General features: G+C 42.5%; 3 protein-coding genes and 1 pseudogene across 3 annotated transcripts; all 4 read left to right on the plus strand.

The window, feature by feature from the left end:
* The first annotated feature begins 4,869 nt into the window (after positions 1–4,869).
* Positions 4,870–14,237, plus strand: LOC134069678 (F-box DNA helicase 1-like). The gene is made up of 20 exons (XM_062525707.1): positions 4,870–4,939; positions 5,090–5,319; positions 5,464–5,600; positions 5,842–5,971; positions 6,244–6,422; positions 6,796–6,876; positions 7,037–7,122; positions 7,211–7,379; positions 7,591–7,807; positions 8,049–8,136; positions 8,232–8,318; positions 8,536–8,672; positions 8,787–8,883; positions 8,973–9,136; positions 10,184–10,253; positions 10,364–10,573; positions 11,038–11,145; positions 11,700–11,821; positions 12,240–12,371; positions 13,082–14,237. The coding sequence occupies exons 1-20, from the start codon at positions 4,870–4,872 to the stop codon at positions 13,190–13,192; spliced, it is 2,625 nt and encodes an 874-aa protein (XP_062381691.1). The 3' UTR covers positions 13,193–14,237.
* Positions 14,238–16,654: 2,417 nt separating this feature from the next.
* On the plus strand, positions 16,655–30,923 carry LOC134069872 (F-box DNA helicase 1-like). The gene is made up of 21 exons (XM_062526004.1): positions 16,655–16,793; positions 18,678–18,751; positions 18,900–19,036; positions 19,144–19,289; positions 19,508–19,637; positions 20,212–20,390; positions 21,768–21,842; positions 22,029–22,120; positions 22,216–22,243; positions 22,517–22,733; positions 23,373–23,460; positions 23,560–23,646; positions 24,266–24,402; positions 24,532–24,628; positions 24,754–24,917; positions 26,439–26,499; positions 26,639–26,848; positions 27,041–27,148; positions 27,869–27,984; positions 28,866–28,982; positions 29,214–30,923. Exons 2-21 carry the CDS (start codon positions 18,682–18,684, stop codon positions 29,313–29,315), a joined length of 2,361 nt encoding a protein of 786 aa, XP_062381988.1. The 5' UTR covers positions 16,655–16,793; positions 18,678–18,681; the 3' UTR covers positions 29,316–30,923.
* Positions 30,924–33,038: 2,115 nt separating this feature from the next.
* Positions 33,039–37,931, plus strand: LOC134069873 (uncharacterized). The gene is made up of 6 exons (XM_062526005.1): positions 33,039–33,162; positions 33,701–33,816; positions 35,408–36,917; positions 37,038–37,098; positions 37,271–37,684; positions 37,808–37,931. Exons 1-5 carry the CDS (start codon positions 33,094–33,096, stop codon positions 37,462–37,464), a joined length of 1,950 nt encoding a protein of 649 aa, XP_062381989.1. The 5' UTR covers positions 33,039–33,093; the 3' UTR covers positions 37,465–37,684; positions 37,808–37,931.
* Positions 37,932–43,092: 5,161 nt separating this feature from the next.
* On the plus strand, positions 43,093–51,709 carry LOC134069679 (uncharacterized; annotated as a pseudogene).
* Positions 51,710–72,089: the final 20,380 nt, after the last annotated feature.

A 72,089-nucleotide genomic window follows, 5' to 3' on the forward strand; every position in this document is an offset into this window, starting at 1 on the left:
ACAGAAATATGTGGTGTGTGCCTTGCAGAAATAAATGGCCATTTCTGTTTAGTGATGAGAAATTACTTTTTGACACTTTTTACGCTCCAATTGTGACACTAGCTGATGTGACCTGATTTGTTTGCGTGGCGCACATGACGTGCACAGATGATGATTCTCTATAATATTTTTTTACTGCATTGGAATGAACAAAGTAAAGGCAAAAAAGTGTTTGAATTGGATACCATACAGGAGTTTGCTAGGATCTCAAAACCGTATTATGAACGTGACTTGCCATAGAGAAACACATGATAACGTTGGATTATGAACATACCGGTAGGCTATTATGCCACACAAAAAACATGGGGTAAGTGGGGCTAAATGAAGTTATTATTTTGCTGTCACTTCGTCTGTTTTATGGCCTAGAAGGTTGTATTTGGTATCTGTGGATAGCTCTAACTCTCCTCTTTCATCTGACATGCGTGCCATATCGTCCTGATAGCGGTTTCATGAGTAAATCAAACGAGAGTCATGGTAGCCGAAGCTATATGACATTATGATTTGTTTGTCACTTCGTCTGTTTTCATAACACAAAAGGATCGATGCCTTCGGTAGCAATGGAAAGCTCTGTTTCTCCTCTTTCATGTGATATGCTTGTTGTGTTGGGTGCGTGAGTAATTCAAGCGAGAGTGCTGGATGCCTGGGTGAATGCAGAGCAATATAGACTGTAAATATGATACACTTTTATTTAACTTCATGATTTTATTTTATTTTCATACTTGATCGTACAGACAAGTGTCTAGTCTCGTTGGAAAGCCCCGGTTCTGCTCTTTCGTGCAGTATTCGTCTCATCTCGCTGTGACAAATTAATCGTGGAGCAATGTAACAGAGCAAATGGGTGTGTTTTTTGACGCACTTTGCGTCCGTCGGGCTCATAGGGTTAATGGATGTCCCCTGGCGTTGTTCATTGTGTTGAGTAATCTAAACTCACTAAAATAACCTAATTAGCCTTCCAGTTAAAACCTAGTAGCATTTTTCAACGCAGTGCCCGTGCATGTTAATGGTTCACATGTAGGATAACAGACAATAACAAATAAATCGCCTGCTAAGCAATTGAGAAACATATCCCATTTGGTAAGCCTCTTAAAAATTATCAAGATTAATGCTCTCTCATAATAATGAAATGCTTGTATTTGTACGATAACAGTTTTCATCAATATATCGTAGCTTATAGCCTACTAGTTTTAGTCCGTATTAGCCTACATATTAACCTGTGGAGTCGCTAACTTTAGTGGTCGTTTTGTTTTGTTTGGCGATATGCCAGCGATTGTGTTGGTGCACACGCTTCATAAACACCTCTTAAGCAGATTCTGGGGTTTCAGAGTTAAACAAAACGGTCACATTAATATAAATCATAACAAATGCCTGACCTATACCTGTATTCTCCGCCATCTTGAAAGCAAACCTAAGGTACAGCAATAGTTTCCGGATTGCCAGCCAATGGGAACAACCAGCGTTCGACCGACCAATCATATACATTTGCGGTTCTGTCCCGTATCTCCGGCATGTTTCATTTCTCGGAAAGGGAGTTCGCTTGAACGACCGTTACTTTTTTCTTCACGGCACTCGCTCACCAAGTGAAGTGATGCAGCAACTTTCAACAGAGGAGCTTTTGAAGTCTGAGAAACACGTGTGCAGGATGGAATAATCTTTGTGAAAGAGGAGGCACAGCTATCCAGAGGTAAGGTTGAGTAAAAATGTAAGGAAATTAGGGTGGTAATAAAACTGTAAACTGCAAATGATTGCTAGCTAACATTATATCGATAAGTAGCAGGTTAGCTGCTGCTAACAACCTAGTGCTAGCTCATGAAAGCCATCCATTTTGATATTTCATAGGGTGTTCACATGCCTTCAATAATGCATGACTATCATAATTAAGATTAAGGAGGAGGACTCTGTTGTGTGCTTTACCTATCTTTGTTCTTGTATTTGTATAACCCAACTAGGCATTGTTTAGCTAACTAGCATAGCACATAATTTTTAGCATCGGGCTATTAGCAGCTAAACGTTTCCAGAATGGCTTGTTGTGGTAACCGCAGATTAAACAATCTGGTAAGCATCATTATGTTTATGTGAACATTATTTTGTTGTCTATGTTAACCAGTTATCATTTCATTGTTGCTGTAATGTGCTTCATGCAATACAGAGAAAAATAGGTAGAGGTCTGTTTGTATAATACAGCTTTATTCAACAACCTAATGTTTATTCTTCTGTCCCTCCAATGTAGAATATGAGCAGAATAAGTGCTAACAACGAAAGTACCCGGGATATAATGGCTATGTAAGTCAACACACCATTTTATCTAAAATACTTGCAGTATTTTTCTTATTAATGTTAAGTTACACATATGTATTGCATTCTTAAATTACTTATATAAAATGCTATTATGTTTGTTTTATCAAAGAGTAATGTCATTCATATTGGTTGGTATTTTGTGTAATTGTATTGTTCTCTTGCATATGGCATCTGTCTCTCAATCACATATTGAAAGCAGATCATTCATGGAGATGAGGCGAACAAAGGAATGAGGAGGAGTTTGGAAGAGTTTTACAGTCCACAGAACTTGCAAGTTGCAGTAACTATGACAGGTGAGCGTCAGTGTATTAGACAAGGTATTTTAGCGCCCATTCAGACCTTCAACATGGCATGTGCATTGCGTGTCTGTTTCGTGGCTGCTGCATTGTGTTTTATCTGTGCATTAATACCAGAAATGTCTCAGATGTAGCGTTGTTGCAGGCAGTCTGCCTATTAAAGCATCTTTTGACTGTCTCTTTTGAATGGGAATGTTTTTCACACATTTGCGTATTGCTTGAAAAATATGCGGCAGTCCTATTTCTAGAATACACATGTTTTCAGCGTGGTTCAAGACACATCTGAGACATGTGTATCACGCAGGCAGTATGCATGCTCTAACCTGTTTACATCGGTGGCAAAATCAAAATGGACGGGTAATGCAGCTGACACGCAGTCGCCATGCTTGCTGTCTAAATAGGCCCTTGCACAATCTGTCTGAGACCGTTCATTTGTGTGGTTGTAAAATCCTAATTCTGAAGTTTGTGTCTACATTTTATTGCTTCCAACAGATATCTTACCACTGCTGTCATAGGCGCCGTGGACACCACTACTCTTGAATGTAAGATACTGTATGAGAACGTCCTGTTGATCAAGTAAGGTCCAGAAGTTGAAGAGGGGCCTCCATTGTCTACTTAAACTTTATTGAGCACCCTCTCCTGAACAATATGCTGGCTTTTGCTAGAGTTTGACATTGAATCTTGGTGTATTTGTAGGCTCTACTTTTTTTAAAAGCACATAATATTCCACTCAATTGTAGGGGTTGGGACATGTTTCTGATTGTCTTAATAATGGGTTGATCTGTGCACTCCTTCTTGAGCTACACCGAGCAGCAAAGTGGTTTCATTTAGTTCATTCAGGTTATGGTCTTCAATTTCAATGATGGGAGAAAGCAGTTCAAACCCAAGCTACAAATGATCTGGAGTGAAGTTAACAGGTTTTGTAGATTGCCTTAATAATTATAATTTGGCTTGCATTGCCTAAAACTGTTCAATCACATAGTTTTATATTGAATGAATTTATTCAGTCATGAGTTTTTAGCACCTAAATAAACTGTTTAGATGAGTTTAATGTGTTAAAACCAAATTAAAAGGTTTAAGGCAATCATTTTCCTGAAATGAATTGAATAGCTACAAAAAAGTTTTAAGTTGTCACAACAAGAATGGTTGAAGTAGTTTCAAGTCATCGTTCTTCTCAAACATGTTGAGGGATATTTTGTTTTACAATGCACTGTAAATTAGTGGGAAACTGTAGAAATGCAATGCCTCATTTGATGTTAGAATAAACGTATAACTGAACTAACTGATGGTGTATTGTTATGATGTTTTTTTTTATTATGGTATAGGTTTGATCATGTATGTAACATGTCTAAAATAAGAGTAAAAAACACATTAAAATGTACAGCAGCAAAAAAAAAATCTTCCCCGTAAAAAAAAAAAAATCGCTAAAAAAACGGTCAAAGGCACGGCAGCAAAAGTTGCCAACCAGTTACCGTAAAGTTATGGTGAAATACCATACAAGGAATTGCCGTCAAATTATGGCTTTTCCCCGTGTATATTGACTCTAATTTCACGGCCAATTGTAGTAAATTCACACAATTTCATTGTAATTTTACTGCAATTTGGCCGTAAAATTACGGTCAATATACACGGGGGAAAGCCATAGTTTTACGGCAATTTCTTGTATGGTATTTTACCATAATTTTACGGTAACTGGTTGGCAACTTTTGCTGCCGTGCCTTTTACCGTTTTTTTACTGATTTTTTTTTTACAGTGAGATCCTGCACCCGGGCTAAATTGACGTAGGATGTGCGTGGATACTCTATTTCTATTTTTATTGTATTCTGTGGGTAGCTCATAATATTATATTAGATGGATTTTATCAGTAGGCTATGGACATCATTCTGAACAGTGTTTGCCTAAAACTATATTGAGTTCCCAGTTCCATGAATAATTCTGTTATTATAGAGCACAGAGTACAGAGCTGGGGAAATTCCTTGCAGTTTCCCATTATGCACTAGCTGGGGAAGGAGTCAGCAACAACATGTAGAGTCGTCAACAACAACATGTTAGGTTACAGCCACCGTCATGTTTCTAGACTATTTGTGTTTGTACTGGTTATAGCCTAGCTGTTCTGTGTGGTTGTTTGTGTTTACATGGGGAAACTGCATATTTCTCTCTCTTTCATCTTAATTTACATAGAAACCCATTCAGTGAACCACCTGGCATTTATTTGTTTTGTTTATATGTGCACAGAGCGATGCCTGCCAATCGCCTGAAATCACCGGGGCGAAGCCCTCGCACCCCATACAGCACACAACGCAGGAGAGGTAGGAGACTGGATAGGCAGCACCACCACTTATTCCATTGAAGAAATTGCTTGTGTTTATCAGTGTATGTATATGAGTTATCTTGTGTAAGTGAGAGCTTTAACATGAAACCCATATCCAGTTGCCTTAAAATCACTGTCTGTCCGTCAGTGCAATCGGCAGGTACCACTCAGCAGAGAACACTACTCTCTTACTGGAGGAACACTGGGAATGATCCCCAACAGAGGGAGCAGGCTCCTCCACCACCCCCGGACACAGGTATCGATGCCCTGCCTGAAACCGTGCTGAGAGCCATCTTGGCCATGCTCCCAGCTCCTGACCTATTCCTTCGGGCCAGCCTGGTTTGCAGACAGTGGAGGAATATCATCTCAAGTGAAGTGGTATGAGACAATGCACACTAAATGGTACTGTTCACACACACACACACACACACACACACACACACACACACACACACACACATAAGGAACTATATTCACACATTTTTATTAACATTTGGTCATTTAATTAATGATCTATTGCAGTTTTGCCGCTGGAAGAAGTGCTACTTCCGCTACCATCAGCAGGAGGAAGGAGGAGAGCAAGAGGTCGTCTCCATTCTGCAGGAAAACTACATGACCCCAGATGGCAACAATAACCTCTGTTTACTACACATGGCAAAGTATGACTACAGTATGTCATTCTGTCAACTGTATCTGACAATACACAGAAAACGTGTCTATCCTGTCATTTTTCACACTATTGCTTGATAAAGTAATTATTGAAATGTAGAGGTACCACTGGTTAGTCTATTCATCTCTGATGCTGAAGCATCCTATTCAGTTAAAAAAAAACATAGTAGGCGCCTCTGTATCCAAGCTGTTGGTCATCTTGTGTGTGATTGTGTGTCTGTGTGTGAATAGGTACATGTCTCAGACCTTCCACTGCATGACACTGGGTTCTGAGGGAGAGCACAGGATTCTGGAGAGTATCAGGGGTCAGCGCCTTTATGAGCAGGCCAGAGCCTGCATGCCAGAGAGCATGATACAGACGGTGGGTCCACTGCACCGTGCCATATACCGTCATTTCCCTATTAACTATTAGCCGCAGCTTATACATTGATTTTGTTACATTTCTTCAGCTATGAGGTTAATACAGGGGGGCAGGTAATATGGTGTATGGTTTTGTGTCTTTTAACTTGCATAAAACACTGTCCTGCGGCTTATACACAATGTGGCTTATATGCAGGGAATTACTGTAGCTAATTAACAGTTAATTAATTGAATGGTTCATCAATGTATTTGTTAATACTGTATTGATTGAAGGAGGATCCGTGGTCATCTCTGGCTCTGATGCTGGTTCTGGCTGACGGGGTGGAAGAGTTGTGGCAGCTGGTGGTCAGTCTACGGAACTCTCTGACCCCTGAGCAGCTCTCAGAGTTTCTCTGGTGCTCCGCAACTCTGCTGCGCGCCATGGCAGACAAACGGGTCAAAATCAGCAACCGGTGAGATGCACTTATCATTTTCTTATGTGTATGCATGCATATAATGTCTCTTGTTGGACAAGGGCTTTACAGCTTTTTACTGGTTGAATGATTGTCTATGTGATCGTATTTCATGTACTGTACGTTCCTGTGTATGTATGTACTGCCTTTTTTTAACTGGATTGGCACCAAGGCAAATTTTAATCAACTGTGTTGACATGGCAATGCATTATTGAAATTGAACTTGAACTCTACTGAAAGGTTTACCATTTAATACCAAATGGGCAGGTTGAAACTAGTCTAACGGTTTTATTTTCCCTGATGCCTACTTCAACTGATCTTGCCACACCTTATATTTTCCGTATTGCTCTCGCCTCTTTACATCTGTGTCTAGGTTGCACTATAATATTTTCTACGTGTTGCACATTATGGAAAACATCCTTCCCTCCAACAGATCACAGACAGATCAGGACAGGTCAGAACTCTCTCTCTCTTTCTCTCTTTCTCTCTCTCTCTCTCTCTCTCTCTCTCTCTCTCTCTCTCTCTCTCTCTCTCTCTCTCGGTGTCTGACACACATACTGTACATAAACTGAATTCTTATAACTGAATGATAATGTGTATTTGTCTCCACATAGGGACAACCAAATGACTCCAGAACAGCAACAGATTCTGAATCACAACACAGAGGAAGACCATGTGGTCAAAATCATGGCCTTTGCCGGTGAGGGCCTTAATTCCAGAACTTCATGAATGTATTAATTTCTTTTTAAAGGAGCCAGCCATTGTGTGAGACTGTAGGGGTGTTTCAGGTACGGGAAAGACGACCACACTGGTGCGTTACGCCAAGCAGAGGCCCTCGCTTCGCTTCCTTTATGTCGTCTTCAATAAACCTGCACAGACGCAGGCACAGCGCGTCTTTCCTGACAACGTCTCATGCAAAACCATCCACTCCCTTGCCCATGCTGCTGTAGGACAGAGGTTCGTCTCTTGCTGTTTTACGACAAACCCACCAGAAAAGAGCATACACACCCAACATTCCTGTAAGCTTTGGAAGTACAATGTACAGTACATTTTAAAATGAACTGATTACACCGTTTAAAATGTGCTGGTGTTATACTCTGTCATCTTTATCCCTAAGTAAAAACAGGTCCCACATGTTCAGCACTCTGATACCCTATGGTCTCCCCAGGTACCGTGAAAAGCTGGGTCTCTCTAGCCCGAAAATATGGTCTGTCTTCAACGTGTTGCCTCAAGGTGAACGCAGCATTGTGTGGGCCAAGGTGGTCACTAAGACCATCAGGAACTTCTGGGCCTCCACAGACCCTCACATAGACACCCAGCATGTGCCTGAATGGTACAGGAGCACCAGTGGGCACATGCAGCGGCCTACTGAAACTCTGAAACGGGTAAACAGTACTAAACCATGTACTCACAGACATGCCTGTACTAAGCCATGTACTCACAGACAATACATGTCTCCTATATTTCAGATATTTGTCTATCCTTTAGGATTACATACATTGCAGCAATACAGATGCACATTGTCAAATACACAGTATACAAAACATTGAATGCAGTGCCATTATTGCTGTAAGTACACTGTGCTGATGTTTGTCTTTTAATCTTTCTTTCTTGTTTGTTTGCCAGATGTTCGTGAACAACGGCAGGCGCATATGGGAGAAGATGAAGGAGGTTGAGCCAACATCCGAGTCTGCCTATCACATGTATCATGATGGTAAAGGCAATTGTCACATTATAAAAGATGCGACATCAAAATATTCAACAGCAACATCCATCTGTCATTGTTAAATTACCCCTGCTCCTCTATAGGATACCTTAAACTGTGGCAGCTGGAAGGTGCCGAGATGGAACACTATGACGTCATCTTTATTGATGAGGCCCAGGATTGTACCCCAGGTTTGCAAATCATATGACATCTGTCTAAGATTTATTCATAAGCTACAAAACTATTTTCTTATGCTATTGTTATTTTGTTAAGCTAATTCCAGAACTTGATGCCGCATACGATTTAACACATGACATCAGTCTAGCTTAGTCACACTTTCAGGACTACTGTAGATCAAGCTAAAGGACAACTGCAAACAGCTCTAAAGACTGTATAATCCATCCCCAGTGACCATGGACATCTTGCTGTCTCAACCATGTGCAAAGATCTTGGTTGGAGACCCTCACCAACAGATTTACAGCTTCAGAGGAGCAATCAATAGCCTGAACACAATCCAACACACACACATCTACTACCTGACACAGGTACCAGACTCAAATCGGCACACTGTTTCACATGAAGACTTCCAGTTATACATACTGACATACACTTACTATTAACCTTACGTAGATGTTGAGATGAGATGATTCCTTTCTCAGAGTTTCAGATTTGGTCCTGAGATCGCCTATGTTGGTGCAACCATACTTGCAGTCGGCAAAGGTGTGAAGAAGACAATGGTTGGAGGAAACCAGAGAGGTGAGTCATTTTTAACATTGAAGACATTATTTTCTGTCATGGTTTGTATGATAGAAGTGTGTGTGTGTGTGTGTGTGTGTGTGTAACAGACTCTGTGCGAGGACAGGACGTTGAGATGCGGCGCAGGTTTCTGACGGGTGTGGGTGAAGCTGATGGAAGGCTGGCTATCCTCAGCCGGACAAACGCCTCCATCTTCCATGAGGCAGTGAGGCTTACGGACCTCAACCCAACCAGCCGAATCTACATCGTAGGCGTGAGTCAACTTAACTACAGTAGCTCAATCTACTACACAACTTTAAGGGATAGTCCGCCATTTTTGGAAATAAGCTCATTTTCCACCTCCCCTTGAGCAAAACAATCCATATTTACCTTTTTCCCATTCATCCAGCCATTCTGTCAGTCTGGCGATACAACTTTTAGCTTCAGCCTAGCATATAGATCATTGAATTGGATTAGACCATTTAGCTTCTCACCTGCTAGCATCATGCTTAAAAGTGAGCTAGATATCATAGATGTAATTTTCCCATTTAAAACGTGTCTCTTCTGAAGTTAGAAAGAGCAGTAAGACCAACTGAAAATGAAACCTGGCGTTTTTCTGATTTGACATGGAACTACACTCTCATCTGACGTAATTATCAAGGGAAGTTGCAAACGTACCATGGGCGCAGTGATATCACACACTACTTACTGCTTGTTGCCTATGGGGACTATTTTCAGATATCACTGCGCCCATGGTACGTTTGCAACTTCCCTTGATTATTCTAAGTTGACGGCAAATGAACTTGTAATAGGCGAATCATTCCTCTAACATAGCTATAAAGCATGTCACATCTTTTATAATGTGACAATTGCCTTTACCATCATGATACATGTGATAGGCAGACTCGGATGTTGGCTCAACCTCCTTCATCTTCTCCCATATGCGCCTGGCGTTGTTCAGGAACATCTAACCGAAAGAATAGGATTTTGGGATGGGGTAACTACAGCAACAAATCACAGCATGTAAATAGGAAAATGTTGGAATTATTTGCACTTGTGTTAAGCTTGACTAGCGGTGGGTGTGTAGTCAGACCGAGTAACTACATGAAGATGAGAAGGGTATACTACTGTATGTATCGACTTATCTTAATCTGGGGAATACAGTGAATAAGCTAAAGTGGCAAAGAGTCGGCATGTTCCTTTAAGAGTAAAGTAAGTGGAGGAAGAGTATTTATTATTTCATTATCTTATGACACTTTCAACCGTTTGGTATAACTTCAAAACTCTCATCAGGAATAAGCTGTGCTGACCTCTGTTTTAGGGTATCAAAGCATTTGGCTTGAATAAAATTCGTGACATATGGGTCCTGAAGCACAGACATCATGGACAGAGTAAGTTTCACTTCTCTAAAATGGAAAGTTCTGGTCCGTGATTATGATCAGCTGAATCGTGTTCGATTGACCACAGTCCAGTTCATATTCCTCACTGTCGCCGCTCTTAGATTTACAGATTGAAGACTATTTCATCCGGCGATTCAGTGAGGGTGCAGTGGCAGGGCTGCATGGGTATCCAGGTCTGTGCCAGTATGCTGAAATGACGGAGGATCAGGAGCTGATCTGGAAGATTGGCGTGGTGGATAAATATGGAGAACGCATTCCAGGGTTGCTTGAGCGCATCCGTGGGAGGCACCAGACAAGACTAAACCTTGCAGGTGAGCCGAGAGGGACAGAGAGAGAGAGTAAGAAATGCGTTGTGTGTGTGTGTGTGTGTGTGTGTGGGGGGGGGGGTGTCCATAATAATCACTCATTATGGACAAACCTTTGTCTGCACTGGCAGATCATTTAAACTGTGACTGAGTTTGATCCAGAGTCACGAACCCTTCACTGATAGCCTTCACTAATAGAGATGACACGTTTAATTTTTTTGTATTAAACTCCCATGTAGTATTTTGAGAGAGAGAGAGAGAGTGGGAGATGCTGGGAGGGGGTGGGGGGTGGTGTTGTGCCATGACTTAAACAAAACCCCCCAAAATCACTCGTCATGGACCCTTGTCTGCACAGGCAAAATAATTTAAATGGTAACAGAGTTTGATCACCAAAGATAATCTTTAACTCATTTGATATGTGTATATTCTCCTTGCACACTTTCTTTCTCTAATTCTGCTACTGCTCTCAGAATTTATCCTGGGCTCAATGCATAAGGCCAAAGGACTGGAATTTGATACGGTTGTCATCACGGATGACTTCAAAGCGCTCCAGGCCTTACCAGCTCAGGAACATGGAGGTTAGTCTTGTCGTTGTACCAACTGATAGATAGATAGATAAGTACTTTATTCATCCCCACAGGGGAAATTCAGGTGTCCAGCAGCCTACAGTGTGTTGTCCAAACAAGCATTCACCAAGCAATACACTCATACAAACACAACTAAAGACAGACAATAACAGTTGTTAAAGGAAAAGTAAAAAAAAGACTACTATCATTAAAAATAAATAAATAAATAAATATAATGAATGCGCATCAACAGGTCTATTATGCAGCCTTATGGCGGCTGGAACAAAAGACCTCCCGTACCTATCAGTCCTGCAGCGCACAGAGAGGAGCCTGTCACTGCAGCTGCTTTACTGGGCAACCACAGTGACAGACTCCTCTCTGTGCTTGTGGTGTGTGTATTTGCAAGTGTCCATTTCTTAACTTGTGCATATTTGTGATTCATTGAGAAAGCAAGGATATAGAAATGTTCATATTAAGTTGAGAGAACAGCTCTATAAATACATAAGAATACATAAAGTATTCTGCTCACAAGCATGTGTTGGTGATGTACTGTATGTTTTCTTTAGGGAATCAAAGTATCATTGAAGATGATGACTGGAATCTCATATATATGGCAGTAACCCGTGCAAAGAGAACTGTATTCATGCCCAGAACCATCACCAATATCCTTGCCAATGCCCGTGCAGGAGTTAGTGCTCTTCCTCCTTCCATCTCCGTAACATTTATCTGTTTATCCATTACTTTGTACTTTTAATTGATATAAATATCTATGGACTAGTACGGTAGACACTGATATATCTACTTCACTGATTATCCTGACCTGCCAAGACTAAAGCAGTCGATATTAGTCAAAGAGACCATCATTTGCGATATCATATATTGATCATATATAGTATGATATTACAAAGTTGATAGTTGGAAAGCCTAATTGCACTTCTAATGTGACACCGACAACCTACTACAATATACACCTCAAAATGATGTTTTTTATCCACAAATACTATAATGAGTACATATTGTGGTCTGTAACATCTTGCAGACAAGTTTTAATTAAAGTGGTGGTCGCAAGGATGTCACATAATGCATACTGTATCTTATTTTTGCAGGAGCACTTCCTGAGGACAGAGTTGACTACAGCTCCATCAGAGAATCTTGTGCTGCAGTGCTCTACTCCAAAATGCTCCAACCATGTTAATCTAAATACCAGCATTTGCATGTACAGAGTCCCCATCACATATGTGAGCATTTTTCTATCTATGAAATTAGGACTATTTGTGTGACCATCTTGTCATGACAAAGTTTTTTTGTATGTAACAGTGTGTTATTCTAGGTTGCTAGCCGAACATTGCTCCGCGCACAACATTTGAGGTCCGGAAGTTTTGTCTGGCATTTGCTCTTTTGCGCAACTATGCTCGAACCGGAGCTGTTCGGACCAATCAAATTGTCAGGCTTTATACGATGATGGACAGATGATCAACAGTAACGTAATCAACTTCGACACCAAAGAGCGCTTGGGTTGAACTAATTTACTACAAAGATGGTGCTCTGATTGGTCGTAGGCCTAACCAATTACCACGCCCCATAATCACAGCCCAATGGAGCAGTATCATACTCAAATTCTGACTAGAATTTTGAGTATGACAGCGTCAGGCTAGTGTTATTCTAGAAGCGTAAAATACGGCTCTGGACAAAACGGTTGCTGACTGCCATTTCGAATGAGTTGACGGTTCTATTCAAAATTAAGAGAGTGACCACTGCAAATTTGAATGCGACCATCAACTCATTCGAATGTCACTCAGCAACAGCAGAAAATGTGCAGTTTTTTTCCACAGCTGTATATCAAATACTGAATGATCATATTAACTCAAACTCTAGTCGGGCGTTTATCTTGGACAACTATACATGATGCTAAATGTTGTGGTTGTGTTGCCATGTTTGTGTTTTACAGGTCGATGGTGTGGAGAAAGGTGGTGCCGTGTGTTTGCCCTGTGTTAACAAAATGGCAGGTCACCTGGCATTTCTGATGAGCCCAGGGATAAGGCAAATCCCCTTCCCCTAACAGCCCAGAGTGGGGCTAAAATGTTGCTGTGATAATAGAATATCGATGGTGAAGGCAAAGGTGATTCATCATGACCAGTGGTTATGGGCCAGCCTAAAGATACTGTATCTGCAGGCAGGTGCTAACTGAGTCATTGCCAAGGGCAGAGCCATAAAAGCTCACAATTTTAGATAATTTTATTTGACTCTTGTTTTCATCATTCTTTTCCATAAGTTTACAATGAGTTTTTTTTCTTCCATTTTAGAATGAACATATCTTACATTGAAATGAAATATTACATTTCAGCATTTACATGGGTTCTGTAGAACCTTGTGTTAAATGCATTAAAATGTACGCATAGTTGTGCATTTTCATAAATTCCAGTAACTTAAAGGAGACTTCCGTTGATTTTTCACATAGATCTCTGTTTCTCGAGGTCACCAAGTATTGTCGGTACGAGAAGAAGACAAAACAACTGGTTCTACTGTACCTATCTCGAGTTGCTGCAGCCAGGCAGCTACAGTGCTACACTCTGGGGGCACGTTCACAAGCCCCCATGTTCATGCACTTTGGGGGCACGAAATCAGTAAAAAAAAAAGTTATTTTATTTAGAAACTTCATGATGTAGTACTGGGTTGTGGACATGCATTGTTTTTGTAAATTTTTAGATTGTACAGAAAAAAATATAGCTTTAATATGAGACAAGAAAATAATGATGTATAACACCAAAGATCCTTAAGGCGGAGCAAGACATTTCGTCGTAGTTCATGTCTATGGGCGCAAAATGGGGATCACTTCCTCTGCATAAAGAGGTGTGTCATTGCATGTCAGACTGGCGTATTCATGGGTTTCATCAGGTCCCTTTCCTGAGGTGTATAAAATAAATCAAGCACCTGATTATCAATAGATATCAGTTGCTTGATAAATACACCTGTGGAAAGGGACCAGATGAATTGATGGTGTTCCAAAATAATCTTGCTGCTCTTTCAAGCCTTCTAATAACATTTAATAATTCTGATATGGAAAATAACACACACAAAGCATGTACACTTTCAAGGAATTGAATGAAAACCAGTGGCGTGCGGTGGGGTCTGTGGCAGGGTAGGCAGTGGCCATTCACATATGTAAATTCCATCCATACACTCGCAAATATTACTATATTTTCATGGTAATACTCCTACTACTTAGTCATTTCACAGAATCAGGGGTCACTAGGTGTGCATTTTTTTTAATTTTTTTTTTTTTCCAACCTACGGGGGTCCGGGGGTTTCTCCCCGGGAAATTTAGAAAATTGGGCTTTTAAAGATGCAGTTTCAACGTAGTTTGAGAAGGAAAGGGAGAAAATTCGTTGGGGTCCTATCATCATATTTTAATAACAAATAGCCTAAAGCTAATTTCCCTCACTAGACCTACTGGTATTTATGGGGGATTAAGAGGGGGGAAATCGTTTTAACTGAGACCCAAACCTTTTTTTCTGCCCGTGACATGATGAATACCTTGTGCTTTGTTGGCTTCTTTAGCAGCTATCACGCCGACCTGCTGCAAACGTGACACATCTTGATCTTGTAGGCTACTGTTGATGAATTATAACCTCGTTTTCTAGCCTCTCGGTGTACTTGGTCGATTATGGTTATTCGTCTGGGTTTTTAATTAGCTAAACTACATAAATCCACCATTAATTTGTAATTGTATGCCTCCTCCCTGCTGTTTATTTCCTATGTGGAGTTGTCCGAGCTGATGTCCCGAGTCCCGTTGAGGCCGGACTGCCATTGGCTTATCTGCGTTCGAAAGGCAGCGCTTGGCGGGAATAAGCATGCTTATCGATGCTCATAAACTTTCGCATGAATCATGTAATACGCATGCGCAATCTCCGAAATTCGCAGCATTGAAATGAATGGTGAGGATAGGCAGATACCTTACAAGCCTACCCTGGCCTTTGGAATCCAAGCAAGCTTCGGGACGGCTTGCTTGGGCGTTCCCACGGTAACCAGGCATGGTTGCTTTGCTGCGTAGTTCAGTGTTGTGAATCGCTGTTTGCGTAAGCCTTCACGTTTGAGTTTTTGACCTTAAATAAGACGTACATTTACTTTCTAGAATTTAAATTGCATTCTAATTGTATTGTTTGTGACTTCAGTGTGAGCTTTTAATAATATTTTTAAAAAATATGTGTCGTCCTTCTTTTTAAAATGAAATTTACTCAGGGTAGGCACTGCCTACCCTGCCTACCCTGACCGCACGTCTCTGATGAAAACATATGAAATAATGGAAATATGTCACTGCTCTCATTAAGTTACCCCAGCGCCATCTGATCATCATTAGCACAAAGCAGGATTTGGTTCAGCTGCCGGCAAATGTGTTGTCAAGGCAGAGCGTACGTAGCAACCAGCCAACAGCAGCAGAATAAATAACAGGGGCACACCTGATATAAAGTCAATTTTCTCCAGACTGGAATGCTCAAAAATGCTAAAATGTACCTGAAGTGGTCAGAAGGGGTTGAGGGTCATGAAACCGTGCCCAAAATTCACATTCCTAACTCTAGAGAACCAAGATCTTAGCATATACATGAAATTCTGATTTATGCCCATAGACTTCAATGGAACAGTTGCTGCCTCTGCTCTGCATAAAGGGAGATTTTGACTCCCCCTCTTGCGATTCGGGTTCCAGGAAGTGACTTCTCATGAAGTATCTTGCTCCGCCCTTGATTATCTTTGATAACACTAATATAATCCTACAAGGGTTAAATTGTCTCTGTGTACCTACCTATGCACATGGTATCACTTTTAAATGCAGATTTTTGTTGGTGTGTTGTGCTTCAGAATCATGAAGATGGATTTGGAAAGGTAATATACTGTAAACACAAAAGGTTCAAAAAGCTCAAATTCATGAGCTTCAGCATAATCACGGCATTAGCTTGACATTTTGTGGATAGGCTACTAGCCTAGTTATCTGAGAGTGAGTTGTCTTTATAGCTCTATATTTTGAACACCATTATCTCTGACACAGCACAAAATCCTGCGTTATGCGTCATATTGCTATTTGTCATTGCATCTGAAAGCTTGGAGTCTTGGGAATCCATATTATGTCACATTTATGTATGGATTTATGTTTTACATTGTCAAATGTATCTTACTTTGTCTCAATTAAAATGCTCTCCCCTTCCCTCCTTTGGTGCTGCCATACTTTTCTAGTCCTTGTGTAGGCTGTATCCTTAGCAAGATGTATTTTAGGTAATCAATAGTTTTTTAAGTGGAGTCTCCATAGGTTGAGCAAAACGCATGGGCATACCTTTATAAGTAATAAATACTCTTCTTTTATTTTACGTTGTTATACTATATGTTACACTTTTAGACTATAGTCTATACTTCTAGAAATTACTTGGGAACTGTGTTAGCCAAATATTTGCACCAATGACTAATAAGTTGTTCCTTCCTGTACAAATAAGAGGGAGGAAACCGGTTGCGCTACAGTTCTTCAACTCGCGCCTCTTTCAAAAAGTAAGGCGCGATACCGGGATTTGGGAAGACTCATCGTGCGGCTGTTGGTGACTGGTAGATTTGGACTACAGAATCATTAACGAGGCATCCCGTACAACCTGGAAACACAGTGGACGATATCATTGATGGTAAAACCTCTCATTCGCTATTTACACGACATACATGCACAGGCCTACATTAAATATGGTGCGTAAAAGCTAAACGGATTCGGCGCGCCAACGTTACGCGGCTATTGGTGACTACATAGGTTAGGACTACAGAATCATGAAGGTGGAATTGGAAAGGTGTGAATAGAAGGACAATGGAAATGTTTATTTAAATGTATTTATGTCGCGTCTGTCTTATACAACAAAAGCTTGTCAAATATTAGCTAATGGTGTAGTCCAAACAGCATTAGACTGTAAGCCTACAGGCTAACACACAAATAAGACGCTCATTTAAATTTAACTCCAGTGATCGCGCGGTTATGGATTTTTATTATAGGCACTCGATGTGTGCTTGTAGGTTAATGGAATAGGCTGTGTTGCGCGGCAACTTTGATGATAGAGGCCACAAATATTTGTTGTCGCTGCCAGTGGACCAGATATACCCGTGCACGTCCACTAGTGGGACAAGTAAGTAGGCATCAAGAATCAGGAGAATTAAATATACAGTATGTCTGTTATGTTTGTTAAACCATATATATTTTCTATAATCAAATGCATTTTAATGTTGCTTCTATTCATTAATTAACTTTCTGCATAAACAATTTTTTAAAACAAATTCTCATTAAACCTTTGTTTCCACTGTAATGGGTAATAATGTCTGGTAAAAAGGCTGTGTGTATCTTTACCAGGGTTCCCAATCTAATTCAAATGTAAAATGTCATGACTTTTTCCTGATCTAAATCCATGACAATTTGGGAAATTAAAAAAAAAATGCATTCTAGCAGAAGGAAGGATATAGAAAAAAATAAATTTCAATTACAAATTTCACTTGAAAGAGGCCAGACTCAGATATGTTTTGGTAAGAAATGTGTATGCCTGTGGTGACTGATGCTGGTGGGCTAACTGTCACGGGCCACTGTGGTCGGGTTTAACAAATGTGGAACCAAATGCAGACACCAGTAAACTTCAGTGAAAATAATTATTTCAGTCTTCAATGATAGTAATCTTCAACACAGGGAAAAACAGAAATCTTGAGTTCAATGCAGAGAGTCCATGAAAATCCAAAAACAGTTAAAAAAAACAAAAACAGTTAAAAAAAAACAAAAAAACACAGAAGATCAAAAACTTGGAATCTCACTTGAACGGCAACACTTAGGAGAGTAGCAGGCAAACACTCACATGCCAGGCAAAAGTCTCAAGCTGCAAAAATAGGCAAGTCTAAAATCCAACAAAGGAGCAGAGAAAAAAGGGGAAAAATCCAAGGCAGAATAATCCAGGCAGGGCAAAGGCGGAGACGTGGCCGTGGTCGAGATCGAGGTAGGGATGTAACGCTCGAAGCTGACGTTTCGGAACAGTGTCGAGCCTCCGAACCGCAAGCGTTTCGGACAGTGGGTGCCTCTCATTTGGTCTTTTATAAAACCTCCCTTCCTTCCTCGATCCTCGTTCTCGATCCTCGTCCTCACTGATCTAGATAAAGAATGATGGGGCGACAATGGGATAGTCTATCCAGTGTTAGTTATCAGTGGGAACGCCCCTCGAGGATCGAGGAGAGATGTGTGCCTCTCATTTGGGCTTTTACAGTATACACCCTCCCTTCCTTCCTCGATCCTCGTCCTCACTGATCTAGATAAAGAATGATGGGGCGGCAACAATGGGATAGTCTATCCAGTGTTATAGATCTGTGGGAACGCCCTTCGAAGATCGAGGAAAAATGTTGACAGACACCCATTGTTCTCTGTTATCATGTAGTCTATTCTGCTAAATGTGTTAAAACAGACTGTTTTATTCTCCATCCTAATTATAGGGATGTAACTGTGCTTGTGTGAATCACATGGCATTTATTTGTTTTGTTTTATATGTGCACAGAGTGATGCCTGCCAATCGCCTGAAATCACCGGGGCGAAGCCCTCGCACCCCATACAGCACACGACGCAGGAGAGGTAGGAGACTGGACTAGGCAGCACCACCACTTATTCCATTGAAGAAATTGCTTGTGTTTCTCAGTGTATGTATATGAGTTCTCTTGTGTAAGTGAGAGCTTTAACATGAAACCCATATCCAGTTTGCCTTCAAATCACTGTCTGTCAGGCCAATCAGCAGGTACCACTCAGCAGAGAACACTGGACTCTTACTTTGGGAGGAACACTGGGAATGATCCCCAGCAGAGGGAGCCAGAGGTGGTGCAGGCTCCTCCACCCGCTACTCCACCCGCTCCTCCACCCGCGGTACTGTCCACATGCACACACACAAGTTCACATTCACAAGAAACTACATCCACACCTTTTAATGTTATTGACATATTTGGTCATTTAATCCATGATCTATTACACAGATGTGCCACTGGAAGAATCGCTACCTTCGCTACCACCAGCAGGAGGAAGGAGGAGAAGGAAGAGGAGAGGAGCTAGAGGTCAAATCCATTCTGGAGGAAAACCACATGACCCCAGATTACAACCTCTGTTTATTACAAATGGCAAAGTATGACTGTGATCCTATCAACTGTATCTGATGATATCTCATGTAATTTATTCACACTGCTAAGCATTCGTGCATAAAATGTAAAGGTACAGTACAACTGGTTAGACATAATTCTTCATGATGAAACATCCTATTCAAAATGAAATAGAGCCAATAGTGGGCCCCGCTGTGTGTGATTGTGTGTGATTGTGTGTGATTGTGTGTCTGTGTGTGAATAGGTACATGTCTCAGACCTTCCACTGCATGACAGTGGGTTCTGAGGGAGAGCACAGGATCTTGGAGAGTATCAGGGGTCAGCGCCTCTATGAGAAGGCCAGAGCCTGCATGCCAGAGAGCATGATACAGACGGTGGGTCCACTGCACTGTGCTATATAGCTATTCTTTACAGTTAAAGAGTAAGTCCGGCGAAAATTGAAAAAAGTGTTTTTCTGAATGAAAATTCATCAACTACGCCATGGAAGAAGTATTTTTCGTTGATCACGCAGTACAGTGCTAGCACGGGCAAGAGCTACAGCCCAAAATCGCAAACAGTGGGTTAGCATAGGGCAAACAGCCACACACTTTCAAACTCGCATTTTTAAACCACAAACCTTGCTCAAAACAGTGCCAAACCTCGTCAGCAGCTTGCTCTAGGTGTCTACACATAAAACGAAGCACCAATCACTCCGTAAGCTTTAGAATAGTTTGTATACACTTAAAATCAGTTCGAGACTGCAACCCAATCTGAACCACAGAAATGTCACGCGAGATCTCACACTTGCCCGTGTTAGCTCTGTGCTGCGTGATCAACGAAAATGACCTCTTCCATGGCTTAGTTGATGTTTTTTCATTCAGATTTTTTTTTTTTCAATTTTCGCCGGACTTACACTTTAATTAATTGAATGGTTCATCAATGTATTTGTTAATACTGTATTGATTGAAGGAGGACCCGTGGTCATCTCTGGCTCTGATGCTGGTTCTGGCTGACGGGGTGGAGGAGTTGTGGCAGCTGGTGGTCAGTCTACGGAACTCTCTGACCCCTGAGCAGCTCTCAGAGTTTCTCTGGTGCTCCGCAACTCTGCTGCGCGCCATGGCAGACAAACGGGTCAAAATCAGCAACCGGTGAGATGCACTTATTACTTGTCTGTATGTGTGTTGAGAGAGTTGTAGGATGAAGGGGTGGGCTGGTCTTGGGTTTAAGCAGTGGTGATATGAAAAGTACCTCACTCTAAATCTGTCAGAACCCAGAATTGGATTTGGTGCAGATCCAGTCAAACTCAGAGGAAACAACTTTTAATTGGTAACAGTTCAGACGGTAGGAAAAACACAATCCAGGGACAGGCAAAGTTCGCAGACAGGCACAGGCAAACAGTCCATAAATGACAGGCAGACAGGTTCAGGCAAACAATCCAAAAACTAGTGATGGGACATTTGACACTGAGGCACAAAAGCTTGTATCACTCCCACGAAGCAAATGGTTTCAGTGTATTGGAGCTTGCATCAAACTGGCATAAGCATGTGACTGATGACATCCGAAGCTTTGAACGTCACTGATATACTGAAGGGTTTTGCTGGATTCAAAAGTTTGCGGTTGGCCTGATACTCTCAGGGATTGACCCTTCGTCGTCGGAATTAAAGTCTTCATTGTTACCTCGACCCTGCCATAGTTTCATAGAGACACACAATGTTTGTGAAATATTTTTTTTTTCTAATAACGGCCCGTTTGCTTCTAAAACAGACTATAATTCCTCTTGGTTATGAGTAGGCTATGGCAGTTTATTGGATAAGGCCTACACTTTATTTGTTAAAAAGGAAATTGATATTGCAATTTGCCATAGCAGTAGAAGGTTGCATTTCTTGCTACAATTGGTTAAAACCAACTGAACACATGTAAATTCAAACGCTGAACATATGAACATAATACCCTAGTTCTAATTAATGAATGTAATTCATCACTACCAAAAACAACAGGCAGGAGCTAGGTCAAACACAGGCAGAGTTCAGAACCGGAGGTTTTTGTCTAGAAAAGGCAGTTTAAATCTCTTTCTATTAGGTAAATCAGTCAGCAAACAGCATAAACTGTGACGATACAACTGACAAAAGCAGGGTTTAAATTCCCAAACGGATAGGCAATAAGGAGACACAGGTGAACAGACAAAATGGAGGGAAAACAACATAGACAGGAAGTTACCCAAATAAGGACAAGGGTGTGGCCCTTGGCACAACAAAAGCAAATGGCTAGAACAACAAAACAAGGAACTAACATAACAGGTAGGGGGAGACAAAACTTAAAGTCCAGTTTCTTATCCTGACAAAATCTCAGGAATCTGAAGTTTAACGCAGAAAGAGTACAAAATGCATGTGAACATCCAGCATACATGACAAACAAAATTGAGAGAGAATTAATGAAAAATCTAATCCTTATGATGTTACAGCTGATCTTGGCACAACCTCACATTTTCATGGTTAATCTCTCACTCTGTCTTCATGTCTGTCTAGGTTGCACTATAATATTTACTATGTGCTGCACCTTATTGAGAACATCGTTCCTCCCACAAATATGTCATCAGACAGGTCAGAGCTCTTTCTCTCTGTCTCTCCCTCTGACACACACATACACACACACACACACACACACACACACACACACACACACACACACACACACACACACACACACACACACACACAAATAAGTATGTTCATAAAATTATTTTGGTGTGCATATACCTTCATACTCAATGTTTTCTGCACACAAAGGGCAAATGCTCCTCAGATGACCTCAGAACAACAGCAGATTCTGAATCATGACCCAAAGGCAGACCATGTTGTCAAGATTATGGCTTTTGCTGGTGAGACTGGTAACATTTCCCCTATTTGGCTCATGATATAGTTGAATGTGGGAATGAATGCAAACAGCTTTAATGATTCTGCATGTGTATTTCAGGTACGGGGAAAACTACAACACTGAAATGGTACGCCACACAGAGGCCCGACCTTCAATTCCTCTATGTTGTCTTCAACAAGGAAGTGCAGAAGGCGGCAAATCGCATATTTCCAAAAAAAAAACGTCATTTCCAAGACCATTCACAGCCTTGCCCATGCTGCTGTGGGGCACAGGTCCAATTTCACTCTCTACTACAAACGTTATGAAAAACAGGGGATTCAATTGGGAGTATATATTAATTTTAAAATAAGCATATACAAACTTCTCCGATCTTCAATATACTTATGCCTTATCTTCCCAGGTACCATGAAAAACTGTCGCAATTTAGCTTCAACCTCTACTCTGTCTTCAAAGTGTTGCCTGACGGTGAACGCAGCATTGTGTGGGCCAAGGTGGTCACCAATACCATCAACAACTTCTGGGCCTCCACAGATCCTGACATAGATACCCAGCATGTGCCTGAATGGTTTGTCAACACCAGTGGGAACAAGGAGCGACCTGATAAAGAAAAGACAAAGGTACAGAAGGGTTTTCCTGTCAAGTACGTACAGTATGGCATATTTATCCTGGACATTTCCTTTTTAGATGTACAGTTACTGTACCTCCATAAGTATTTCAACACATGCAAAAGTTGACTATACATAGGAATATAGCCTATTAGTTGCATTGTGCTCAATGAGAGTGAAACCTGCTAATAGGTTAACTGAAAAAAAAACACCATGTCAATCTCTAGGGATGGTGAACGGTATGTGATGATGTGGGGCTATTTTAAGTTTCCAAAGGTCAAGGGAACTTTATCAGGATGCATAGTATCCTGGATCCATGAAATACTGTAACTGGCCTTGAAAAATAAAAATCTGCCTGCCTCATGGGAATTTAACATAGGGTTTCCAATACTTATGACCTCTGTATTTTAAGGAAAACATTTATTTATTTATGATACATTATTCATTCACAAAGACAATTGATGTCCTTAAAGGTTGGATATTAATTCAAGGCATTAAGATCACTTTCCAAAATATGATTTTATACTGTATTCCTCTTTATAGTCAACTTTAGCACATGTTCAAATACTTATGAACGGTATATACACAGTAGGCTTATGTGATATAGAAACACTGAGGCACTGTTGCCCAAATTCTTATTCTTTCGGTTAGATGTTCCTGAAAAATGCCAAACACATATGGGAGAAGATGAAGGAGGTTGAGCCAACATCTGAGGATGCCTATCGCATGTATCATGATGGTAAAGGCAATTGTCACATTATCAAAGATGCAACATCAAAATATGTAACAGCAACATTCAACATCTGTCATTGTTAAATTGCCCCCTGCTCCTATGTAGGATACCTTAAACTGTGGCAGCTGGAAGGTGGCAAGATGAAAGACTACGATGTCATCTTTATCGATGAGGCCCAGGATTGTACCCAAGGTACCAGTCATATTCACTGGATTATATGATGAGCAACCATATGTTAATAGTATAACAGATTCGCCAACCTGTACGTAACAAACACGTATTTTCACATCAAAGTACGGCGGTATAATTTTTTATTTATTTTATTTCGCAAAAATGAGCAGACATCCAACTTCTCCAGAAAGCTCCCTGGGGCACGCTAATTAGAAATTCCCACAAATCTATTTCATGTGAAGGTGAGATACAGAGAGAAAGTGACAAGTGAGAATGACAAAGTGGTCTCCCTTTATGTTATTTTGTCTTCAGCCAACCGTGGGTGAAGTGCTTGTTTAGGAGAACAATTGCACGGAAGGGAGGGGGAGGGTAGTCTGGTTTTCAACATACTAAGCTCAATCTTTTAAGGTTGAACATTAGTCTGGGGAGGCTGCGCTTTATTTCTACTGCACAAGAGGTGTGATTAATGAGCACGCCAACATTTTGTGACATCAAAATAGGGTCAACTGCCAGAAAAGGTTGGGAACCTCTGGTGTAGACCTACCCAAAGTCACCTCTTTGTAAAAAAGTCTAAATAATAATAATAATAATAATAATAATAATAATAAACAATATCATATTTTCCTCCCCACCCTGCTAGCGATCATGGACATCTTGCTGTCTCAACCATGTGCAAAGATCTTGGTGGGAGACCCTCACCAACAGATTTACAGCTTCAGAGGAGCAATCAACAGCCTGAACACAATCCAACACACACACATCTACTACCTGACACAGGTACTAGATACATACAAGTCAAGTCAAGTCAAGTTTATTAATATAGCGCATTTCATACACAGAGGTCATTCATGTGCTTTACATAAACTGACAAGGTGAGATGAGTTAATGCAAGTATTTCTTTCTCAGAGTTTCAGATTTGGTCCTGAGATTGCCTATGTTGGATCAACCATACTTGAAGTTGGCAAACATGTGAGGAAGACAATGGTTGGAGGACATCAAAAAGGTGCATTTATAATCAGGAATACAAAACATTTGGAAACATTTAATGACATGTTCCTGCATGTACAGTATATATGATAGTGTCTGTTTCTGTTTTTGTATGCGTGTGTGTGTGTGTGTGTGTAACAGACTGTGTGCGAGGACAAGATGTTGAGATGTGGCGCAGGTTTAAGACAGGTGTGGGTGGAGCTGATGGAAAGCTGGCTGTTCTCTGCCGAACAAACGCCTTGGTCTTCGAAGAGGCAGTGAGGCTTACGGACCCCATGACGAACAGCCGTATCCACATTATAGGCGTGAGTCAGCCAACTCATGTCGTCAATCAATTCAGTCAACGCCTGATGTAGGAAATTTGGCAAAATTAATGCAGGTTTCCTTGGTTGCGGTATATTGCAGATAATGGGCAGGAAATAGCACTCCTCATCTCAGCCAAGTTTTTCTTCTCAATCTATTTGTATCTTGCCTGAACAGGTGAGATCTCGAGCTGATTCATTTTCTGTGAGACAAAGAAAATAAATGTTCGAGACAAGACACTGGCCGCGTTTCCCAAATGCGATCTTTCTTAAGGACTTAAGAAGGCTGCAAAGAAGGAATCGCTAAGAAGGAGCGCTAAGATACGGGTGTTTCCCAAACGCGTTCTTAACTGCCTTCTTAGGAGAACCTTAAAATCAAGCCAAAGAAGCTTCTGAAGAAGCTCTTAACGAGAGCTGTTCACGACGGTGGTGCTGAAACTGAATCAATTGATGCCAGGCAAATTGCCAAAAGGCCTATTTTTTATTAGCTCAGGCCATTCATATATTAACTCATGCAATACGCACCCCATCTCTCTTATATATAGTGTGGTAGTAGGCATATGATGTAGCCTAGGCTAGTCTACTTTAATATATCCGAGAAGATGTAACCCTCCAGCCCATGTGGCCTGCGAGTGGGGTGCACGTATGCATTAATGTAAACCGGACTTTTACATCGCGGACTTTGGCAACGCCTAGAGTAGGCTACTGTAGCAGGTGAAGCCTCATTGGATTAGGTTCAGCTTAGTTCAATTACATCTGTTTCCTATATCTGTGAAATGCCACAGGGTTGTTGATGTTTTTTGTATGTGAAGTATTCTAAACTCATATGCAGATGTGTTGAAAACTTAAACGTGTAATTCAATATTATTTTTTTAAAGTCTATGTTTCTTGTGCCAGTGGTCCACAGCCACGAGTGCATTGCAACATTGAAAATTGTTTTATTGTTTAAAAAAGTGGAGGATATACATTTCCCTGACGCAGCTTGATCACTAAAGCCTAGAAATCTAGGTGCCCCTAGCGGCAGGCTATGATCACTGAGCATTTGATCGCTAAGAAGGCTGTTAAGAGTGGGTCAGCTCGATCTTACGTTCCCGTCTTAGTGAAAGATCTTCTTAAGCTAAGAGCGACTCTGGGAAACACGTTCTTCTTTCACAGCGTTCTTACTGTAAGAGCGCTCCAAAGAAGATCTTGGCGTTAAGAGCTTCTTAACGTGTTTGGGAAACGCGGCCATTTTCTTTTGAGTGGGCAAGGTGCAGGGCTGAACTGTGCAGTTGACAACAAGACACAGTCAACACCTGTCATAGATAGATAGATAGATAGATAGATACTGTAGATAGGTATACTTCATTAATCCTCAAGGGGAAATTACAGTGTTGCAGCAGCTATACAACCACAACATCCAAAATATACGTACAAACATACATAAATTAAATTATTCAAATGTTATTCCTTTCACTCTGTTCAGGGGAGAATCATTATAAAGTGCTAAAATAGTGTGTAACAAGCTGCATTTCTCTGTTTCAGGGCCCTTCAAAACTTGGTTTGAGTAGAATTCAAGACATTTGGGCCCTTAAGCATGACCTGTGTAAGTTTGTTGGTGTGAATCTTTCCTATTTTAACCATATTTTATAGACTTCAAGTCTTAATTTAAATGAATTAACACCTCAAACAACAAAAATGAACTAGGTGGGATATATCCTTCCTTGCTGTCTCTACTCTAATAGTTTCAGGGATCAAGGATCATTTTATCCGTCAGATCAGTGTACAGCCAATAGATGGAATGGTCGGTTATGGGGGTCTGCAGCGGTATGCTAAACTCACAGAGGACCAGGACCTGTTATGGAAGATCGCTATGGTGAAAAAACATGATCATCAAATTCCGGAGCAAATCAAACGCATCCGTGAGAGACACCTGAGAACACCACAAAAAGCAGGTGAGAGACAGGATGGGAAGACAGGAGAGACAGAAAGATGGATAAAGAGAGCCCTTACACCAAAAGTGTGGCTTTTTGCGAAATCCCCAGAAATACATGTATACATGTATAACTGATTATGAACCAACAACCACCTGTTTGTGTGTATATTTGTATGCACGCGCTCAAGTCAGATTGTACTACTGTTAACAGATTTCATCCTGAGCTCCATGCATAAGGCAAAAGGACTGGAATTTGATACGGTCTTCATTATGGATGACTCTAGAGCACTTCAGGCCTCACCAGCTCAGGAACATGGAGGTCAGTCTGTCATTGTGTGTATGTTAGTTAGCAAATGCATGTTTCTGTATTAGCCTGTGCCATAGCGGTCAACACTGAACATGTAAAATAAGGGAGATTTCCGGGGTTTCTCACCCAAAATACGTGAACATTTCAACATTAGTCTTTCCGTTGCTATCCTTCTGCTATAACAGCAAGACCTCAGACTATACAAATGCTGCACTAACTAAACACAAGGTGTTGAAGCTAGAGCTCACCTGACTTTGCTTACAGATTGACGTCAAATTGTACTCTCACAGAAACCATAGAGCTATCTTAAATAGGCTATCATTCTAAGGTCGCCTTCAAGCAAGAAAAGCGATGCTTTGAATGCATTTGTTGCGCCGGAAGGGCAAGGGAGTAGTAACAGGACAGCAGTACAGAGACTGACATGTCTGGTGGTAGGGCTAATGTTATAAGAGTAATGTTACGGGAAATATGGGATATTTTATGGGAAAATATTAAAACGGGAATAACTTTAAAAAAAGTTAAAATTACGTGAGATACCCAGATTGACTGAGTTGACAGGTATGGTTATGGATCTATGCTTATGTGTTTTGAATGGAGAATGCAAGGGTATGTAAGGAATGTTCATGTTAAATTAGCAAAATGTATTATGCACCTATCAAGTACATTTATTAACTAGGTATATTACATATTTGTATATTTGCTTATGTGTGTGGGTGTGTATGTTTTCTTTAGGGGATCAAAGCTCTGTTTCAGATGATGACTGGAATCTCATGTATATGGCAGTAACCCGTGCAAAGAGAAATGTCTTCCTGACCAAAACCATCATTGATATCCTTGGCCGTGCAGGAGTACGTGTTCTTTCACCTACTCTCTATAACATCTTGAATTTCCCCTTGGGGATCAATAAAGTATCTATCTATCTATCTATCTATCTATCTGCTTATCCATTTAAGTTCATTTTAGTATAATATAAATATCCATGGACCACATATATCTGTTTCAGTGACTAGAGCAGGCTAGAGTTGTCAATAATGCTTCACCCTTTGCAGACTGAGTGGAACATTACATTTGATCATATTTGATGCCCTTGTGGTACAAACAGGCTTATTGTTTAGTTACAACAAATGGATCCAAAATACCCACTGTTGTAATCAGGAGAAACAGCTCTTTAAAATGGAATAATATTATTAATACATTTCAGGGCAACACACATGATTTTGAAACAACATCTTCAAAATATCAGGTTGTCAAGATAAATCTAATTTCTGTGGTAGATAGAGAACCTAGTGTATAGAGATTCACAATTTCGTGTTCTACTTAGTAAAAAACAGAATCAATGTCATGATTGTTTCATTTGTTATGATACATTTAGTCATCATACCTAGACATTGCAGAAACAAGTAGAATCTTTTTAGAGTTTTCCTTCCCTGGATTGACATCAGATCCAAAAATACACAGATATAAAGGTCATGGAACAAAATAAGATGTTTCACTATCTTATGAAGTACATACTAGCTGATGGTGACTGCTTCTTTGTGTGCTTCATTCGACTATGAAAACAAGAAATAAAAAGACACTGTCATATGTGTTTACGACAGGACCTTTTATTTTCATTTCATTTATAAATGTCTCTGTCATGGATCATATTGTTCATTGTCTATAACATCTTGCAAAACAGAATTTTAAGTGGTGGTTGCAGAGATGTCAAAAAAATATCTTATTTTTGCAGGAGTACTTCCTGAGGTCAGAGTTGTCTACAGTTCCAGCAGAGAATCCTGTTCTCCAGTGTTCTACTCCGAAATGCTCCAATACCCGCCTTCGCATGCAAAGACTCCCCATCAGATGTGTGAGCATTTTTTTATCTATGAAATTGATGGCTGTGTGTGTGTGACCATCTTGGCATGACAACATGTATATGTAACAGTGTGTTAATTTAGAAATGTAACATACAGTACAAAATACTGTATGATCATTTTAACTAGTTAACTCTAACTAGTTGGGTGATTGTGTAACTCTGACAAATGGACATGCATGATGGTAAATGTTATGGTTGTGTTTCCATGCTGGTGTTTTACAGGTTGATGGTGTGGAAAAAGATGGTGCTGAGGGTTTGACCAGTGTTGACGAAATGGCAGGTCACTTGGCATTTCTGATTAACTCAAAAAAGCCAAGTGCATGAGATGTTGTTGCAATGATATAAAATCAAGGATGAAGGCAAATGTGATTCATCATGACCAATGGCTAAGGACCACTCTCTGGATATCTGCAGACAGGGGCTAACTGAGTCATTTCCGAGGGCAGAGCAGTTATTTTAAAGCTTTTTTTTTAAGGTTTTTTGAGGGTTTTTTTTTTGTTCCATTCAGACTGAAATCACCAATTAATGTTCAATGTTAACATGGGCTCTGTGTACTGAACTTTTAAATGCATTGAAATTAGGATTGTAAAGGTACACGTATTCGTACCAAACTGGGGTGCGTTTCTAGAAAGCGTCGTAGGCCAACTTGCGTCGCAAGTTCGCTCCGTGGTTCTTGGATTTGGTGTTTCTAGAAAAGGTAGTTCAAACTCTCAATCGCAAACAAGGACGCAAAGTTTGGTCGTTTGAACAACTGTGGCAGTCACACTTGTATCGTTCCTTAGCTCCTGGTTGGTGAGGTCGTCAGTGTCTGTAGTGCCTAACCAAAAATGCCCTACCAAAAATCACAAAGTTGTTGTTTTTCTCCTGACTCAATGTTTGCGCTATGCTGTTAGCTACATATTAATTAAAAGATCAACTCCCCTGTTGGGCTCATTCTTGCTATTGTCTTAATTTGCGTTTTGGTTGGCTACTATTTTGGTATTCACAAACCCTGCAAGTAAGCACACCGATCATTGGTACTGTGGCTGAGGCAAGTGGGTTGTCAATTAAACGTTATAGGTTCTAGCCCCCTATGCAGTAAACATGCTTTTGTTTCTGAAAACGTGGAAATAACCCTACTAAATAATGCTGTGGAACTATTATTTAAACTGATGTCGTGTTCCTAATGGTCTCTCGATGTAAAGTAATTATATATACTGTATTCAGGGTCAACCCTATTGTTGTGTGTCGTAGGCCTACTCATACTCAAAAATTACATGGAGAGATAAGATGAGACCCTGGTGGCGCGCACACTGTATCGACTTGCTGCAGCTTTGCCACGAGATAGACAGTAACTGTGATAATTTGTGATTTCTCTAGCCCATACATCTTTTTTACCACAGCTATTTAACACAAATAATGACATATATTGGTCAGCTTAAATAAACTGTTTCATGTGCTTGCAGTAGGTTTATGTTTTTCCTGATGGCAATGATAATGCCAGCGATAATCATTTTGGGTTTAAATTAGAAATATATCGACAGACAGGCTGTGGCAGAGAATTTCTAGGGGTATTATGCATTGCCACTTCCTCCATTGGCGTTGTTTGTTCGCAAGTTGCGTCGTACCATAGTGGTTTAGCAGCACCACTACTAGTAACTCCTCTAGAGACGCACCCCTGTTTAGGTACAGAATGTAGGTCCTATACAGATGTGTCCGAAATGTATACGTTATTAACAGTATCAATAGTAGGCTTTTGTTGTGTGTGGACCATGTTGCAAATTCGAGTTCCCACAAAAACAAGAAGTGGTAGTCCATACTGTATGTCAGTATGTTCATTAATGTCAAAAACATATTTTGTATATTACAGCAGCACCCTCCTTTCCTGCCTCCTATAATCTCACTGTTTACACATCAACAAATACAACTGGTACATCTTAAAACAATTGAATATGGTGGAAGTCAATTTTCTTTATTAAAAACGTCATTGTTTTAAAGCCACACTAAAGCACTTTTCCTCTACACTATTTGTTTATTTCTGATGTCTCATTTAATCGAACTACAGATACACTACCCCACCTCTTAAAGTTACATAGTGTGGTTATAACCGATAGAGGGGCGCGAAGTGAAAGCAGAAGTGCCGTTCTCCCTGTTACGAGTTGATGAACCGCTGAAATGATTTTGGAAACATTATTTTCAGGTACGAAAAACTCTTTAGTGTTGCTTTAATCTTGATGATTAGACAAGTCAAGTCAATTTATTTTTTATAGCTCATTAAAAAGCTACCTAGGTTGTCATACATTGGTACCTATTCAGATCGCCACCAAGTGGCCATACCATGCCATTACACCACTAAGCTAAATACATAAACGCCGACAGAATCCTGACGGAATTACGGATCACTCCCAAAATTTTATCGTTTCTTCCTTGGGTCATGTCCGACCTTCCCTGAAAATCTCATCGAAATCCATCCATCAAGTTTTGAGTAATCTTGCTAACAGACAGACAGACAAACGCCGGCCGGTCTCCGATGAAAACATATACCTCCTTGGCGGAGGTAAATAACAATCGTAAAATCTCAAAGATAACAACAAATGGCCCTTGTAATAATATTAATGAGCATAGAACCTAAAATATCTCTGTGATCATAGATACACTCTAAAGTGTTTAAATAACTGTTTAAATAACTGTTTAAATATTTTGTTCAACTAGCCTACTAACTGAGTTACAGTAAGGCCAGTAATCTGTTATTTTCTGTCATAGCCTACTATGTACAGTGTAAACAGGAAGCTGACCAGCCACTATAAGCGAATCCAAAATGGAGCCTATAAACGTGCTTGCTGCATCCGAGAAGAGCAATGTCCTTGTCCTACCCACTAGATGGAGTGAACCTACATGGCCTCAGGCAGCAGGTTGTTGTCTCCTGACCCCTACCACAGCAAACAGTCAAAACACATTAGAATGACAGGATGGATTCACTAACAAGAGCAGGTTATCACCGGAAAACACTGCATAAGCACTTCATATTACCAGAGCAGAGTGCCAGCAGGAGTCAGCAGCACCACCAGGACCAGCAGCGTCAGGACCACAGAGAGCAGCAAGATCAGAGTGCTGGAACCCCTTTGTCTGACTGGCACGCGTTCTGGACTTCCTGAGTCTGCAATACAGTAACAAAACACACAAATACTTAACATGGCAATGCAAATGATCTTGAAAACATCTTTTAAATGGAACAGCAGAAAACAATTGAGAGCTATGCTGATGACATAAAAACCTTAACTTCTACTAGGCCTATATAGCTCAATGTTATGATAACAATGATAACTTTCACTTAAAATGGAAGCAATATTAACCCTATTGGACTCACTATGACAAATGGCTTCACATTTCAACACCATATGAAAATGATAGATCTATACAGTACATTTTTGTCCTGTATTACACACAGGCAAATGATTGATTCACACAATCTTTCAGACCGACATCAGAATTCAAAATTGAGAGTGAAGACATGTTTTTCCTGTTATATAGGACATGGCACAAATTTAGACTCATTGTTTATTTTGGACAACCAGTAGCCTAGAACAGCTAAGATATTTCAGAATCATCCCAATATAGCAGCATCTTAATGTTGAACGCCAGTCTGCTGAAAACATAGGATTGAAGTCAAATCAATGACAGAGTAGGCTACTCTCTTTTGTTGTGTAATGGTCATGCAAAGCTGTCACTTATATATTGAACTGTAGAGAAACTGTTAACGAAGACAGAAATGATTCAGCTCACTGATGTCACTTATAGGCTATGAGTATTGACAGCCTAATAAGATGAGGTGACGTGTTGGACGTTGGGAGACGATTAGAACAATTTTATTTTAAGAGATTCCGTTTACACCGATTTTGGAACAGCTAAGGGCACGACACGCAAGCGGAATTTTGGGATGGAACTAGGAAATCACTAGCGTAGAGCCCTAGAGCAGGCAGGTCAGGGAGGGCATTGTGACGCAAAACAGCTGTTCCATTAGGTCATAATAGCCTAGGCCCTAGTTTTCATGGTAATGTGTTAAATGGTCTCAGACGAAACCTAACCTCATTCGAGAAGAGCGACATTGCAATTCCTCGACGTTATGCCTATAACTATCCTATTTAGGCCTACGGGCTGTTGTCCCGACCTAACAATGTCCGAGAGAGACGAGGTAAGCTCAGGAATAGTCCGATCCGAGAGCTATTAGTCCAATGTAGCCTATTCTATTAGTCTATGGATTTGAAATGTTAAGATCTGAGATAAAATGTCTCCCTGCGTTAGCTCTTTGATTAGCCTATTAGTCTACTATTGTTACTAAAATTATTGCTGCTTCATTAAGTGTAGGCGAATTTTAATTTAGAGCAAAACAAACTGTCTTGTAGTTGGCCAGAACATGTCTGAATAAATGTGAAAGGAAACTTCCTTCAACGGGTATTGGGCATTTCTTAGAATAGCCTACCTTGCTTATTGCCAGCATCCAATAGACATTTGACATTCCAGATGTGAATCGCAGTAGGCCTACTATTTTATTTGTCGAACGTTTAGTTCAATTAGTGAACGTTTACCTGTGCTAAAGGGATAACTAGATGTTATGGTCACTGTTGCCTGGGTGTATCCCAAAACAGCTATTTCCTAGTCTTTAGAATTCTACTGCTGAGAATGATAATTATGCTGATGAAAAAGCTTTTGGTCTGTTTTTGTTTACTTAGTGGACCAAAGAAGACGTTGTGTCTGTGTTCCGGACAACTCGTCATTTCCTGATCCCAGCCCTCAGAAAGGTTCTATGTATTCCTGTCACATACGTGATTCATGGTGGAAGAGCAAGGTCAGGGCTACTCACACTTCAGTCTGAACATTAATCACTGGAATGACTATCCTTTTTTTATATATATATATACAATGCAAGCTTTTAGGATTTATTACATCGACCATAGTGCATCCGTAAAGTAGAGCTTCCTGATTGTAAATCATGCCCAAATATAATCCTTGTGTGGAATAGATAGGGTCTTTATTGTCCTCTAAGGATATTCTTCTTAACACGTCAATACATCCCATAAAAAAGACAGCATTTGATGTTCACATCACAGTCTCATACATATCACACATCAGTGACATCACACATAACATATAACATAAACATATAATGTGACTCCCACCATACACCCTAGGGGTGTAAAAAATAACCGATACGTATCGGTAATCTTTCGGAACGTTAACAACGCGAGTGCATCGGTAGGCAAACCCCTGGATCGGTTTAAATGTACTATGAATCGATAGATAAATCGATTTTAAAATGACGAATCGGAAAACTAACGTTACAAGTTATGACAGGCTACTTTCAAAATCATAAGACCGACCGTAATTTGCTAACACACCAGAGCGCCTAGCCTTCTCCAACGAGGGTAGGTAGCGTCATTGCTAGACAGTGGCAGCAACAAACTAGTTGTCAAGTTTAGTGAAACGCAGATAACGCTGACGTGAACGTGTGTTGCAGTATCCTGAATGAAGACATTCAGTCGTAAGCACAAGCCTCAAAACTAGCTTCATATGCTACAACAAACACCCCTTGTCATCCTCCTGCATTCCCCTTTCCCCGTGTCTCCCCAAATGCTTCGGTGCCTTACTGTATGTTCGGTGCACGTCTGAAAGTTGACTGAGGGAGGGTAGTGCCTACCTGTCATGTGTTGATCGCGGTTCTCACAACGTGCGTTAGTAGCCTCCTTATTTATGAAAGGTAATCCAGACAGACACTCTTTCCCAAGAGCTACAGCTACATCACATATTTTTAAACTATTGTGATTGGTTCAGCAGCTAAGTATAGGGTGATATGAATGTATCTCTATTAATTGGCCGAGTGATTTCGTTTAGAGGCATTTGGCCACGTTCTTATTATCAAAATGTTTGTTCAGTCTTTCAATCCAGTCAATCAAGTCTTTTGGAAAAAATGTAATTAATGACATGCAATTGTAGCCTAACTTTTCTCATGCCATTTAAAGTAGCAAAACATTTTTAAAAATCTGCAGTATGGAAAATAAAATGAGATTAAGAACTTGCATTTTGTGGCCTATTACTGCATCGTATCGAATCGTATCGCATCGTATCGTATCGCACTGAATCGTTCTGTATTAAACCAGATCGTCTGTGAATCGTATCGTAGCTTTATGAATCGATACAAATCGAATCGTCTTAAAAGGGAGAGATTCACACCCCTAATACACCCCCTTCCTTCTAGTGCCCCTCCCCCTCAACACAGTGCAAGCAAAAGTGGACAGTGCAGACAACATAAACACAAAAGAATAGAGGGGATGGATTATTGGAATTGTGGCTCTTATTTTTACATTTATGTCAACTGTGTGTAGTTTACCTTTGCAGTACATTTTTGCTAGATATCTTCATGTGTTTATGCCTTGGAACAGGGCAAGCACGTCAGATAACGAGAAGGATGGAGAGTTGTCCTTGGAGCAGGGAAATCTGAGGATCACCGATGAAATGCTTTTGGCACTAGACGAAGAAGCAGATGAGATTCTGCAAGAACGTGTTGGTATAGTCAATGGTGTGCCTGTCTTACTAGAGGGACCCTTGAGGGCTGAACATGCCAAGGCCGGACTATCACTCTCAATTCCTTTGCTGGATCAGCTGACCGGCACTGAATTTAGAAAAAGAGCAACCGAGCAAGTGAGTGAGGTTTTGCTCACAACTCTTGACAATGATTCCTGCCATGAGTCAAACACCAAATCAGAGAGCCAGACAGACCTCTGTGAGCTTCCTGCCTTCTATCCACCTGGCACCCACTCACAGTCTGTTGCTGATGATCTTGTCGATGATGTTGCTGATGATCTTGTCTGGGATGTTATTGACTCCATGAACAAAGACTCGGGCCAAAATGTTCGCTCAGCAGCATATGACGTTGTTGGATATGTCGTTGCGGGGTTGAAAGATCTTGTGGAGACAACACGAGTCATGGGAGGTGTCTCTATAAGAAGGATCTGCGCAACATCGGAGACAATGTTCAGTGCCATTCAGAATGCGGTGAGGAAATTGTTTTCCAGATCTGTTTACTCTGACAGTAAAGAAGAAACAACAATGGCTTCCGCCAGACATGTCATAAGCCAAGTGATCTTGTCCATGCAGTGCGACCTTTCTGCTCTTAAGAGTGCAGAAGATTTAGAGCAGATAGCACTGATTCAGAAGATCCTCAGTGCTTTGTTGAGTGACGTCCGAATGACTGGAACCAAAACAAAAAAAGACAGGTCACAAAGCCCTCAACTGCCATCGGCTCACTTCTTAAAAACAGACTCAGAAGTTGAAGACCTAACCAAATGTCATGTCACTCCTATTCCGCCTGTAGTGAGTGTCAACATGGAATGCTCTTTATTGTCTCCTGCATGTGCTAATGAAGCCATCACCCAAGTGGAAGACACTGTTTTAGAATGTGAAAGATGTGAGAGACTTGTTCCTTTGCCAAACCAACTGGAGAAATTGATCTCCGGATCAAAATGGAGGGCATTCTCCCATGATATCCAGACTATTTCTGTGCCAGTCGGGAAGAGTCTTTCAGACTCCATTCTCTGCAAGTTACCGGCCAGAGCGGAGAGACAGAATGAAGCTCCACCTGCATTTATTTGCGATTATGTAGAGCAGGCTGTGAAGAGACTAGTGTCATCACGGTTGTTCCCCTCTGCATCTTCTGAGGACCAAGAACGTTCCCAGCAGGATCTAGAGACCTCAACATCACCCTGTATCCTCAACATGTTTGAGGGAAATGCTGAGAAAAATGAGGGAAGTGCTGCTTCTGAGATCGTAAAGACTTGTAGCCAAACAAACTTGGCAGCTTCTGAACCTAGGAGTCCACCAATTAAAGCTGTAACTGGACTACACAAGAAGATGACTCCATCCTGGCTGAAGATGCCAAAATTCAATTGGAAGGTAAAGTATGATGCTTATAACTGAGCTAAGTTGGTCATGGAGTGTTGCACTAAATAATATGCAGTACTACACACTTGTAGGGTATACCTTTTACTCATGATATAGCTATGTGTTCTTCAGAAATCAAAGAATGGAGTACAAAGTCTCTCTGACAGTGAAGGCTCTCTTGTTCAAAGCACAAGTAAGTTCATGATGGTATCTAAAGCATCACCTCAACTGGAGCGAACAATTTTCACATTTTCCCTTTTGTAACAAAACACATTCAGGATATACAATATAAAATAATCTTTTACCTGCTCTAACGTGTCCAGCTTTGAATGAAGAAGATATATAGAACACTCTGCTATTCGCAGGTTCCTCTCAGGATCAGGCCATGAAGACTGAGCTGAGGGACACTCTGGCCGAGGACACCAAGGCTCCCGAGTGTGCTGCTGGCCGTCTGGAGAAGGCTCAGGAGGAAGAGACCACAGGATGCTGTTTCTTCAGGATGCCCAAATTCAAGTTCTCCTTCAAGGTAGAGTTCAGTTTATGTAACGCGTCACTGTAATGTGTCTATTATGTGGACTAATTGTGATCTGACAGACTAGTGAGTGAAGGACAAATCGGTTCAGACTGATGTGAGTATGCAGATGTAATATTTTTTCATGAATCAATTTCTGAATTTGAGCTAATCATTTTCTTTCTTGATCAGAAAATAATGAGAGGAGCTAAAGTTGGGCCTTACCACGATGTTACCTCATTTGAAGAGCGGAACAGTAATGCGGCAGGTAAATAAAAACAACTAAAAATGTGATCAAAATCTGGACACATTCATGTATTCATTCATTTTAGTTTTGATGGCATTCTTTGATACATGGCAAGTGTTGTTGTTCTTTGTCATTTTTTTCTAGCCTGTGAGACTCAGCTGAAGGAGGAGCCCTCTGCTGAGTTGGCTGCTTTTGAGGGTCTCACTAAACAGGATTAGATTGCATCTGGGCTTGCCAACACATCATGTCCAAAGATGGGACTTCCTGACTTAAGTCACCTACAGAACTAAGTGATCATAGTTCATTAAATACATTTCATCAAACATGAGACCAGTTTCATTGAACATGTTATTCCATGCGTGTTGACGTAATTTTGATACAATGTGTGTGTTTTAAATACAATGACAATGACTTCATAGTACGTACAGTGGTGCAAGAACATGTGAAAAACCCTTAAACCACTGTGCCCTGTCGTACACCCGGCGCTACATGGCATAAAGTGCGACGCAAGGCTTATTCATCTCTTACGCCCAGTCAGTAATGTTTGGTGCCGGTAACACATGCACTCCACTTTTATTAAATCTTGCGCCCAGGGGTGTGGTATAAGGTGTGGTCTGGCGAATGATCCAAAAATCACTAGCTTACACTCTAAAAATCATTACATCACTGACCAAGAAAAACTGGTTTAAAGTGAAAAGCGCATGTGAAGTACAGCTGAAGAAGCACTGTCACGAGATGTACTGTAAGCAGCCCCTAGCAAGCAGTCCCAACTTCTCTGCAGGATAAATATCATATTCAGTCATTTGAACATTACTGGGGTAAGGGTTGCTTTTTTCAAGCTACGTTTCGATTGTAATCCTTTGCCAGTCAATAGTTAAAGTGAGTAATTGTATAGAACTGTTTTGCCATTGACTATGAGTCCACCATGAAGTTTCACTTTACCTTTGAATTCAAACAATAGGCGAGTGCATAATGCATGTAGTCACAAGGAGGTTTCAGTGAAGCCAGATTTAGTGGAATCCCTGTGTTCCATACACCAGTGATTCTTAACCATTGGGCTGCGCCAAAACTTGGGCCGCCAGCACCCGACCGAGGGCCGCAACAAACTTTCAGATTTGCACCTGTGGGCCGCAAGGGCCATGGGACCGCCATCAGGGTTGTCCAAACTACGGCCCGCCACGCACCTTAATGCGGCCTGCCGAGCATGCATTCATGCACAGTCTTGCATGCAAGCAGATTCCTTCAAATGCGCCACTGACTGGAAAAATACTGATGTGCTGTTTGAAGTTGCGCTGCTTGCTGTTAATGGAAATGACAGATATCACTCTCATTGGTTTAAAGGATGTTATATGCTTAAAACACACCCATGACTAATTAAGAAACAGAAGAACAACCCTTTTGAACAATACGCCTGACATTTGATAAGGAAACTAGAAAAGCACTCAGAGAGCGCAGACCTCTGCCTTCTATCAAACATGAAGCCATTCTGTGAAGCGTTCAAATGTTTTTTCACCGACTCTCGCTGTCTTTTGCTGCACAGGTCACCCGTTTTCACACTCCACACCAAAAAACTTCTCCAACACGTTATCTCTAGACTCCTTGTGTCTGACTTATGAGCTTCTGACACCATGTATTGTTCCTCTAACTATATATTTAAAGACGCAGCAGCTATTTAAGGATGCAGGCAGCTTAGATCATTTTCATTGTTAGGCTACTTCTTCCTTGGCTGTCATACATTTGAACCTAAACTATTTAGATCGCCACCACGTGGCCATACCATGCCATTACACCGCCAAAAGAAAAGGAATAAACGCCTCCTGAAACCAGACGGCAAAACGGATTACTCCCAAAAGGTTGTTTCTTCCTTGGGTCATTTCAAAATGTCATTGAAATCCATCCATTACTTTTTGAGTTATCTTGCTAACAAACAGACAGACAGACAAACAGACAAACATACAAACATACAAACAAACTAGAAAAGCACTCAGAGAGCGCAGACCTCCGTCTGTATTGTTTACCTCCGCCAAGGAGGTATATGTTTTCATCTAGGAAGAACCTAGAAACTATTCAGATCGCCGCCACGTGGCCATACCATGCCATTACACCACTAAGTGAAAAACCTAAACGGCTCTGGAATCCCGACGGTGATACAGATCACTCCCAAAATGTAATAGTTTCTTTCTTGGGTCATTTCTGACCTTTCCTGAAAATTTAATCGAAATCCATCCATCACTTTTTGAGTTATCTTGCTAACAAACAGACAAACGGACAGACCGACAGACAAACGAACAAACAAACAAACAAACCCAGATGAAAACATAACCTCCTTGGCGGAGGTAATAAGCCAAAGGACTGGACGAATCCCTAAATGTATTGAAGCATTTGACCACTGGATGGATTCACTAACGAGAGCAGGTTATCACCGGAAAACACTGCAGTTTAAAGTTGGGGAGTAGCACTAGCATAAGCACTTCATATTACCTGAGCAGAGTGCCAGCAGGAGTCAGCAGCACCACCAGGACCAGCAGCGTCAGAACCACAGACTGCAACAAGATCAGCACTGGCGTCAGGACCACGGACAGAGCCAGCAACAGCAGCACTAGGACCAGCAGCGTCAGGACCACAGAGAGCAGCAAGATCAGCACCAGTGTCAGAACCACGGACAGAGCCAGCACCAGCAGTATCTGGACCAGCAGCGTCAGGACCAGCGGCGCCAGGAATACGGGCAAAGTCAAGTCCAGTAGCAGCTTTAGGACTATGGACTGTGGCAGAATCAGGAGCACCACGACCATGGGCAGCGTCAGGACCGCGGACAGCGCCAGAACCAGGTGTGTCAGGACAACCGTCAGCGTCAAGAGCAGTAGCAGGATCAGCGGCAGCATCAGAACCAGCAGCGGTGTCCAGGCCAGGAGCATCGGGATTGGGGGTGTCAGGACCAGAGGCAGCATCATGACAGGAACATTATCAGGAGAAGGGAAGGTAGGAGCAGGGACAATGAAGATTTTAGTGCGTTCCGTGGTCGACACCTTTCCATCTGCAGAGATGGACATATTCCGGAAGGTCTTAGAAATCTCGCATCTGTAGAAGACCATCTGCCTTGAGATAATGATAATAAATCAAATTTAGTAGAGAATTGATGGGTAACAGTAAGAAAAAATACCTGGACTTCATCCATCTCCAAATGAAAGCTGGCTTCCAGCTCAATGGACTCAACTGGACTTGACTCTACTCGATTTTGGTACCGGGTGTTCGTTTTCCACTGCAACAAGGTACCCTCATAAGCTAGCTGATTGCCATAGCAACACTGAAAAAAACAACTGTAATGTTATTAAAGGGATAATCCGGAGTGAAATGCACTTTAGATCAATTTTTCGGACTATTGGGAGTACGTACGTTGAGTTGACACCAAAATCATGTCATTCGGATGTATTTTGAGAAAGTTCGAGCTCACCGTTTTTAGCCAAAACTCGTTAGCCTGGAAGTGACTCGGGCATGTCCTTTCGCCGCTACAAAACACTATTTTTATACCTCTTTTACTGTTCCAAACAACACTACACTTGCGTGGTAGTGAGTAGAGGGTCCCTAAAGCCAAACCGAAGTATCCCCACGTCTTTATGTGGTCGGATAGAGAGTCCAGAATGAATTTAATCGAGTCAGTACCTTTCCGGAAATGGCGCTGCTGCAGCTAGCAACGCTGAAACAACACTTTATTAACATTTCCGGAAAGGTACGGACTCGATTAAATTCATTCTGGACTCTCTATCCGACCACATAAAGACGTGGGGATACTTCGGTTTGGCTTTAGGGATCCTCTACTCACTACCACGTAAGTGTAGTGTTGTTTGGAACAGTAGAAGAGGTATAAAAATAGCGTTTTGTAGCGGCGAAAGGACATGCCTCAGTCACTTCCAGGCTAACGAGTTTTGGCTAAAAACGGTGAGCTCGAACTTTCTCAAAATACATCCGAATGACATGATTTTGGTGTCAACTCAACGTATGTACTCCCAATAGTCCGAAAAAATGATCTAAAGTGCATTTCACTCCGGATTATCCCTTTAACGTCAACTTCATAGCCTCAGCTCGCTTGGAACCTCAACTGAGGTGATGCCAAAAATAGCACCAGGTATCAGGTACCAGTTTTTGCTAATGGAAAACCAAAAAAAAGCGAGTTAAGTCGAGTTGAGCTGATACCATGCGATGGAAAACCCCCCTTACAAACCAACAAGTGTTTGCTAATTAGAATACCTCTGGGATCTCCATGTAAAATTGGTGTTGGTCAGGTGCCACCACTGCTTCAGAGAGTTGTCCAGCCTCTCCATGCAGAAGAGTTTCAGCTGCATCCACTATATAAAATAAACACACTGGTGAACTGATGAACAGAAGAGGAGAGGTACACTGAAGAAGCCACACAGATGATAAAATTCAATCTAAACAATGATAAGATGTCTTCACTGTTTGCTTGTGTACCCTCGGACCACAGGAGAACCTCTCAGAGTGCTGGAACCCCTTTGTCTGACTGGCACGCATTCTGGACTTCCTGAGTCTGCAATACAGTAACATAACACACAAATACTTAACATGGCAATGCAAATGATCTTGAAAACATCTTTTTTCACACACTCTTTCAGACAGCCTTCAGAATTCAAAATTGAGAGTGAAAGCATGTTTTTCCTGTTATATAGGACATGAGGCACTAATTTAGACTCATTGTTTATTTTGGACAACCAGTAGCCTAGAACAGCTAAGATATTTCAGAATCATCCCCATATAGCAGCATCTTAATGTTGAACGCCAGTCTGCTGAAAACATAGGAATGAAGTCAAATCAATGACAGAGTACTCTCTTTTGCTGTGTAATGATCATGCAAAGCTGTCACTTTGGCTCTTAACCATTTATTCTGATAACAGACGGTCACAGATTAGCTACAGTACAGTAGCCTCAAAAAATATATTGAACTGTAGAGAAACTGTTAACGAAGACAGAAATGATTCAGCTCACTGATGTCACTTATAGGCTATGAGTATTGACAGCCTAATAAGATGAGGTGACGTGTTGGACGTTATATCGAAAGTTAGGAGACGATTAGAACATTTTATTTAAGAGATTCCGTTTACACCGATTTTAGAACAGCTAAGGGCGTTCGTTGTTAGGCACGACACGCAAGCGGAATTTTGGGATAGAACTATTTTAGGAAATCACTAGCGTACAGTAGAGCCCTAGAGCAGGCAGGTCAGGGAGGGCATTGTGACGCAAAACAGCTGTTCCATTAGATCATAATAGCCTAGCCCTAGGCTCTAGTTTTCATGGTAATGTGTTAAATGGTCTCAGACGAAACCTAACCTCATTCGAGAAGAGCGACATTGCAATTCCTCGACGTTATGCCTATAACTATCCTATTTAGGCCTACGGGCTGTTGTCCCGACCTAACAATGTCCGAGAGAGACGAGGTAAGCTCAGGAATAGTCCGATCCGAGAGCTATTAGTCCAATGTAGCCTGCCCTATTCTATAGTCTATACCTATGTAATTAGGCTTAAATGTACTATCTGTTAGGTTGGACCGACATTTGGCAGGAAAATGCTTACTGGATATCTGACCGAGAAAGGAGTGAGGGCGGGACAAAAGCGGGTTGCAAGTGTCCTAAAGGAAAACACCAGCCATACCTTCAGGCACGATGCAATGTGAGTAGGCCTATCTCTGTGAAGATTCTCATTCATCCAGGTGTAGGGGCAGCTCTGGCCTACTGGTCAGGGCTTCGGGCTTGTTTTAGGCTTGTACCGAAGGGTTGCCGGTTCGATCCCCGACCAGTCCACGGCTGAAGTGCCCTTGAGCAAGGCACCTAACCCCTCACTGCTCCCCGAGCGCCGCTGGTTGGGCAGGTAGCTCACTGCTCTGGGTTAGTGTGTGATTCACCTCACTGTGTGTTCACTGTGTGCTGTGTGTGTTCACTAATTCGGTTAAAATTGGGTTAAATGCAGAGAAATGAATTTCCCTCACGGGATCAAAAAAGTATATATTCTATTCTATTCTATTCTATTTGTAAGCAACTGGACTTCACCTTGGAGCTTGAAAGTATTTCCTCATTAGAAGAAATGACTGCTTAATAATTAATGTTTCTTCAGGGTGCAAGAAATCTAAACCCAACTCCCTACATAGCTGAATACATTCACCTGGATCAGAACGAAAAGCTTGTAATGTTTGGAGCCACTCATGTATTGGCAATGGATGGATTTAGCGGCAAAATTGCCTTTCAACAATGGCTGTGAAAAATAACCTGAAGATATATGGAGATGTGTACATGTATTACACAAATAGATTTGCTTGCATATTTTTCTATAATAAAGATATGATAGCTTCAGCGAAAGTTCTACTAGGGAGACTCGTAGTGTATCTTTTACTCCTCCTATTCATTATGTAACGAATCGTAGCCTTTGTTTACATTTTCAGGGAACTCCCCCATTCGATTCATCCAATCAGTGCTAGCCTATAGGAATTCAGCGGGGGCTTTAAAACTGTTTTACTAACACTTCTCTCTGCTACTCAGTACGCCGACTTTGTCGTTCTGTTGTTTAAAAGCACAGTCGCCAAAGTTACTAATTCTATTCTACGGAATTCAAAAAGTTTGTCCTACCATGTCTGCTGGTTCGTCTCCCCTGCTGACCATCCGGTCGTCCGATTCGGACGCAGACTTCGTTCCTCCTACCCAACGCAGGAGGAGCGCCAGGGCCATCAAGGCTAACTCCAAATGGGCCAACTCCACCGCTGCTGACATAGCAGCCGTCTTGGCCCAGTCGGGGATCCCTTACAACGCCGAGTTGAGTAAAGAAGATCTCGTTCTCCTCGCGCACAACACTCTCGGCAGTCCTCAACTCCACGCCGAGCCAAATGTCCCAGGTCCTGCTCCTGATCTCCCAGTCGATCCCGCTGCTGATCTGGAAGAGCCCGCTCCGCCACCAAAGAAACGCCGGGCAAAGACGAAGCACCTTACTCCAGCGCCTCGTAAGAGGAAGCCTACTGCTCCGACCCTCCCGGACTCTCCCGTCTCGTCTCAACCCATCCTGGATGCAGTTCTCTCCCTCACCGCGTCGATTACAGCAATCGACTCCAGAATTCAGGCGCTGGAACACCAGCGCCCAGCTCTACCGGCCTCCTCGCCGTCTGCAGCACCGCCGGCTCCCGCCGCCATTCAGTGGCCCGTCCCCCTCCAAGCACCGAACACCAGCACGGGGTTCTCAGCGGCTAACTCAACTTTAGTGCTAGCTGGCACTGCAGTTTCGCCAGCTTTTTCTCTGGCAACAGCTCTCCCTGCTCCTCCGCTCGGCAGGAGCTTCGTTGCACCCTCCACAGTCTCCATTTCCCCACAACTCAGGCAAAACATACTCCAAGGTAAAGACATCAATCTTGCTTCCTTGCTGGTGCCATCTCCCACAATCGATCGACAATTAGTCGATTGCGGTGACGTTTCAGTGTTTTTAAAAAATTCTGATCCGAGACTTCTAAAAAACCTGCCTTTTTGCGATTTCGTGATTGCTTTCGGTCTGTATCGTGATGTCATCTGCAGCGTGTACCCTGATCGCAGGATAGAACTGGACACATACCTTGCCATCATGGCCGATTTCAACCTCCGTTACGGAGGCACACTTTTCTATCAGTACCATAATGCATTTTCCGCGAAGTCCGCTTCTTACATTTCTCTGTACAATCTTCGCTTGGACTGGTCCGTCGTCGACACCGAACTTTTGGTTAGGCATTTCAGTGGCCAAAGATCGCTCAGCTGCAACATTTGTGGCTCCCACGCCCACACGGCGATTCTGTGTCCGCAAACGGCCTTCAACCGACCACCACTTCCGGTTGCTGTCCAGCATCCTGACTCCGTAAGGTCTAGCACTGATCGTCAAGGGCGTCCGGTTACCTATTTTAACGGGCATGCTATCTGCAATAACTTTAATGAGGGTGTGTGTTCGCATTCTAACTGTATGTTTTCCCATGTATGTAGTCAGTGCAAGGATCCGCATCCAAAGTCTGTCTGTCCCCGTCGCTTGCGACCCCAAAGAGGAGGAAAGGCTTCCGCCAAGAAATTTTAGCGTCTCATCCATCTACGCCAATCAATGTTTCCACTCTGTCGTGTTATCTCTCTGCCCATCCTGATCCTGTTTTTGTTGACTATCTGCTCACCGGTCTCTCTCAGGGGTTTAGGGTTGGTGTTCTGTCCCCCCTTTCATGCTCGTACACGGCTAGGAACCTTCAGTCGGCTCTAACCGAACCCTCTATAGTGTCCGAACTTCTGTCTAAAGAATTAAATAAAGGCTATGTTCTCGGCCCCTTCTCTGCTCCTCCTTTTCACCCCTTCCGCGTAAACTCACTCGGCGTGGCTACCAGGAAATACTCCGGCAAGAAAAGGCTGATTTTTGACATGTCTTCACCTCACTCCGAAACCTGGTCCAGCGTCAATGAAATGATTCCTCTCGAGCCCTTTTCTCTCCACTACGCCTCCGTCGATAATGCTATTCACCTCATTAAAATCGCTGGTCAGGGCGCCCTGCTCGCTAAAGCCGACATTACCGACGCATTTAAGGTTATGCCAATTCACCCTGCCGACTGGCCCCTATTTTGCGTAAAATGGCAGTCTAAATTCTACTTTGCAGTGAGGCTTACTTTCGGGTGCAGGAGTAGTCCTCACATTTTTAATTGCCTTTCAGAAGCACTGTGCTGGATTTTGTTAAATGTCTGTCATTTACCGTTCGTTCTGCACCTTCTGGACGATTTTCTTTTAATTGACTTTCCAGCTAAGACCAGTTCAGTTCTGGACGTCCTTCGCAACGTTTTTCAGGAGCTAGGGGTTCCCCTCTCTGCCGAAAAGACATTAGGACCCGTCACTTCTCTCGAATTTCTGGGTATAATCCTCGACTCCGTTAAAATGCAGGCCTCTCTCCCAGACGAAAAATTGACCAGAATCCGCGAAGTGTCCGCTTCTTCCCTCTCAGTCGGCTCGGTGACTAAGAGGGAACTCCTCTCTCTCCTGGGCCACCTGAATTTCGCGATGCGCATCATCCCGCAAGGCCGCTCCTTCATCTCTCGCCTGTTAGATCTGGCTCACTCCGTGGAAAATCTATCCGACTCTATTGTTCTCGATTCAGGCTGTCAGTCGGATCTTAGCTTTTGGTCCAAGCTGCTGAAGCATTGGAACGGCATCTCTTTTTTTTACAACGATCACACCGACTCGTCCGTCTCTCTCAAGCTGTTCACGGATGCCGCTCCATCTCTCGGCTTTGGGGGGCTTTACAATGATTTGTGGTTCGCAGAAAAATGGTCCGATGAATTTCTCGCATTTTCCTCCGATGCTGTTTCATCCGCCCTTTTCGAATTATACCCCATCGTGGTCTCCTGCGTCCTGTGGGGTAAAGGATGGTCAAGAAAGCGCATTCTCTTTTTCTGTGACAACGAAGCAGTGGTGGCCATTATTAATAAAGGTCGCTCTCGCTGCCCCAAAATTATGTCTCTTTTGAGGAGACTCACCTGGCAGTCAGTCATTCATAACTTCGTCGTAAATGCCTCTCATGTACCAGGTTATATTAATGTCGAAGCTGACGCACTCTCCCGTCTCCGTTTTCAGGAATTCCAACGTCTCTGCCCTTCAGCCAGCAAAGTGTCAACCCCGTGCCCAAAGTTCTCCGAACTGCTTCTGGATTAATTTCGCCTTCTCTAGATTCGCTATTAGATAAGGCTAAAAGTTATATGATCAAAGGTGTCGCCAAATCCACGACCGAAGCATATAATTCTGCCTGGTCCTGGTTCGTTATGTTCTCTCAGCACCATCACACGCCTGCCGTCCCGGTTCTCATTTCCACTGTCTGCGCATTTCTAGTGTATTGTTTTGATCAACGTGGGCTCAAAGTTGTTTCAATTCGGAAAACCCTCGCAGGCATTCAATTCCACGCCAGACTTCACGACTCTGGCTTCCCTAGTCTATTTTCAAATTCCCAAATTCGTCTTCTCCTCAAAGGCTTCTCAAATTCCTCCCCGCGTTCAACCGACTCTCGCCTCCCCATTACGGCTGATATCTTGCGCCGCTTAATATCAGCACTTAAACGCGGCTATCACTCACCGTACGTGGCTTGCCTACTAGAGGCCGTTTTCCTCATGGCTTTTTATGGCTTCATGCGGTGCGGCGAATTCACTACGAATTCACAGTCATTCGACCCCTCACGCAATCTCTGTCTTTCCGATCTATCCTTTTTCCCCACTCACTTCACCTTATTTCTTAAATATTCAAAAACTGATTCCTCCGGATCAGGTTCCACCATTACTCTTGCTAAAATAAATGATGTCCTTTGCCCGTTCGTCTCCATGGTCAATTATCTTAAACTACGTCCGCACACCTCTTCCGATTTACCCCTCTTTATCACACCAGACGGTTCAGCAATGTCACGTTCCTGGTTCAGCACCCACTTAGCCAATGTTCTGCGTATATGCAATCTCTCACCAAAGAAGTTCACCACTCATTCCTTCCGTATCGGCGCAGCCACTACTGCAGCCCAAAAGGGGCTTTCATCTTCATCCATCAAAACTCTGGGAAGATGGTCTTCTGATGCTTATTCCTCCTACATCAGACTAACCCCATTTGACGTTGTCAATGCTCAGAAGTCACTGTCTGCAATTACTAAGGTATCATTCAATTTACTATTCATAATCTGGTGGCGGTGGTTATACTCAGGCTTGCCTGGCACATTTACTGATTAGTTAAAAGGGCGCAGCACGCCAGTAGCTATTGTGGTATCTTAAACTTAGCCCAGTTTACCAGCTCATGATCCAGGTTGCCCTGGATGCCGGTTGCCCGGCTCATCAATTCTGTCTAGGTTGCCCTAGACGCTGGTTGCCCAGCTCACGGTTCAGGTTGCCCTGGACGCCGGTTGCCCGGCCCATCACATCGGTCTAGGTTGCCCTAGACGCTGGTTGCCCAGCTCACGGTTCAGGTTGCCCTGGACGCCGGTTGCCCGGCCCATCACATCGGTCTAGGTTGCCCTAGACGCTGGTTGCCCAGCTCACGGTTCAGGTTGCCCTGGACGCCGGTTGCCCGGCTCATCACATCGGTCTAGGTTGCCCTAGACGCTGGTTGCCCAGCTCACGGTTCAGGTTGCCCTGGACGCCGGTTGCCCGGCTCATCACATCGGTCTAGGTTGCCCTAGACGCTGGTTGCCCAGCTCACGGTTCAGGTTGCCCTGGACGCCGGTTGCCCGGCTCATCACATCGGTCTAGGTTGCCCTAGACGCTGGTTGCCCAGCTCACGGTTCAGGTTGCCCTGGACGCCGGTTGCCCGGCTCATCACATCGGTCTAGGTTGCCCTAGACGCTGGTTGCCCAGCTCACGGTTCAGGTTGCCCTGGACGCCGGTTGCCCGGCTCATCACATCGGTCTAGGTTGCCCTAGACGCTGGTTGCCCAGCTCACGGTTCAGGTTGCCCTGGACGCCGGTTGCCCGGCTCATCACATCGGTCTAGGTTGCCCTAGACGCTGGTTGCCCAGCTCACGGTTCAGGTTGCCCTGGACGCCGGTTGCCCGGCTCATCACATCGGTCTAGGTTGCCCTAGACGCTGGTTGCCCAGCTCACGGTCCAGGTTGCCCTGGACGCCGGTTGCCCGGCTCAAATTTTGGTCTAGGTTGCCCTAGACGCTGGTTGCCCAGCTCATGGTCCAGGTTGCCCTGGACGCTGGTCGTCTGGTTGTTTTCGTTCCACAATAGCGAAAACATGTAAAGCATCCCTTAACATTCTCATTAGATCACTACCTAACGGCTAGGTACATCCTCATCATCCCTGCCCATGCATGCTATCAAATTTAATGTCTCATGTATCTTAATCTTTATTTTTCTCTCAGACTTAGGTTACTGAGTTACTGCCCTGGCGGGCATCTTTCATCCTTTGGGGGTAGGCTCATCGCCCCTGCTTCTTCGATCAGCAGGATCCGAGTTCCGTTCATCCCCGGACGGAGTCGAGACGGGGCCTACGCCAAAGATTGTTGTTTATCCTGAACTTTTATATGCTTGAAGCTACTCCTTATCAAATTAAATTGTTATCTGCTTCTATTCTGTCTACTGAGTCTTCCTGGTAGAAATGATAGCTTCAGCGAAAGTTCTACTAGGGAGACTCGTAGTGTATCTTTTACTCCTCCTATTCATTATGTAACGAATCGTAGCCTTTGTTTACATTTTCAGGGAACTCCCCCATTCGATTCATCCAATCAGTGCTAGCCTATAGGAATTCAGCGGGGGCTTTAAAACTGTTTTACTAACACTTCTCTCTGCTACTCAGTACGCCGACTTTGTCGTTCCCTCCACCACCCCTCCAGCCACCACGACCAGCAGTCTTCGTCTTGTCGGCCGCTGCATGCTATCTACACCTTCTCCCTCACAGCCACCGCCACCAGTTGGTCCCTGTCTCGTCATCGGGGGGTAGGCTCATCGCCCCTGCTTCTTCGATCAGCAGGATCCGAGTTCCGTTCATCCCCGGACGGAGTCGAGACGGGGCCTACGCCAAAGATTGTTGTTTATCCTGAACTTTTATATGCTTGAAGCTACTCCTTATCAAATTAAATTGTTATCTGCTTCTATTCTGTCTACTGAGTCTTCCTGGTAGAAGTGACTATTCTGAATTTTTTTCATTTTTTTACTTTAAGGTCTGCACTCCTGAAATATGGCCTTTGGGACCAGGTCCGCGTAGATCATGGAAAATAATTCCACCTGACATTGTTTATGCAGGAAAACTTCCAAGCATATCGCCATAATCAGCTCAGACGGCCATATCTGCAGACCAAACCCACTGAGGTATAATGATCAACTACATTTCACACTTGAGATGTACAGCTGGATGTCCTCTTGTAATCACATGCCCCAGTGCCTCCAAGCAGAGATGATCTCATAATTAAACAATAAGTGAGGTTTTGACACTGGAAAACTTTTGTGTTTTCTTTAAAACCATAGAATTGAGAGAATATGGCCTGAAATAAAACAACAGGGTGAACTACCCATTAAAGGCTGCTCTAGTGGACTTACTGAACAGGGATCTTCTCAATATGGAGGACAACACTGTAAAATACTGCACATCTCAACTTCTTTGCCAAGTCAGCCGCATAGGTGTTGAAAGAGTAGTGGCAGCATGAACGCTCATTCAATACCAGGTAACCTTATATACTGTGTGTGTGTGTGTGTGTGTGTGTGTGTGTGTGTGTGTGTGTGTGTGTGTGTGTGTGTGTGTGTGTGTGTGTGTGTGTGTGTGTGTGTGTGTGTGTGTGTGTGTGTGTGTGTGTGTGTGTGTGTGTGTGTGTGTGTGGCAATACTCCCTCCAAAACATCTCCATTGAAAACATCAGGTTGGAAAATGTGGACCACTTCCCATACCTAGGTAGCCTTCTGTCATCTAAAGCCACCATTGATGAAGAGGTACACCTTCGCCTTAGCTGTGGCACCGGGGCATACTCGAGACTGAAGAAAAGGGTCTTTGAGAACCGCAATCTCCAGTCAAGGACCAAAATCCTGGTCTATAAAGCAGTACTGCTCCCCACTCTCCTGTATGGGTCAGAAGCCTGGACCACATACTGTAGTCACCTGAAAGCGCTTGAGGCCTTCCACCAGAGGTACCTCAGGAGAATCCTCAGGATAACCTGGGAGGATTGACGGACAAACACCAGTGTCCTGGAGGAGGCTGGCGTCTCTACCATGACCGCCATCATCGCCCAACTCCAGCTCAGATGGACTGGACATGTGATCCGGATGCCTGACTCCCGCCTCCCCAAACAAGTCCTCTACGCACAGCTTGTCCAAGGAAAAATTCCATGCAAAATTATGTGCAATTTTGCAATACAATGGCTCCTTTTTTTTAAGGAAAGGGGGTACCAAATTACCTGGCTCGAAATGGCTGCAAAGTCAGAATTGCCAAAGATCTCTTGCCACCACCATCAGAGGCAGCTTCATATGATCAAGAGCTCAATTCTTCTCTGTCCAGGGTCTCTCACTTCGGACAAGACCCATTTACTGTACATCAGAAGACGCAAAGATGAGGGCAGAGGGAGAGTTCGGTGCACTCTTTCCTGACATATCAGTTCTCTACGAAAACTGCAGTGCATCATCATTTTCAGCCTTTTCAAGATGCGCTTAGGTGCCTTATTGATTCAACAGGAAGGCACATTTAACTTGTTAGATGTTTTATGTGATGTCCTAAACCATTACTGTTCAGGAGTTTCAGTAAGTAAAACATGAGCAAAAGATTAAATGTGCTGTTTATTAAAGAGAATTCAATTGAACAAAAACCTTTTTAGAAGGAACAATTAACTTGTTATGTCATGTGTGTATGTTTTATGCTATGTTATGTCCTAAAAACATTACCATTAAGAACTGGACATAAGTATGGATAATACATGATGACATGAAAGATACATCCTGAAACATGAGCAAAAGTGAAACTTCATGTAGCCTACTGTTCATTAAAGAGGTTAAGCAAAAAACTTTGCGATGTCCTGTCAATGTGTTCCACTTTTCCAATTAATTCTAATAATTTCAGTTTTAATCAATGAAATGTAAAACACGAATTTAACTAAAAGAGAAAAGCATCGTTTTCCAGTTTATCAACTCTATGAAACAAACTACTTTCTTAACCAATTAAATAAAATAACAGTATTTTACAAACATTCCCCAGCAGTGTGTTCTAAGTCAACCTGAATGAAACCTACACAGCTGAGCTGTCTGATGCACATTTGGCATTACACCAAGATATCTTTGAAAATGGCAAAAACCTCTGCCAATCCGTTCACTCTGTAAAGAATGAAGTTTTCACTCCGGCATTTAAGGCACATGGAAGAGGTTTGGTGCCAATGCTCAACACATGTCCAGCACCCAATCAGACTGGAGCAGCATGAGGTGAATATAGGGTCATCCATTGGCCCTGTGGGAAAAAGCACAATGCACATACAGTGTTAGTGAGGCATCTAGGTAACATTGAAAAAAAATAACAAAATAAATGAATATGGCATGCTCACAGAAACATTAGGAACAGTAAAGATCACATAAAAACTGACCTTTGAAGACCAAACAATTCAACAAGGTCTTACGTTCTTCCATCTGTTCTGCAGACACCATCAGGCATTTGGTCGCATTGCCAAGTTGCGTAAGAGATCTGAGCGATGCCGCAACCCCCCCAAGGCCTTGTGCAGATAGCAGTACTTCATCAATCTTCTCTGAAATGTCTTGAAGACACACCAGCTCATCATCTCTAGGGCTGAAGAGAAATGAAGGACATACAATTAAGAGCACATAAGGCAATGTACAGATCTTGGTTGGGCACAGACATTTTTCGGGATGTTTAAAAGATTTCACACACTGTACATAGTCACTGTTTGAAATTAATATCAGGATACAAGTAAAGTGTTTCATCACATACGTATACTTGGGTTTGAAAATGCAGTGAAATTGTGTCTCTCTGCCAGGGTATATGTGCATAAAAGTGTGTGGGGGGGTGTTAGGATGTGTTTGTCAGTGTTGAGGGGTGAATATGTCCACAGTCACTATAGTATGTTTTCATAGGCAGAAAAAACTACTGGTCAATATGGAGCACTTGAAGCCAATTTCTCCATGTGGATTTGTTCATTTAACTGCAGTACCTTGATCTTCTCCTTTTGGCCCTATCTCTCTGTAACCTGACTTTCGCCAGATCCTGTAGTTCGCTGTCTGCTTCACACAAGGATCTGGGACTTCTCGATAGGAGATGTATTTATGAAGGCGGGTCCTTGTAAAACATCCTCACATGTGATTTGATAAACCACTTGCCTGTTATCTTAAATGACGTGCTAGGCTTCTTCAAGCTCTTGCCAAACCCGGTCGGAAGAAGAGTAAAAACATCCTTGCCACCAATAAATGTCTTCAAAACTATTCTCTGTTAATCTTTTAAAGAATGAATACTTGATAGATTCAACAAAACGGTTGAAATAGCAGAATCAATGTCAGCACAAGACTCCTCGCTTGTTATTTGAATCAAACACTCGCTTCGGCGCTCCTGATTGGTTGCTCATTTTTTGATCACTGGAACGAGTTTGGATTGCCCTCGCGTCCAGACCCTTGTGTGGAGCTCAGCGAAACGCCTCTGGTGGAGCATGGCGGAACTACAAGGGTCTGGCGAGAGTCAGGCTAATCTCTCTGTTCTCTGTGTTGATTAAAAACTTAACCACAAATATGTTTTGGGAATTTTGTTTCCAATACACTGACCCTTCAAACACAAATTATCATTAATAAACCTTTAAACTCTAAATAAGGCTTCAAAAAAAACTAACAAAAAAACAAAGGAAAAAATAATGGGGATTTTTATTCCTTGAGCCAGTGAGAGAAAAGAAGTGGCTTTTAACTTTGTCAGCTCTATATAGGGTACCAGTGGCGGCTGGTGGTTTCAGAATTAACGGAGGAAGGTGTGTGCGTGGGGGGTGTCTTTCAGAGAGGGAAGTTGTTAAGCCCACATTATGGTTATGGATATGATTTAATGCCAAAGTAAGTAAATTGGAATTAATAAATACAATTATTTGTACCCAAGTTTGTTAGTATACTTTTAGTATCCTGTACTGTTTTATACCCCTTTACGGCAAGACATAATTCATGCACTGAAAATGTACAAGGACTTTTATTTTGACATTTCTTATAGTTTTCAGCCGATTGATAACGTGAATTGTGAGCAGCTGGGTAGAAGTGTCAAACTTCTAAAGCAAAGTATTCTGGCTCTACTTTGATGCCCCCAAACCAGTTGCACAATCAGAATCTAACCCAAAACAATAACACAGACAGAGACATTTAGGCTAGGCTAAAAAATATTCAAGTAGCCCTAGACAACAGCCCCTAATATGCTCATAGAGCTCGTAAGTGACGCCATTCAAGTTCCGGTACATTTCCTGTACATGGGACCTCAAAAAGAAATTCTGTTGCATGTAAGTCAATGGCGGAATTAAATAGTTTTTTTGGTCCCGTTTGAATTGGGCCATACAGTACACATATGATGTTTCTGACATTTTTATAGAATTTTTAGTACCGATAACGTAACAATTTAGCGGGAAGAAGTTTGATACTGTTAAGTTATTTGCGCGAGCTCTACACGAACTACAGCGACGCGGATGATAGACGTCACCTCTGAAGTTCGCGGTCTTTTAGAACCGAACAGAGAGAGCATCATGGCCATCTCACTGGTACACTTTACTGCGTTCAGAAAAACTAGACGAGGAGACGAAATACACATTAGTTTGAATTGAACTGTTACAGTGACTGTCAGAGATTTGGGTGCGCCCAGCTTTTGTGCTGGTGAAAAAAAAAAGTAGGCTAGTGCAACCAGTGGCAAAATATGGTCTAACTTAGAGCAGGGGTCTCCAACCCTTAATGCAAAAAACTCATCCATAGTGTCACGTAAATTGAAGGGGAGGAGCAATACTGTGACTATAACCAAATCTGGTGTGGGATCACTGTAATAGAAAGGGCAGGATGTGGGATTTGATTACATAGTTTTGAAAGGATTAATATCTTTTGGGACTATGTAATGAGATTTATTTGCATTTCCTTTGACGAGCTACTCTTATTAGGTGGCGAGCTACCAGTAGGACACATGCTAACCTTCTACAAACATGTACAAATTAACTTTCCTTTTCTTGCCATAGGATCAATAATCCATGCATCTCACGTTTTATCATGTTTTATCAAATCTCCCTACGTGATGATGGCAGTATTCTTGCCACTTCCTGTGGATGTTCGGTGGGGGATGTCAAATGCAGCCATGCTGCAGCCCTTGCCATTTTTGCCATGCGGGACGTAAGCGTGACAGACGTGGAGTGCAGGTGGAAAAAGCCTGCCTCTGCCAAAGTCACTCAGCCCGTGGCAGAGCTGTATCTGCAGCTGGAGGACTCGTACAACCACCTCACCCGAGAGGTGACCAAGGAGGATGTGGACCGGTTTCGGGAAGCGCTGAGGGGCACTCAATGTGGGATGGCATGGCTGTTGTCACCTAGCCTGGTCCTAACCATCCCATAATACTACCATTTCATTTCGTATTATGGTCTGGAATTTCTTTGCTCTGAAGCGCTTGCAGGAAGCGGGAAGTAACGCCCAGTTCTGGTTTGAATTGATTGGACAGCTCTCACCCAATCGGCGATAGTTACTCATAACAACATAGCGCAGGCGTTTAACGTCATCGTCACGAGCGCCCTCCCCCTTTCGCCCCCACCAACCCGTCTCTTCGTTTATTGGCTGCTTTCTGGAGGGGGGGCGTTCTGTTACAATTCTACCGAGCAGAATGCTCCACAGAGGAGCACGGCCAGACTCGTAGTGGAGGCAATCCTTGGCCGGAAGTACGTGGATGGCTCGCGAGGCTAGTTGTCACCAGAGCCAGAGCCACAATCTCTTCATCAGGGTATGCCCACTGTCCTTCAGCTGGTGGAAGAGCACAGAGGCAGGGGACAAGAGGCAATCCTTGCTTCCTTGGAGCTCTCTGAGGACGAACGCCTGGCCATCCAGTTGTCCACAGTGGGACAACGCACAAATCCCCAGTGGCAGCAGCACAGGCAGGGGCGTTTTACCGCAAGCAATTTTGGGGCTGTGCTGTCTCGACGGGCTGCCGCCTCTGCTCCTCCTTGTCCGTCACTGATGAAGAGGCTGCTTGGGGGGCAGAGCTTGGATGGTGTCCTGTCTATCAACTGGGGCATCATGAATGAGGCGGAAGGGATCAAAGCCTTCAAAATGGCTTATGAGACGGAGGTGCAAGATTGTGGACTCTTTGTGAGCCCATCGGGCATCCTTGGGGCATCTCCTGATGGACTTGTTGGACCGTCTGCCCTCCTGGAGGTGAAATGCCCTTACAGCCAGCGGAACTCCTCCATTGCTGAGGCTGTCAGTGATCCGAGGTTTTGTGTCTGTGTGGAGGGGCAGGGGTATGCCCTGAAGAAGAAGCATGCCTACTGGCATCAAGTCCAGGGCCAGCTCTACCTTGCCAGTCAGGAACTTTGTTTTTTTGTAGTGTGGACCACAAAGGAGAGCCTGATCATCCCCATTGCCAAAGACCCGGAGTGGGGACAAAACCTTGCTGTTCTGGAGGAGTTTTACCGACAGCACATCCTCCCAGCATTGGTTGGTAGAGCGGACTAAATGTAAATAATATGTACATAGTTTTTTGATCCACACCGAGAGCATCAATTACAGTACATGCCCTCAACCTTGTGCTACTGTTTGTTTATGTATCTGTCTTTGCTACTGAGTGGTGTTGCCTCTGTACTATGGTTTGTGTCTGTTCCTCTCTTCCCAGAAGGCCCCTGCTGTGACCATGAACACCTGATCCACACCGAGAGCATCAATTACAGTACATCCCCTCAAATGTGTCACCTGGAGATGCTTTCATGCTGTATCCTACTCAATGCTATTATTAGCCAATTACCTCACAATACAAATCAGTGGGTGGCATGAGTTGCTGTTTGCTACTGAGTGGTGTTGGCTCTGTACTATGGTTTGTGTCTGTTCCTCTCTTCCCAGAAGGCCCCTGCTGTGACCATGAAGACACAGATCCACACTGGGACCGGGATTATCAATTACATCAATTTCATGGATATGCTATTGTAGCAGGACTAGGTCCATGCCTCTTTTAATTAACTTGGCAGTGCCCCTCTGAGTGGCTCTGGGCAATTGGAGGTGAGCCAATCAGTACGTGGGAGCGGCTTTTTAAAGTTTCAGCTTTTGTTTTGAAGGCTGACGTCCTAGCTACATTGTTAGCCTGACTCCAGCCTTCACCGTTCCCCGTATGGGCTTCTCCTCTGGCCGGTTCCGTGTGTCCGCCGACTTCTCGGTAGGTGATTGGTATTGTGTTCGTAGTTGGCTACGTTTGTATCATTCGGTGGGCTAACTCAAACATTGGGGTTTTAGGAGTGCAGCTAGTCGCTGAGCACGGGCCTTATGACTGACCACATCTGACCGGTAGGTCACATCAACTGTTTTTAAATATTGTTAATATGTAAACTTGCGTGGGTTTAATTGTATGTTCTTTGTGTACCAGATGTCGGGCGTAACAGGGAACGGCAACATCAAGGCGTCTTGGTCCCAGTTCCGACGAACGCTGCTGTTTTGTCTTGTCTTGTTTTGTGTTTGTTTCATTCCGTTTGTGAGTCGGCTGTGTTTAGCCATCACAAAGTCAGCCCTCATTGATTAACTGAAGTGACGACAGGTGTGCTGCTGTTTGCTCACGAGTGACTACGAATTCAGTTCGGTTATGGAGGCTAATTCCTTAGCTTGTTACACTGCGTGTCATGATTTGTCACCATAAGTCTGCGTGAGTGATTGTGATGATTTCACTGTTTGCTGTGACAACGGAGTGCTGTGCATTGGAGTGCTATTTTATTCACAGGTGTCTCATTCCCTGAATAGCCACCTCTACTGACTTTAGCGAACTCACTCTGGAGAGTACTACTGCTGTTAGCGAATCCACACTGGAGAGTACTGCTGTTAGCGAACCCACACTGGAGAGTAATACTGACTTGAGCGAACCCACACTGGAGAGAACTCACTCATGTTTTTAATGTCAATAAATAAGACTTTATTTTTGGAATACATGCCTCTCTGGTTTTCTGTGACCCCGAACCTGTGTTGCCTGGTAGTTTGTAACACCTTAATTCAGTTTCAAATCATTCATATTCTGAGGGGAAGGGCCTCAGATGGCGTAGTCGACATGTGTCAATTTAGCAAACCATCCACTTTGCCACACTATCATGGTCCCATACTGATGTCTTAATATTTAAGATAATTACTGATCACAGAAGATGTATATTTGATTGTATTTCAAATATAAGCATTTGCTTTTCATTCAGGAAGTACAAATGACATATTGAAGGATTCAAACATTTTATTTGTTAAATAAAATCCATGGTATTGCAAGCAGGTCAAACACCGCCAACCTAGGATGGAAGAACATGGCAAACATAAGCTTTGTGTGACAGGTTAAATTGCATTCATGGACATGGAAATAATACATTCCTGGTGCGTGACTGCTATTGTGAAGTCTGCAGGTGTTTATGGAATTAAGTAACAGTTAAGAATTAAGTAACACATCACTGTAATATGTAGCAGACACTGGTTTATGGAGACTTGTATGAGACCTATCGGGCCAATTGCTCTGTCAGTTAGCATTGCGCTAGCTGTGCTACGATTTAAAACCGTGCTCCTTAAAACGGAGGTTTTGGAGTTTAACACGCAGCTGCGCACTAAGTTTAACGTGATTGCTGTGTCACAAATGAGACAGGATCAGCTGGTTCCTAGTTAAACTGGGTTAAACTGCCTGGAAGCCGGAAGTGCGCTGTTTCGAGTTTTACCCCAGCAGATGCAGTCGTAATTCAACAGTCTTAACGCATTTCAGGATTTTGACGGGATACTTTTTATGACTCTTGTGGCTAAATGCGCTCTAAGTGCCAAAACACTTTGGAAATGTAAAGTAGGCTACATTTTAATAAAACGCAAATAATGTTGAAATATATCATGAAATAGTCAAGGCTACTTTTGTGGAATCTGAATCTGAAATCTTATCAAGTATGTTATTTATAACATTTAATCAGTCAGTCAATCAATTGTCACAAATTAAATAGAACATTACACGGAGGCGCAAAAATAAGCCTATTAATCGCCACACTTCAGCCCAACTATGGACAAATTATGCTGGGCACTAAACCCACATTCCATGGCTCCGTACGCATTCCAGCCTTTACGAATCGATGTGGGACTAGGCTACGTATTTTGTCAGCCTAAACAGGCCTACACGAGGCAAAATGCATCTGTGCGGTGTAGGCTATAATGTCACAACTGTCTTTAATGCCTGTGAAATGCATGTTAGTGTGTCGGATAGGGGCAGACGTTTTCAAATCATATTCCTAAGTAAAAACATTCTTTTTATATAATATATAGCCGTTTCTGATGTTCACCTAGCCTACAGCTCTAAACGCTCAAATGGTTTGAGTTAACAACGCATTCGCAATGTTGCCGCGAGATGGCCGGCTGTATGCATAATAACTCGTTGCTGCAGCTCAAATAGAAGAAGGGGCTTACTGTGGAGACTAACCATTTCGGTTAACTGCATAGCATGGTCAAATTAGAATGTACCTTTTATGTTTCATATAGGCCTGCCGATAATTAAAAAAAAAAAATCCTCAATCTATGTTACACATAAGGTTTCACAGCGCACAGGGGGGTAAGCGGAGGGTTGCCGGTTCGATCCCCGACCAGTCCACCACGGCTGAAGTGCCCTTGAGCAAGGCACCTAACCCCTCACTGCTCCCCGAGCTGGTTGGGCAGGCAGCTCACTGCTCTGGGTTAGTGTGTGATTCACCTCACTGTGTGTGTGCTGTGTGTGTTCACTAATTCGGTTAAATTGGGTTACATGCAGAGGAACGAATTTCCCTCACGGGATCAAAAAAGTATCTATTCTATTCTATTCTATTCTATTCTATTCTATTCAGTCATTGAATGAATGAAAGCGCCTCCCGCGAACAGCGGGTGGAAATCCGTTTCAACAACATGAAACTTAACAGTGAACCTTCAAATATAATAGCCTAATATTTCAGTGCCCATCAGTCTCTACATTTAGCAACATCACCAAACAGTCCAAAAGTAAATTAAACCCCAAACTAAACTGAAAACTACTTTTAATAGCCTGGTGCCGCTAACAAAACGCATGTCTCTCTGGTCTCACAATAAAACGCACGTAACAAAAGTTCCTGCCTGGAAGTCTGCCTCAAATAAATGCTTTGCGCAGCCTAAGTAGCCTAAATAAAGACCATAATCGAGGGTTGATGGTACGATCTACCGTGCGTTAGGCTATTTTACGAATAGGCCTACTCGTTCTTTGTACATTTTTAGTTAGGCATTTGCCAACTTAAGCAACTGCTATCTTGTAGCCTTTATTGTAGCCTACTGTGTAATAAGTCCAAACTAGCCAACAGTGTGTGTGTATGTGTCGGTTTATGAAGCGTAAACTGTCACCTATCTAGCTATTCTGCAAACTATGGTTTAGTCTATCGTAAAACCATGTCCCTTCCGAGATTAGACTAACACGCAAAAAATGCGCCCTCTAGTGGGTGATTTGAATTTCCTTGAAGACACAGCAATTGAGATCAAGGTAAAACGCAGCAGCAGGTTAAACCACAGGTGCATATGACACAGCAATGGAGCTTAAGTCGTCACGTGACTTCTTGCGTCACCACCGAGTTTAAACCCGTGTTAAACTCCAAACTAGCGACAGAGCAATTGCCCCATCATGTTTAAGGTTAAAATGCATTGTATTGGCATTGCTAGTGTGATGCCGTTTTTTTTTTAATAAATAAAAATATTACATGACCTGAAAATTGTTGCCTATCAGTCCTGGAGAGGATGGGGGGGGGGGGCTTTGGCTGTTGCTGTAAAGGAATAAAAGAGAGCAGGGTACTTTGGGGTTAACTGTAACCATTTTTGAGGCCGTTTAAAACGTGCATCAAATCACACAATTTGGTCGTTTTGGGTGTCGTAGCGTGTAATAAAGGTCGTCAACAATCAAATGGACTACTTTTCAAATTAATTTGAAGAGTTTAAGAGGAGAGTTTTTGGTTTTCTTCTAGCTTGGGTAAGCAGGAGGATAGAATTTAGCAATTGCTGCCAACATAGCCTAGCCTACTGTCAAAAACATCCTTGTGTGCGGATGACGGTCTGATTCAAGCAGGAGGGTAGAATTTGGCGAATTTGGCGGCAGCTGCTGCCAAAATACTGTGGGGAAAAACATCCTTGCGGTTTTGACACCACATAATAAACTCAACAAGGTAGCCCAGGTGCTGGCGAGCCGTACCTCTGCGGACCTGGTTTCTCCACACTATACTTTTGCCCCGGCCGCAATCGCTGCCAATCCTTCTTCTTCTCCTCCTCTTCAGATGAAGAAATAAAAAAGAACGAGTCGATTTCACAATTACAAGTTTTCTTACAATCCCTCCAACAGGCCACCGCCAACAAGACAGGCTCAGCAGCCTCATACTGTAGCCTACTGTGTTGCTACGGGACCCGACGTCAGCGGATAGGCTACTATGAGCGCGATTGGCAAGACAACTAGAAATTCTTCTTTTAAACTCTTAAAACGAATGAAAAAAGTAGTCAGTTTGATCGTCGACAACCTTTATTACAACCCACGACACCCAAAACGACCACATTGTGTGATTTGGTGCGTTTTCAACAGCCTCAGAAAATGGTTACAGTTAACCCCAAAGTACCGAGAGCAGATATGAAAAATACATTACTATTAGTGGTATCTATCTATCTACTTATTTAACCAATTCATTAATTTGAAAAACAATCTACACATAACACCAGTTATTGGCCTGACTCACCCATCAAAGCATTGACAACTGTCTTGAGTAACTTCATCCTGCATGATGGTCCAACTTTCCCTGATCTGTCTGATTTTGTTTTATTTTTATTTATTCTTTTAATTATTTAGGATACAAAAATATGTCATTGCACAGTCATCACTAGTTGCATTTCATCTCTGAAATATTTTGTCAATACATCTCTTAACATCACCTTACCCAAAGCTGTAAACAGTGACTGACAGGCAGTGTTGGTAGTAACGGCGTTTAAGTATAACGGCGTTACTAACGGCGTTAATTTGTCAGTAACGAAGTAATCAAATTAATTACTTTTCTCATCGTTGCAACGCCGTTATCGTTACTGAGAATTTAAAGCGTTGCGTTACTACAATTTGGCTGAATGAAGCGCGTTCACTGGATAGGATCATGTAGGATGGAATACCCTCCCCCTGAACTAATAAATAAATGTTTATTAGCCATCACCCTTGACAGACTAGGCATAGCTACCAAGATACTGTACATCAGAGTGGAATCTGGAAATATAATTCATTATAGGCCCACTTCCAACTTCAGGAGGGGAAAAAAGACTTGAATACTCACCAAATCCAAGCCATTTCATTTGCACATATGTAGCGAACTTGCCATGATAGCTTATAGACATAATAGTGACAAGTAAATGTGCACATTCTCTGTCTGTAGGATTTCTATAGTTTCTCACAGGGCTACTTCACTGAAACTGAACGTATCTTCCGCGACCGCACAGCCCTGGCTGCTGAAGTGCCGCGAGAGCGCAGCAAATTGTCACAAAAAAGCTCACAATAATCAGACTGGCCCAAAACGTTAACGGCCCACCGGGAATCCTCCCGCATCTCCCGATAGTCACCCCGGGCCTGGGCTGGGTGTGCGGATGCCATGCGCACGTTCTGACTTCCACCCACTAATTGTACCGAATAATTGTGTTTTTATTCTTCAATCAGTTAGGCTATAATAAATATGTTTGACGTTAAAGATGTTATAGAACGTAATAGCGTTATAGAACATCAAAATTCACGTCAGTTACTTTGCTGAGTAACTAATTATTTTTACAGTGTGGTAACTGAGTTACTAACTCAATTACTTTTTGGCAGAATTAATTTGTAACGGTAACTAATTACTTTTTTAAAGTAAGATGACCAACACTGCTGACAGGTATGTTATGTAGGCTATGTGTAGTTGTGCAAACCCGATGCATGGATTGATCATGCTTAAAGGGATAATCCGGAGTGAAATGCACTTTAGATCAATTTTTCGGACTATTGGTAGTACATACGTTGAGTTGACACCAAAATCATGTCATTCGGATGTATTTTGAGAAAGTTAGAGTTCACCGTTTTTAGCCAAAACTCGTTAGCCTGGAAGTGACGGGGGCAAGTCCTTTCGCCGCTACAAAACGCTATTTTTATACCTCTTCTACTGTTCCAACCAACACTACACTTACGTGGTAGTGAGTAGAGGGTCCCTAAAGCCAAACCTAAGTATTTCCACGTCTTTATGTGGTCGGATAGAGAGTCCAGAATGAATTTAATCGAGTCCGTACCTTTCCGGAAATGTTATTAAAATGTTGTTAACTCGTTGCTAGCTGCAGCAACGACATTTCCGGAAAGGTACTGACTCGATCGGCCAATATGGCTGCCGAGTGATTATTTTTAGTTGGTATCTTAGTATTAGATGTTGGCGATTGTTAGCTGCTAATCGAGTTAGTAGCAAAGTCAACTAAATTCATTTCATGAGTACTTATCTCCCACCTGATTAGTTTTATCCAGCTGCTCCTGCTCTTTTGGTCTTTCGGGAACCGAAAAAATGAACAACCACTCTTGCTGGAGTGTAGGCCTACACACTGAGGAACAAAACAAACAGGCATACTGAGGTTAGCACAAACTAATGTTCGCGATCTTGCTTGCAAAGATCGCAAATGTGTTGAAATTTGGAGGAACAATGACAGTGACGTAACTTATGCGACAAAATGTAGTCTTTTATTCAAACGTTATTTTAACAGGATTTAAAGTGTAAGTTTGGCGGAAATTGAAAATAAAGCTATTTTCTGAATGAAAATACATCAACTAAGCCGTGGAGGAAGTAATTTTCGCTCATCACGCAGTACAGAGCTAGCACGGGCAGGACCGACAGCCCAAAATCGCAAACAGTGGGTGTGGATGGGGATTGGAGCCACACGCTTTCAAAATCGCATTTTTAAACCACTAACAGTGCTCAAAACAGCGCCAAACCTCATCAGTAGCTGTCTACACATAAAACGAAGCACCAATCAGTCTGTAAACTTTGGAATAGTCAGTATACACGTAGAATCAATTCGAGACCGCAACACCCCATCTGAAGCACAGACATGTCTCGCGAGATCTCACACGAGAGGTCGTGGACTTTCCTTCGTGAGGAGCTGGAAGGGGTTATATTCATAACAGTCTTCTTTTATAAACGTCGGGTTCATGAGCCAAGTTGTTGGTGCTTCCTTTTATGTGTAGACACCTAGAGCAAGCTTCTGACGAGGTTTGGCGCTGTTTTGAGCAATGTTAGTGGTTTAAAAATGCGATTTTGACTACCTGTAGGAATAGGTCCCGTGCTTCCGTGTGAGATCTCGCGAGACATTTCTGTGCTTCAGATGGAATTGGGGTCTCGAATTGATTCTACGTGTATACTGACTATTCCAAAGTTTACAGACTGTTTGGTGCTTCGTTTTATGTGTAGACACCTAGAGCAAGCTACTGATGAGGTTTGGCGCTGTTTTGAGCAATGTTAGTGGTTTAAAAATGCGATTTTGAAAGAGTGTGGCTCCAATCCCCATCCACACCCACTGTTTGCGATTTTGGGCTGTCGTTCCTGCCCGTGCTAGCTCTGTACTGCGTGATGAGCGAAAATTACTTCCTCCACGGCTTAGTTGATGTATTTTCATTCAGAAAATAGCTTTATTTTCAATTTCCGCCAAACTTACACTTTAAAGGTACCCAGCTAACAATTTCTGGTTAGGAGAACGTTTTTAGAACGTTTTTTTCCTGGTTAGGAAAACGTTGCCTGAAAGTTGCGAAAGTTGCCACAAGGTTCCCCAGGAAAGTTTTCTTGACGAAAATACAACGTTTTTTTCTGGTTGTTTATTTTGGTTAGCAGAACGTTCTCCTACCCTTTAGGGAACTTTACAATATTTGGTTGCATTAACGTTCCCCTAACCTCCCAGCAACAAAGTGTAAAGGGGGAAAATATATGTAGAATTATCGTGACATCGAGGCATGGCTCCGCTGTACACTTGCCGTCTGCGGCGGCAGCCTATCTGCAATCTGGGAGAGCGAACGTCTCTGATGACCAAGGCAATGACATTGTAGGCTATCACACGCATGTAAATTCACTTACCATTAACTGCTTGCTGAACTGCGACGAATACGGCTTGTTATCCTATCCGAGTGTCAGCTAAGTATTTAAATGCGGTTAGGTCTAATACTTTCTTGTCTACGGTGTCTTTTCCTATAATAAACGATTAGTCAGATCAAAACATAAGCAGAGCAGGCGCTAGCCTAACACACTGTTTCAACATTCAAAACAGACTGTTTTTATTGCATCGTATGCCATTAAAAGTCCTCGGTTCAGAATTATGATGGATTTTGGTTTATTTTGTTTTAAATTGGGACTGGGAATTGTGGGATAGGCTGAGTGAACAGCACAGTAACATAGGCTATAACTTGGACTACGTGTTAATATAAAACAATTCTCCCCCGGGAACATTGTGCTGTTTAAGATGCAGTCTCAACGTTTGAGAAAGAATTCGAGTCCTCATCATCATATTTTCATAACAAATAAAGCTTTAAAAACATGAATGCATTTCAGGTGCCACTCTAATCGATTATGGATTAATCCAAAACTATTCGTCAGATTAGTTAGCATGAAATCGTTGTGTGCCTGCCTGGGACTATGGCTAGCTAGCTCTTCCACCCGGTTTACCCTGTACAGTGTTTTTTAAAAGCCTGTTGGACTTAATGGAACAAGTGCATGGAGATGTGAAGAATGTGATCGATACCATACAGCCAGCCTACGTGAGTAACTTTATCTCTGTGTTATCCAAATGTCTTAAAGTTAGCGAGGTTGAGTCTGCTAAAACACCAACACCCCAGAACTCACGGACCCGAGATGGAAGTTTCTCAACCTAGCTTCGCTGGCCCCTTTAGCTGACGGGCTGGCTTTGGTCGGCCGAATATCAATCCAACAGAGGGGGGAAGAATAGAATAGGGCTATATGTCGATTTTGCAACAAATTATTCCGACTTTGCAGTGTGGCTGCTGGCCGTGTTCAATTGGAAACTCATAGAAACTCTGGGGCGATTTTCATCAGTCAACCCCACGCACATAACCAGAGAATACCGATATGGTTATACAAATAAGATACCTAAAAACAACTAAGTAGCAACGTTGTGTGAAAAGAGAAATGCAACCAGAATATAACGTTTTTTTCTTTAGTTGTAATAACGTTCGGGAAACTTTGATAACCTGGAGCTAACGTTCTCTCCAGGGTATTAGAAGGTTACTGATAAACTAACCACAGGAGAACCAGCGGCTAACGTTATTTGCTTGCTGGGATTCAACCAGAATATAACGTTTTTTTCTTTAGTTGTAAAAACGTTAGGGGAACGTTATTTGTTTTGACAACCTGGAGATAACGTTCTCTAAACGTTATTAGTAGGTTGCTGAAAAACGAACCATAGGGGAACCAAAAGCTAACGTTAGTGAAAGTTAGCAGAACGTTAATTGTTTGCTGGGTATACTATGCAACGTTTTTCAGTTAATCAATTCGTTCCATACTGTTATATATGATTAAATGAGTCATTACCGGTCGAACGGTGTTTTTTTTGGCCGCTCTAGTGGTCTGTAGCGGTAAAACCACACTTGCAACTTCAGGAGACACCGGGCACGCACCCATGCTCTACTCCAGGAAGTGTCATGTAAAGTCTCATGAAAAGGCACGGCAGACTGACCGATTGAGGAGTTTTGTCAAATATACATGCTAAAGCTGTAGGGGAAGCTCTGAAGAGAAATATGCAAGCATAAAACGAGCGAAAATGAAAAGTGAAAGCGAAACCGGAGATGAAATCGCCAATCCTGCATAGTATACCTTTAACTGGACAATCTCCAAACAAATTGACAACATATTTGCATGAACATCTCATATTTAGTCTATAAATCACCATATTTGTAATGCAGGTCATACAAGGACTGGGACCAGAAGATATCTGTCCCTTCCCATGTTAAAAGATTGGTGCTTAAGGTCCCTTGGGGAAAACGGAAGGGGAAAACTTACGACCTCTATGGAGGCTCACGTTCTCATGAAAGCTTGATAGTGTGCAAAATGGCAACATGACGTTCAGCTAGTGAAGGCTACGATTCAACCTGGCTAGTTAATCTTCTTAAAATTAGCTTAAATTCGTTTTCAACTAAATTAGACCTACATGTAAATAGTTACAGAAATGTTTTCATTCAGACGTTCATTCATTTGCTAGGTACGAGGCAACATCTATTTTCATTGCTCTCTCCTTTGCTAAGTTAACTGACAGACTTAAGGGCCGTTCACACCAAGAACGATAACGATAACTATAAACAAATATCGCTCTCGTTAATATGAATGAACAACGTTCACACTTAAACTATAACGATAACGACATGAAGAACGATATCGTTGTTGATCACTTTCAGAGCGATTTTGAGAACGATAAAAAGCTAACAGCCAATCAACCCATAATATTCTAGCCATCACATTCATTAACATGAGGAGAGACTTTTCTTATCGTTGGTCAGTGTGGACGCTTTTATCGTTATGGTTATAGTTATCGTTCTTGGTGTGAACGGCCCTTTACCCTAGCTAGCTGCTTGCTATTGGAGTTTCTTATACGTCTTTCTGCCGTTCTGACCCTGTTTGTAAGTCCAGTGAGTGACACAAAGTTGGATGCAACGTTTGATTTATTAACAACTAAGCAACTGAAATGATTAAGTTAATTAAGTTCATTTTCGATCCACATGCTCGACTTTACTGCGGCATGCCAACTGATGTGTACAGTTATCCTGCATTTCTGATTGGATATTAGCAGCATGAGCTCCACTGATTGGTTCATTAACGGAGGCACTTCCGCGGAGGATCTTCCTCCCTTCGGCCATTCACTTGAATGGTATCCACGAGCCGCGGGGGTCTGGAGAGTTTAAATAGGCGCTAATGGGGGTCTTGAGGAGGAAGATCCTCCGTGCAGTAATTTTCAATTGTGATAGGGGTCGCTTTCACAAATTTGACTAATTTCAGTAACATTGCGTTTGAAAAGCAATTAGTTCTATATTGTTTTAGTTAGGAAGTTCGTTAAATATATGTATATTTTATTATTTTAATTTCCCTGAAAAGTTTAGGGAGGATTGTCCTCCCTTTCCTCAATGGACGAGCCTAGGGTACCTGTTGTTCCACTGGATTCCAAAATCTGTTTGCCTTGGGTATCGGTTAAAATGAGGGGCTCATCATTTCCAAGGGCCTCCATGGCTTTGTGCACCACTCCAGAGACAGTAACTTCTGCCTCTTTAAATCGGATTACAATGGTCTGACAGGAGATGGGTTTTCCATCACACAGCCCCAAAGCAACATGGAGTGATCTAGGGGTACAAAGAGTGCACAAGAGTAAACATCCACTAATACCATGGTTTTGTACACTAATGGTCACTATGATCTGATCTTCCTCTAACTCACCAGCAGTATCACAATGTGATATTGCTGGTGGAACACAAAACACAAAAGAAATCATTCCATTTCATGTTTCAAGTTTCATACTGCCGGGTAATGTTATTAAGCAAATGACAAACTAGATGTTTTAAAGTAAATTTGCTTCACCTCAGACAATTAAGCCTCACCTCTGACAGGTTTTCGATGTAGGCTACCACTGGTAGATGCTGCTGTGGTCTCTGCTCGTGCAATTGAGAAGCGTGTGGCTGGGGAAGGAACGTTAATGCTTGGAGAGGCTGCTGTTGTCGTGGTATATTCACCAAACACCTCATAATGCCGCCTGGGTTTAAATGACAGGTGCTAAACCAGCCATCAGGCCCTGGAAAAATGGCCATGTTTCGGTGGTCTGAAATGGCTCGTTGGTGTTTTATGCCCCCAACGGTGTCTTCAAGGCAGCGGCTGCCTGGAAGGCGCGTCCCGCCCCCAAAACCCTGATCCAATCAAAGCGCTCCCCACCTCCAAGGCTGCCTGGAAGGCGCTCCCCGTCCCCCAACAAGCTGAGCCAATCATTGAACAGAAGCTGAAATTCGAAAGTCATCTACAGTACGTTTGTGGCAGCTAGCTGACTAAGGTAAGTTATTATCTCAAAAATCATTTAATAGTTGTCTTAGTGTTTCATTTGAGCAGCGTGTGTGTACACCTTAAAACATGATCTATTAGCATAATAGTAACGTACTAGCTCACAATATCTTAACATAGTACTAGGCTGCTTATGTTACCGATAGTTCTCTTAGCTAGCTTTTAGCTGCCAAGGTACTTCATGTAAAAGTGTTGTTTTCAATCTACAAATCTGCTTAAAGGGATAGTTCGGGTTTTAAGACACAAAGTTATATGGGTTCCCTGTCAGCAACGTTGTGCATCAGCAATGACTTACCCCCCGACAGCGTCCTGTGAGCCGAGATCCAGCCGGTTTTTGATGCTGAAGAAAGTAGTCCGGCAAGTTTCTGGGGTCACGAAAGTAAAGTGTTTTTCTTCTCAAAACCATACGTGTTCAAAAGAGTGATATATTTGCACCACAAAAAACGTTGTCCAGGAAAAATTCAAACCTCGTTATCTTGGCACTATTTTTCTCGATTCCTATCACTGCGCGCTACTGACAGCTGGACACGGGAGTCTGTCTGCAACCCGGACATTGAGCTACTTTGTTTGAGTCTTATATTAGACCATACTTTCTCCCAAGAGAATTCGGAAACATTCTGCTGTGCACGGTGTATGTACCCCCGAGTGCCAACACTGGGAGAGCTGCTACGCATGTAGCAGACTGTGTGCACAGACAGCTGCAACGTACACCAGAGGCCCCCATACTCATCTTGGGAGATGTAAATCATTGTAAACTGGAACTGTCCTTACCTGGGTTTGATCAATACATTAAATGTAGCACCAGGAACAACAGAATATTAGACAAGTGCTATGGGAACATTCAGAAGGCGTACACAGCCACAGCTAAAGCCTACCTTACACTGGCAAGATTTGGGAAAGATTCTTGAAAGACTGTAGTCTTTTGAGTAAAGTTTGAATGAGGGGCATTAGTGAAAAGACTACAATCTTTGAAGAATCTTTCCCAAATCTTATCAGTGTAAGGTAGGCTTTAGGCACCACTGTCTAATTCAGACCACAATGTTATACACCTGATTCCCATCTACCGTTCTGTACTGAGGAGGAGCAAACCCACAGTTAAGGGGGTATTCACACCTGCCTTGTTTAGTTCGATTAAAACGAACTCAAGTTCGTTTCTTGCTTGGTTCGGACCTTTTTGACTGGTGTGAATACAATCAATCGAACTCTGGTGCGGACCAAACAAGCGGACCGAGACCCAGCTGAGGAGGTGGTCTCGGAGCGGTTCCTATCGAACCCTGGTGCGGTTCGTTTATGGTGTGAAAGCAGCCCGACCTCGATCCGACCCAGTTGCAGAAATCTACCTTTTTTGGATTTGACGAGCTCCCGTAGTTTTTGCGCATTATGGGAAATGTAGGATAGCTCCGTGACGCACAACAGCTGTAAGCAGCGGTGGGCTAACGCTTTTTTGGCAACAATAATTTGATTTTGCATCTCCTACCCGTTCCGTCTTCCGTAGGCCTGCTGTTAGCATGTTGGACACACATGAGAGCTCCTCTCAGCTGTTTTGCTGCACGTCTTCGTGGTTGCAAAATTACGAGCATGCAGCCTATTGTTAAACTTGCATCAAACGGTCTTGACGCTCAAGCACTTCTGCAAAGCTGTAACTGTATAAACTATATTGCCAGGATAATAACGAGTAGGCTACAGTACGCAAACATTGTATTTACGTGGGCCAACTTTGACTTTGGCTTCCTATTCTTCACCCCACCTACACGTTTACCAGCCAATGGTTGAACGACCTTAGCACATGTGCTTTTGTTTATAAATTCTGGTCCGGTTGCAATTAATCACAGTGTGAAAGCGAACCGCACTAAAAAAGAAAAAAAGAAAAAAAAATTGGTCCGGACCAAATAAGTGAACTAACGGACCTTTCTGGTGTGAATACGCCCTAAGACTGTTAAAGGAATACGCCACCCAAAAATGAAATTAAGCTAGTCTCGGTCACCCCCAGAGTTAGAACAGTGAAAAAAACCCGGTTAAAATCCGTCCGGGCATTCTCCTGCTTTGGGAGCAGCGATGTTAGCTTTAGCTTAGAACAGTTGCTGTAGATGAAGGGTGTCAGTGAGCACGTCCTCCAAAAAGTGACCGAGACGTCTACATTTTTTTCTAAATATATCTTGGGAGCCGTGTGTTCAAAACGAGTACAAATCATAATGCAAAATCGAACGAGACTATTACCTGGGCAGATCTTTACTTGGAACTATTTTCAGCCTCATCGCCGACGAAGCACCGCTAGCTAGGCGCAAAGTTCTCACGTAGCAGTCTTGTAAACTCCCAACTAGATTCGACTGGAACTTCACAAGTGGTGCTACGTGAGAACTTTGCGCCTAGCTAGCGGTGCTTCGTCGGCGATGAGGCTGAAAATAGTTCCAAGTAAAGATCTGCCCAGGTAATAGTCTCGTTCGATTTTGCATTATGATTTGTACTCGTTTTGAACACACGGCTCCCAAGATATATTTAGAAAAAAATGTAGACGTCTCGGTCACTTTTTGGAGGACGTGCTCACTGACACCCTTCATCTACAGCAACTGTTCTAAGCTAAAGCTAACATCGCTGCTCCCAAAGCAGGAGAATGCCCGGACGGATTTTAACCGGGTTTTTTTCACTGTTCTAACTCTGGGGGTGACCGAGACTAGCTTAATTTCATTTTTGGGTGGCGTAT

The sequence above is a fragment of the Sardina pilchardus genome, chromosome 22 (genome assembly GCF_963854185.1).
Source record: "Sardina pilchardus chromosome 22, fSarPil1.1, whole genome shotgun sequence".
Lineage (NCBI taxonomy): Eukaryota > Metazoa > Chordata > Actinopteri > Clupeiformes > Clupeidae > Sardina > Sardina pilchardus.

What these genes read in the sequence shown, in the direction of transcription:
- LOC134069678 (XM_062525707.1), top strand. Translation starts at nt 4,870, where the DNA reads ATGCCTGCCAATCGCCTGAAATCACCGGGGCGAAGCCCTCGCACCCCA. An exon ending in ACCAGCTCAGGAACATGGAG is followed by an intron (nt 11,146 to 11,699) that starts GTTAGTCTTGTC and finishes TGTTTTCTTTAG; the next exon opens with GGAATCAAAGTATCATTGAA. An exon ending in ACAGAGTCCCCATCACATAT is followed by an intron (nt 12,372 to 13,081) that starts GTGAGCATTTTT and finishes TGTGTTTTACAG; the next exon opens with GTCGATGGTGTGGAGAAAGG.
- LOC134069872 (XM_062526004.1), top strand. Translation starts at nt 18,682, where the DNA reads ATGCCTGCCAATCGCCTGAAATCACCGGGGCGAAGCCCTCGCACCCCA. An exon ending in CTGATAAAGAAAAGACAAAG is followed by an intron (nt 22,734 to 23,372) that starts GTACAGAAGGGT and finishes TCTTTCGGTTAG; the next exon opens with ATGTTCCTGAAAAATGCCAA. An exon ending in GGTTGGAGGACATCAAAAAG is followed by an intron (nt 24,629 to 24,753) that starts GTGCATTTATAA and finishes TGTGTGTAACAG; the next exon opens with ACTGTGTGCGAGGACAAGAT.
- LOC134069873 (XM_062526005.1), top strand. Translation starts at nt 33,094, where the DNA reads ATGCCTATAACTATCCTATTTAGGCCTACGGGCTGTTGTCCCGACCTA. An exon ending in CAATGTCCGAGAGAGACGAG is followed by an intron (nt 33,163 to 33,700) that starts GTAAGCTCAGGA and finishes TTGTTTACTTAG; the next exon opens with TGGACCAAAGAAGACGTTGT. An exon ending in CTCTCTTGTTCAAAGCACAA is followed by an intron (nt 37,099 to 37,270) that starts GTAAGTTCATGA and finishes TGCTATTCGCAG; the next exon opens with GTTCCTCTCAGGATCAGGCC.